The sequence below is a fragment of the Solanum dulcamara genome, chromosome 8 (assembly GCF_947179165.1).
Source record: "Solanum dulcamara chromosome 8, daSolDulc1.2, whole genome shotgun sequence".
In the NCBI taxonomy this organism is placed as follows: domain Eukaryota; kingdom Viridiplantae; phylum Streptophyta; class Magnoliopsida; order Solanales; family Solanaceae; genus Solanum; species Solanum dulcamara.
The window spans coordinates 65567738-65634796 of record NC_077244.1 but is presented as its reverse complement, the minus strand read 5'-3'; the positions used below and the strand labels follow the sequence as shown (position 1 = coordinate 65634796).

At 31.8% G+C, this 67059-nt stretch overlaps 2 protein-coding genes across 6 annotated transcripts; both read left to right on the top strand.

Annotated features, from left to right (window-relative positions):
- Window positions 1-6472: 6472 nt before the first annotated feature.
- On the top strand, window positions 6473-12762 carry LOC129899082 (inactive poly [ADP-ribose] polymerase RCD1-like). 4 transcript variants are annotated; one of them, XM_055973881.1, is made up of 8 exons: window positions 6473-6688; window positions 7623-7746; window positions 8156-9364; window positions 9740-9981; window positions 10826-10929; window positions 11635-11799; window positions 11911-12006; window positions 12442-12762. In XM_055973881.1, exons 3-8 carry the CDS (start codon window positions 8283-8285, stop codon window positions 12505-12507), a joined length of 1755 nt encoding a protein of 584 aa, XP_055829856.1. In that variant the 5' UTR covers window positions 6473-6688; window positions 7623-7746; window positions 8156-8282; the 3' UTR covers window positions 12508-12762. The 4 variants fall into 4 exon arrangements, with proteins under 4 accessions (XP_055829856.1, XP_055829857.1, XP_055829858.1 ...); XM_055973883.1 differs by lacking the exon at window positions 6473-6688 and having other exon boundaries at window positions 6728-7746; window positions 8156-8618; window positions 8694-9364; XM_055973882.1 differs by lacking the exon at window positions 7623-7746.
- A 13764-nt stretch (window positions 12763-26526) lies between these two features.
- On the top strand, window positions 26527-32785 carry LOC129899606 (probable transcription factor KAN2). 2 transcript variants are annotated; one of them, XM_055974617.1, is made up of 6 exons: window positions 26527-27554; window positions 27941-28017; window positions 29799-29850; window positions 30014-30176; window positions 31416-31476; window positions 32181-32785. In XM_055974617.1, the coding sequence occupies exons 1-6, from the start codon at window positions 26849-26851 to the stop codon at window positions 32325-32327; spliced, it is 1206 nt and encodes a 401-aa protein (XP_055830592.1). In that variant the 5' UTR covers window positions 26527-26848; the 3' UTR covers window positions 32328-32785. The 2 variants fall into 2 exon arrangements, with proteins under 2 accessions (XP_055830592.1, XP_055830590.1); XM_055974615.1 differs by having other exon boundaries at window positions 31413-31476.
- The last annotated feature ends 34274 nt before the right edge of the window (window positions 32786-67059 follow it).

Here is a 67059-nt window from a genome sequence, read left to right as displayed (position 1 = left end):
TGGCTAATCCTGGAAGAGAGCATTGGAATACTGTTAAGAGGATCCTGAGATACATCAAGGGTACCTCAGATGTTACAATGTGTTATGGAGGATCAGACTTTACTGTTAAAGGTTATGTTGATTCAGATTATGCAGGTGATCTTGATAAAAGCAAGTCCACCACAGGTTATGTGTTTACTCTTGCTGGAGGAGCTGTAAGCTGGGTTTCAAAACTACAATCTATCATGGCTACATCTACGACGGAAGCAGAATATGTAGCAGCTACACAAGCTAGCAAAGAGGCAATATGGATGCAGATGTTACTGGAGGAGCTCGGGCACAAACAAGAGAAGGTTGCTCTATTTTGTGACAGTCAGAGCGCTTTGCATCTTGCAAAGAATCCGGCATTTCATTTAAGGACAAAGCACATACGAGTTCAGTATCACTTTGTTCGTGAGAAGGTGGAAGAAGACAGTGTGGATATTCAGAAAATTCACACTAATGACAACCTGGCAGATATGTTTACGAAGCCGATCAACAGTAACAAGTTCATATGGTGTCGATCTTCTATTGGCCTAGCAGAAACGTAACATCGCAGTAATTGGGTAGAAAGGATGATGTGAAGACTTAATTGATTCTCAATTAAATCTTCAAGTGGGAGAATGTAAAAGTCAAAAAAGGGGGCCAAGGTTGGCAGCAAGTAAAAAAAAAGGGGCCAAGGTTGGCAGCAACTTTGTTTGACAAAGTTGGCTGCAAATTTGGTTGACACGGTAAGAAAACGCGTATTCTCCTATAAATAGGGTCTCTTGCCCTCATTTGAAATCATCCCAGAAAGAGAGAGTAAGAATACAAAGAGAGTTTTATACCAAGATAAATATTGTAGTCTTGAGTGTCCTCTTTAGTAGTTGTTCCTTTTACAAGAGAGAAGTGTTAATTGTTGTTTTCTCCTTGTATTTGAGAGCTGTGTACTCCATAAAAATATAGTGAGATCCTTCTACCCCGTGGTTTTTCCCTTCTATCATTTAGAGGGGTTTCCACGTAAAATTCTCGTGTCCAATTTATTTTCAATATTTTCATCATATCAAACTTTAGTTGTGGTGCTTCCTCCCCCAAACAAAATTAACTAAGCTTAAAGGCTACTATTGATAAAGCCAAATATATATAAGGATTTGGACAAATACAAAAATCAAGCACCATATAAATGCAAGCCAAACTCATCACGTGATTAGTTATGGGAGCAGTGAACAAGTTTAACATTTTATGCATAAAAATTCAAAAAAGGCATCCAAGTGCTTAATTAAAACATGCAAATTTAGAACAAGGATAAGATATTTTGAGAGAAAACTAAACCAAACCTCACGAAATTATAACAAAACATTAACATAAACCCACATAAGACGTTCTTAAATAGTATATGAAATTTTAAACTAAACTCACTTACACTAAGTTAACAATAAGAAATTTGCTACAATTTTGAAATAATTGCTACAGAGGACTAAGGGTATTAAAGAATGCATTTTAAAAAGTTTATGAGGCAATGGTCCAGGAGTCACTTTAGAACAAATAACATGTTATAATAAACTCAACAAATATCATAATGGGGATCAAAATCAACATTTCACCGGATGCTCAGATCTGTCAACATACAAATTATAACCCTCTAGGAATAAGTAAGAAGACATCAGCAATAGCCAAACAAGTATGAAATATGGCCAACAAACTTAATATCGAGCTATATATAACAGAAAACAAAACAAAACTTCATAAATTCCTACTCATCGACTGATTAATGGTAAGCAAACAAAAACAACCAAATCATACTGATCAATCTTTGAGACTTCTATACCTATTTGAAGATACCAACAATAACAGACACAATGAATGACCTTATGCTTGAAAACAGAACAAAAATATAGCCAAATATACTTTATGCAATTTATCATCCTATATAGTAGGAATGAGCCTTAGAGAATAAGGTAAAAGTCAACTCCATAATCCTTCTCTTCTTTCTTGTTCCAACGGTATTTAATTCATTACTATAGTTGACAAAATTAGGATGTTAATTAATTTTCATCCTCTGCCGTCTTGAAAGAACTATTGTCTTTGCGAAGGAAATGTAGAAATAACCATGATTAGGATCTGCTATGGCAATCTGCCCCTTGCCTATTTGATAAATTGTCTGAAAGAAAACAACAACAATCTAGCAAAAAACAGCAACACAATAGAAAAACAACAAAAAAGTTGATAAACCAATATATAACAGAGCACAACAATGGCGGCAATTACACAGCAAGCAAGGACATTGTCGATGAAAGAGGCTGGCATACAGCTGATGTTGGCCGCTGAAGTCCATCTCGGCACTAACAACTGTGACTTCCAAATGGAACGTTACGTCTTAGAGCGCCGCAACAACGTTATCTACATTATACTGTGAGCTTCAGACTTCATACAGTGAGCCACGACTTCTCATTCTTACTGATCCAAGAACTGATGACCAGCCTATCAGGGAAGCTGCACTTGAAAATTGCATAAAGTATATTTGGGGGAAATCAATCATACGGTATATGGAGATTTGGGGGAAGTCAGGTGGCACATCCACATGTTTTTGTTGTGTTAGTTTTTTAACAGTGGTTAAAATGTATAAGCATGTGACCTAAGTTTGGGTTATATGATTTTGACCAAAAACTCGTTTAAATACAATCAATTTGAATTTCAAAAAAAAGAACATATCCCCAATAATTTGGATTCATTTTGACATCCTCTAATTCGAATTAGATTTGAGGGAGACTCGAGGTTTGTAATTTTTTCATAATTTTTCAAATATGGAGAGAGATAGAGGCGGTGTTTGGATTTCCTCGCTGAATTTTTTGATTTGGACGTTGTTGGGAGGAAGACAACGACGCGCGTATGTAGATGTGTGCGGGTGTATGTATCTGTTGTGGTTGATTTGGTATGTTGAGGATGGTTTTTCTGGGAATTGGGTTTTGTTGCGGGCTTTGGGGCGGTAGGTTGCTGATGGGTTGTGAAGTTGTATAATATTTAGCTCTGTATACGTGCTTGAATATGTTGGAAATTGAGTGAATTAGTGGTAAGGTGATGTGCTGGAAGTTGGAATTGGTGGTGTTGTTGTTATATGTGTAGGTGTCAATTGGTATGATTGGGAATATTGAAATTGGGACACGTATTGTATGTAGTGTATGAATGGGATGGGAAAGGTTAGTGTATGTGTAATATATATATATATATATGTTAGTGTGTATTGTTCCTGGAAATTAAAGGAAATGGGGTATTGTTGATGGAATAGGCTGATTTGGGTCACTGGGCCAAAAGATCGTCTAAAAATTGGGCTCAAAATTGAAGGGGTAAGTGGTTAGGATTGTAATTAGGAGATGGCCTAAGGAATTAATATTATAGCCTATGAATTAAGAAGTTAGCCAAAATAAATTTAATTAGGAACGCGGCTAAACTTTAAATAGAACGAATTAACTTAATTAATTAACGAGCTTCTTAATCTTGATAAAGTAAAATAATTAACTTAATTTTAAACTAATTAACTCAAAAATAAAAGCTACTAATTTATGAAATAAGTAATAAAATTAAAATGTTTTTGAGATCATTTTCGAATATTCATAAAAGATAATAATAATATAAATAACTATATAAAACTATGTATATCATTAAAAATTATAAAAATGACAAAACTACTAAAAATAACTTGAAAATATTTTGATATATTATAAAAGTAATTACTTCAAATTATTTAAAATTGAAGAAACTTGATAACTAATTTACATTGCGAATAGTTAAAATTGGATGTCAACAATATCCATAATATATTTTTGTGTTATCATTGTCGTTATTATAAAATTTATAATTTAAAATTGCCTTTATTTTCGCTCAAACACAATAGCTATATTTTTAAAACTCCACAAACATATACACATAACGCTGTCATTTCTGTTGCTATCAGTATTATATGTGATTATTTATTAATCAAAAAATAACAATATATATATATATATATGAATGTATTGTTAGAATAACCTATAAACACAACTACTAATAGTTACATAGATCGAGATCAACTATATAATATAATGAAAAAAGCAAAAAGAAGATGCTAACCTTTATTTGTCATAACAATGAACAACGGAAGACAAGCTAGGATGAGTCTTCCTCTCCTTAGACTCATGAGGGCTGGTCACCTTAGCAGCATGCTTCTTAGGTTTAGATAGTAGAGAGGATCTAGGCTCATATTTATAGGTTAAAGCCTTAACCTAATGTGCATTTCCATTACGGACTAACTGATTTTCAACAGGCTTACACTATTGTCAGCCCACATATATGACATGAAATAGATATCGGCTTATATAGAATCAACACATATACACAATTTTAATATTGTCCAACAAATACTAACAATCAGTCCATTTTGCTAAAATGTAATAATAAATTAATGCTAAGTTAACCTTTAATAAATAATGTACGTTTTTTTTGTTGCTAAAATCGACTTATATAGAATCAACACATATACACAATTTTAATATTGTCCAACAAATACTAACAATCAGTCCATTTTACTAAAATGTAATAATAAATTAATGCTAAGTTAACCTTTAATAAATAATGTACGTTCAATCAAAAGTTTAAGACAAAATTTTCATAAGATAATTATTTATTTCAATTTAGAATAACTTTTTTGTCTCTTGTTTTTATTTGAAAATAAAAATAAAAAGGAGAGAATGTAACAAAAATGACAAAAAGAAATATAAGATCATAATTTGATAATATAGACACGACTTCAATGTTGTTTTTTTAAAAAAAGAAAAGAAAAGAAAAGAGTTAAAATTATCCCCGAACTATTTAAAATAGCTCAAATTTATTCTTTAGTTATTTTTTAGATCAAAACTACCCCGTCTATGATTTGGACCACAAATGCCCTTTAAACGTTATCTTTTCCACTAGACTTGACGTGGTAATCCACCTAAGCTGTCCAATGTGGTAAAAGTCCTTTCCATCTATAATGTTATTCTTCCTTGAGCCCTATCACCAAAAAAAAAAAAATAATACCAAAAATAGTCCTTTCATTATTTTTGTTTGAGTTGTTGTCCAGACTTTGAAACTTCAATTTGAGAGTGTACTGAAGTTTGTTTGAGATTCTAGTTGCGAGTTGAAGGATCGAGATCATCGTTTGGATTTTGGGGTCATTGAATATGAGGATGAAAATTTTATTCCAAGGTTGAACGATGTTGAAAAACCTTTGATGTCATTCTTTAGAACTTTGAAAATAGATACTCATTTGAGAGATTATTGGTGATAAATTTTTAGTTTCTCTTATGTTCTTGAAGTGTAAAAATTTGAAGAGGTTTAATTGAATGTTATTGAAATCTTGAATATTGTGATTAAAGCTGAAAATTGATCTTTAACAATTGATTTCTTAATTTCGGTATTTAAAGATTTGAGTTAAAATCTTAAAAAAATAAAAATAAAATATGAAAGAATTCTTAAATGCTTGAAAACCTGAAAATGATTTTGAGAATTTATGACCCAAAACGCTAACGATGAACTCGATCCTTCAACACACATTTACAACCTCAAACAAACTTCAACATACTTCGAAATTAAAGTTTTCAAGTCCAAACAACTACTCAAACAAGAACAATGGAATAACTATTTTTGATATATATTTTTTTTGGCCATGTTGAACTGCCTAGGTGGACTACCACATTAGGTTTAGTGGCAAGGATAACGTTTAAAGAGCATTTGTGGTCCAAAACATAAACGGCAAGGGCAATTTTGATTCCAAAAATAAATAAAGAGTAAATATGAGCTATTTCAAATAGTTCAAAAGTAATTTTGACCCTTTTCCATTTTAAATAAAATTTAGACTTCATAGTCATGATATTAGGAAAATAAAGTCTCAAAATGATGCCTTGTATGTCTAAGCCTTAGTATTCGATATAACTACAAATAGAATTCGACTTACCCAATACATTATCTCAATTGTCTATTTTGTTTCGTATAATGTCATATACTTTTTATTTTCATATCGGAGAGTTCTTAATAATATTTATGCAACAAAAGTGTACAAAAAAATGAATGATTTTTACTTATTTAATTATATAAAAAAATAACTTTGAGATTAATAAATCATAGAGAAAAATAAAATAAAATAAACACATATAAATATTACTAGAACTAGAACTAGAACTAAAAGTGTCTCACAAAATCCCTAAAAATCAAGTTTCTAGACCTTTCAAAAAATACTTATATATTCATGATATTTATTATTTAATTATACTAATTTACTATTTTTTTTTATAATTTATTAAAGTAAAAATGGATATAAAACTATATATTCTCAATTTTAGACAATAAAAAAAGGACAAAGTAATTTTTCTTTTTTTCTATGTGCCGTTGTCTTTTTCCTCCATTTCTTTTCGCCTAAGCAAGCTATAAAACCCAAATATTCAAAGTCTACAAACATAATCAGATTTTGTTAATCCAGTAATTAATTTTGTATATTAGTAGTTGAATTTCCCAAAACAATTGTATATATCATTAAAAATCATTCTTAGTTGTAGTTGAATTTTGCAAAACAATTGAACACACACACAAAAAAAATAATCATTTTTTCACTGATATCGTCTGCTAATCTGCTTTGCTTGGCTAATTTTTTTTTAATCAATGCAGCACATCTGTTATCGTGGTAAGAATCCCTTTTTGTTTATGTTTTTTTTTTTAAAGTTTATGGATCTGAATTAATCTGTTTCGATTTGCTTTATTCCGGAATTGATATGACCTGATTTTGATTTTCTGAGAGTATCCGCTTTCATTTTAGTTTTTCTGGGATTAATTTTGCGATTTAATGGAATTTAGTTGCTTGTTTATGAGAAATTGTTTTGACACTTTGCTAGATTTTCGGCTCTCAGTATATATGACTGATTTCCTATTTGGGTTGTACCTTTTTTTTTCTTTTTCTATATGATGGTATTAGACTGGACGGAGTTTAAGATGTTAAATTTGATTTTTTTTTATTATATTAGTGATTTGAAAGTTAGGTTGGTAGAGAAAATATAAATCAAAGTTATAAACTTGAATAGTAGGTGGCATTTATCTGTGGAAAATCTTTTCAAAACCTACATTTTTTAATTTATTTTTTTTTAAAAATGATTGGAATTTGAAATGGAATGACTTCAAACCCTAGGGAGTATTCCTTAGATGCATTTTGAGAATTGAACAGTATTCAAAAGAACGACTTCTTTAATGTTAAAGGGTATAGTTGGAAACAATTGCCAACTTTAATTTTGAGTTTCTAAAGTGACAACTATTTTGGGACAATTTTTTTGAGTTAAAAGGACAGTTAAAATGGGAGGGAAGGGAGTTCTAAGCAAGGATGTCTTTTTGCATACAGTAATATGATAAGACGAAGGGATGGATGGATTGGGATACAGAAAAATCTTCCCTCTTGGAGGAGAGAAAACTCAGTTGCCTCAATTAATTCACATGGTGGACTATGATGTGGGATCAATACTTTTAAAATATTGATTTTTTCAAGTAGTGCAGAAGTTTGAATTCCAACATCTATTTATCAATTGTACATTTGCTTTTGATTTAGAAACTGACAATATTTACATTTTCAGAGGAGGTCAATTAGATTATCTTTGTTAGTTTAGCATTGTGCAAAAGGTAAGAATTTGTTGACTTTACACCGACGTTACGGAGAAAAGTGGCTTGTACAGCAATCGCCGTGCAGTGCAGAAGTTGGTTAGTATCTCAAACTAACCTATGTTCTGCACACACTTTCTTGTTCCTCCTTAGCATTTAATATATCTTTGTTTTTAAAAATGGTAAATGGTTTGTGACTTCAGTTAGATGCGTTTCAATGTTTTATCTTCTCACTTTGCCTGTGGTCAAGTACGAAGTATACTTTTGGCTTAGAAACTTAAACCAATTAGCTATTCAAGTGTTCACTTGGCATTGGTTGCTTTAGTAACATAGGTATTGGCTTCTATATCTCTATGGGATGCCTTTGTTCAGTTTGTCGAGTAGATGCTTTCTAAAAATTTGAAGCTGGACAAAGCCCTTTAAGTTGCAGTCAACTGATATATTCATGAAGATGCTGTTACGGATTCCTTTTTTGACTGATGACTTCCTATTTGTTTTTCTTTGCTAGGTTTTGCAATTTCTTTTCCATGATGTGGCTTCTCGGAAATTTATCACAGATGATTTATACTATGCTACTTTAGTATTTAGCCATTTTGTTTGGTACTTGTAAATAGATAGTTTTGTCGGTAGATAAAATGGAACCAAAGTGTGTTGGTATGTTAGATAATGACCGTAGCACTGTGGTTGGATCAAAGAGAAAAGTGGCTTCTCAGAATTTGGCACATTTATTTAGAGCCAGCAGTGAGAAACTGTCAATTCAATCCAACTGTGACAGCAAGCTTGGGAAGAGGAAAAGGACCAATTGTCACTTACATCTCAGGAAATCTGTACTCAAGAACTACCTGAACTTTATGAGAAGCAGAGTGCCGCAACGTGTACTGTTTTATCAGAACAGTGAATGGACCGACTTCCCTCAAGATATTATTCTTATAGTTAAAGAAGATTTTCGGGCAAAAAAGGCTGTTTTTGAGGTGAAAGTTCGTGACTTTCATATAATGCTTGATATTCTGCATATGGTTCAAGTAGATCTGATAACTGGTTTACAGAAACCTGTTGCCTGGATAGATGAAGCAGGTAGCTGTTTCTTCCCTGAGTCATATCGTATCAGTAGTGAAATGCATGGGAACTTTGAAACCCAGTCAAAGAGAACTGAAGAGTTCATGACAACTGAGCCAAATAGGGTAACTGATATCAATTTGCAACTCGACATTGACTTAAATGGACTGGATAGTTGTAATTTGGAAGGTGTGGAAGAGTCAAATATCGGTTATAAGAGGATTAAAGTAAATCCTCTTAAAGACAATCAAGAATTTGCTGATGATAAAAAATCAGATGCAAAAATGGAACAAGTTGCAGAAAATAAACAGAACCAGGAAGCTATGTCTCCTGACTTAGTAGCTAGCCTGAAATTGGTGGATGCAGAATCTGTCAAAAATATGTTCATTATGGGAATGAATGTCATCCCTAACAAGGATGAGATCAAAATTACCAAATACTCTAGTAATTATTTGAGAGCTCGCTTGGAACTCTTTGAGAAGCAGGTTGAAATAATGCAAAAATATCGTGGGAATGCAAATGTTCGATATGCTTGGCTTGCTGCTTCCAAAGATTTGATATCTACAATTATGAATTACGGCCTTGCACCTGGCGGACCTAAGAATAGGCCTAAATTTGGAGTCGGAGTTCACCTTAGTGCTCTGCATTGTGCCTCCAAAAGGTTTGAATACATTCTCTTTATCAAACATCATTCATAACTGACTATATTTTGCATTTTCAACAAGGTCAAACTTTGGTCAGTTATCAGATTAAAAGCCTTTTCTGATTTGGTACTTCCTGATCATTTGACGGCTCCCCTCCCTCAAAAAAGAAAAAGAGGAAACCAATAGCTAAGCCCTAAAGGAAAGAATGCTGTAGGTTTTCTTTTCTTTTCAGTGAAAAGGAGTAACTTATATTCTTGTATGATTCGTAATATGAATCTCCACATGACTAACAAAGAAAGTTCTCTTTTTTGTCTTGTTTATGTCTGTTATTGTTTTCTTTGAGGATCTAACATCAACCTTTTTTTTTTTTTTTCTCTTTTCCTCTTATCCAGTGCTATTAATTGCGATGCTGACAAAAATGGCGTTCATTACATGGTTTTTACTCGTGTGATTTTGGGTAATGTGGAACCTTTGCACTGCGGATCTGAACAATGGCATCCCAGTGATGAAAAATACGATAGTGGAGTTGATGATCTCGAGAACCCTACTCATTATGTTGTTTGGAATATGAATTTGAATACACATATATACCCAGAGTGTGTTTTGAGCTTCAGAATTCCTCCAGTAGCTAAAGGTAATCTCCCTTTTGTTCCTATATTGAAGCATCAGGATGACACAATATGTATAGGACTTATAATTCTAGCAATTTTTTTTGAAACTGTTGTTAGTGTCTACAACTTTGGAGCCTGCTTCATATTACTCCCTTTTTCATGTTGGGCCATTCCACTTCTCTTTCCTTGATATGGAAACTTTATCTCATTGGTTAAACTTTTCAGAAGTATCATATTCACTTTTATCTTTGTGAAAGTCAAATGTCAGAAAAAAGTACAGTATCTTAACTCTATTTTGGGGCCTAGTTTTCTTATAACTAATTCATCTCAATGAATCTTTGGAGTTAAAATTGAACTTCAAGTTAGTTAGTCTTTTGGCAATAAAATTTTAGTTATTTAGTGTGTCAAAAGTAGTTTGAAAAAGTGTGTCGAAATTATAGCAAGCTTCATTTGTTTCATTTCAAAGTAACAAGAAGTATTTATGCCTTAGTTAAGCATTATTCATTTGACTGGGAAGTGAAGTAGATAAACCAATTTTGGTGTAGACACGGTATGTTATCAATTATACTCTATTTTTCCGGACTATGATCAATTATAGTATATTTCCTTTGAGACATTTCCTTTTCGGAAAAACTTCGAATATAAGAAGTATGAGGTGGAATTCACAATGTTCTCTAGATCTGTGAAATAAATGAAAGTGATAAGTTTCTTGCTGATTTCAGATTCTTTAGATATGTATGGGATTCCTTTTGTGCAGTTTCTCGTTTATTTTTGTTTTTAGCATATTAAAATTTGCAGAAGACTTTAAATTTTTTCTCATTGAAGAATCATGCATCACTTGAATTATCTCTACCATGCTTTTTACAGGACCCCACTTTGGAAATGATAGTCGGATTCATGGCTCTGGTGTCAGTACTTGTTGTCGGGGGCCTGTGGATCAGGTACCCACAAATACATTTCAGAAGGACTCGGTAAGTTTAGCCACAAATATTGTACACTTGGGTAGTTGAGTGAATTTGATTATATGATCTTCATTGAACTGAAAGATGGGGTAGTTGTGGAGAGACTGTGTTGGGCATGCAACAAAAGTGAAATGAACTGCCTGATGACCTTTTAAAAAAATTTGTGATTTTGAAAAACTTCTAAAGAAATCAAGCACAATGGGAAAAGAAAAGGAACATGAAGTTCACTAATTCGAAAGACCATGTCTTGAAATTTTTTGGCAAAATGAGTGAATATCAAAAAGCAGAAAGTTTTGTTATATGCTTTGACATGTTTGTTGCTTCTATTTATTGTATCGATTTATCTTCTTGATGAATGATTGAGTTACTTCCTCAGATGCATGCTAGTTTTCCAGGACATCATTGATAACAGAGGCACTAGATTAAGTACTCTCTAGATGACTCTTTTATATTATTTAACGGGTTTGCAATTGTAAAGTACTAGTATAAGGTACTTAATGCCACAAATAGTCTGCATCCGCCATTGGAAAGGCATTGTAATCGCTCTTGCTCGTGCTTAAACAATGGTATTATTTATGTGTCGTACAAGAAACATTTCTTTTTTATGTGTCCTACAAGAAACACTTCTGTTTTTGTAGCCTTGCTGGAATTATATCTGTTCATCAATTATCTGGAGATCTCTTTGGATAACAGTTTTTGTATTTTCATCTTTAGGGAAGTCATTATCATCAAGTATCAATGGGTAAGTTGGCCCTAGAAAAGGCTGCGAGGACTCCAAAGTCCCCTTGGTTGCCATTCTCCTTGTTGATTGATGCAATCTCCAATGTAGTAACTGCCAAGAAAATGAATGATGTTACTAGCAATTTTGAGTTGTTTGAGGTTTGTATATTTGCAGAATCTTTTCCTCTCATTTTACGCCTGAATTTTTGTATTTCATTTTTTTGTTCTAATGATTTTCTTCTCTTATGGTTCCTTCTCTGACATTGATAGAGCAAGAAGATATGTAGGGATGAATTTGTCAGACAGTTGAGGTTAATCGTAGGTGATACTCTATTGAAATCCACAATTACAAGTTTACTGTGCAAGGTATGTCCTATGCCTTGTATCTTGAGAATTTGTGCAGTTGCTCTACATGTCAAGTGGCTTGTTGTCAAATTGAGAGCTGCCTTATATTTATTACACATGCTTTGCTTTAAAGTAAGCTGGCTTATATTTATTTATAAAAGTAAATATGGATATAAGTAAGGTTATTTGCACTATTTTAGGTATTCTTATCCATTTTTGTTAATGGATGCATTTTCTCATTCTATATTTTATCCCGCGCAAATTAATTACGTAGTGCATGAGTTACTTACGAGGGAATGAAATTGGTATCCAGTTACCTTGTTTTATGCTGAGATTATCTTTTCTTCTTTGCAAAGTCAAACAAGCTGAAGTATTCCTTCTTTTACTTTTTATTTTATTTTATCTTATCTTATTGTTTGTTTGTTTACTTCTTTGTGTTTTGTTTCTCTTTGGCAGGTACAATCTAAACCCATTGAATTGATTCAGCCAAAGCAAGAGCCACAAAGTGCTGCCTTTAAATGAACTAGTGCCAATTCCATTGGCTAGAGCCACAGATCGAGTAATGTCTTTATGTGGAACGCCTTCTCCCTGTTGTAGTGAAATTGTTTAGATGGTTGGATTTCCTTTCCTACAGTAATGTGATAGTAAAAGCATATGATCTTTTGTCCTAGAATATGGATTTGCAAAGTAGTTCGTTTCTTTTTTCGAACTGGCTTAACAGTTGAGTTTTAGCTACTCTTTGAAATGAATGCTTATAAAGTTTGTCTTTGAGGTTTATATTTCATTCTCGTTCTGCAAATGGTCCATATATATGTGTCTTGTAAGAGATCTCTAACTGCATCCATGGATGGTATGGCTATGCGTCAAAACTGGGATACTGTGAATTGCCTAACTTGCCGCATCAGCTTCTGGTCTATACTACTGCTGGTATGAATGTTGCTCACCTTGTGTAACATTCTCATTTATCCCTTTTTTTCTTACACTGTTTGGTGATCATGTCTCCAACATTTGTGAGTTTGCATGAGCTTGATCTGTTAAGAACGATGTGACTAGAATATATGTCCAAGCTGTGTTAAGTTCACATGCAATTGGCTTTATGCCAATTATCTATGACACTTCATTCACACACTTTGAGTTTTTCCCATCTCATGAGGCATGTAATGACCCTGAAGGTCATTTTTAGTAATTTTTGTAAAATGATCGTTTTATCCTGCTCGATAGTTGCCTGGAGTGATGTATGATCAGTATTGTCGGCTTGGTGAAAATCTTTGTAAAGTTAAGATTTTTGGAAAAAATTGAATTTTGAAGGTTAAGTTGTGAAAAAGTGTTTTTTTGGGGTCATTTGGAGTATCGAGTCTTGGAATAAAATTTCGTCGATTTCATTAGCTCCGAAATGTGAAATTTGGTCTAGTAGAGTTGATAGAATCAGATTTGGAGCTATATCGTGGATTTAAGGCCTTGGGTTGGGAATTCTTGAAAATTTGATCATAGAGTTGACTTTGATCAATATTTAGAGTTTGGATGCTCGGAATTGAATTTTGACGACTCAGTTGGATTCGAGGGATGATTTCGGCTTGGGGGGAGTTCCTGTGTATTTTTCGGAGGCTCCGAAAGCGTTTTGGTCTTTTTGAGGCTTAGAGTTAGTTTGGTTGCGGCTTGTTGGATTTCGAGTCAAGGAGACTTCAAATTCGAATTCTGACAGTTTCATTGAGTTTGGAACATCAAAATTTATATGGTATCATATATAGATTGTGTGTGCGGAATTTCGAACGAATCTCGAGGGTCTATTTGGAAGTTTGAAAAGTGGAATTTTGGAAGTTGCTGATATCTGGTGCATGGTCCGCTTTAGCAAAGGTAGGGTCGCAAAAGCGAGCCTCCGCTTTAGCTAGCTAGGTAGGGTCGCAGAAGCGAACCCCCGCTTTAGCGAAGGGGGTCCGCTTTAGCGAACAAGGCCACTTAGCGAACCTCTTGTCGCAAAAGTGAACCCTATATCACTTAAGCGACACTTGAGGGGTTTATGGTCGAGATTTTAGCCATTTTCCTTATTTTTAGACCTTGGGGACTCATGTGGGCGATTTGTGAAGTGATTTTTCGAGGCTATTTAATTGGGTAAGTGTTCTTACCAAAAATCTATCTTACCCATCCATTATATCATGATTTTAACTTCAAATTGAGGATTTTGGGCCCCAAATTTTGGGAATTTCTTAAAGAACGTTGAATTTTTTAAACTGGTGATTATGAACTGTTTTGGACTCCGTTTTTGAAATGTTTTTTTCTAATGAATTTCTAATGCTTTGAGGATCATTTTCATCCATTTTTTTTGAATTTAAACCCCATTTTCGGAATTTGATTTTTGAGCCATTTTAACCCTTTAACCCAAATTTCATGATCTTGGTGTTGTTAGCTTCATTATTTGATTGTAATCACTATTTGAATATATTGTGGTATTTCGATTTCGAATCAGAAGAAAAAGGCTCAAATACTTGATTGTCTGGGTATCAATTAAGGCATGTGAAATTCTAAAATCTCGTAAATCTTGTAGATTACTTGAACTTGCTTTCGATTATGTGTCGGAGTGAAATGGGAATAAGGTTTGGAATGATAATCATATGAATTGTGCCTAATGAAAGATCAGGGTGATTAAAACACTATGTGTGATATGATGTTGATTGGAATTGTGAACTCCTTGACTTGAACTTGATATGAATTGATGAAATTTTCTTTTACTCATTGTTGATCATGAGAATTGACTTAGATATACTTGAACACCGATTGATTCTAAATGTGATAAAAGAGGTATTGAAATAGAGAGTTGATGACTTATATGATGGAAGTGATGTACTTGTTGATATTGATATATTATTGATCGTGCAACGTGAACTACATGATATGAATTGTGTTGTGACTGTGAGCACTATCATTTTCTCATTATCTGTGTGGACATGCTTATTTGCATTGGTTTTGAAACACTGTGATGGGACTCATTGATACTTATGTCGATGGAAAATAGTTCCGGCGAGATTGTGATGCCGAGGTCATTTCCGGCGAGATTGTGATGTTGAGGTCATTTCGGGCGAGATTGTGAGCCGAGGTCATTTTCGTCCAACCAAGGTGAGTTTCGGCAGATATATGGCCCTTGTGTGGCCCCCATGTGTTTTGATCTGTTATACAACGGATGTGTATCATTAGAATAGAAATGCATCACTTTATGTGACATTGCATTGCATTGCATTACATCTTATCTGTCATCGTGAAGTGTGTATATGCCCCTTTGTGGCTCTCTGATTGATATAATCGATATTGATGTGACTTGTTTGATGAGCTAATGAGCTATTGTTGACCAACTTGATATATATGAACTGTGTAGGCTAGATTGGACTGATTTTCGCGCATGTTTGTAGTTGAGGAGGTTCGATTGGGATGAAATGAGTTCTAGTGTTTTTAGATTTGCCTGATTTTGTTAGTTGACTTCCTGATTAACGTGTTGTTTGGTACTCACCCTTGTTATCTACACTTGTGTAAGTTCAGAGCCCGGACTGTGAGTGAGTTCTATTCTTTCCTCCGAGGCTTCGAGGTGACTTGAGAGGTAATCGTTGACGTTCGACGATCTCCCCTGTCCCTTTTACTTATGCTTTGTTTTATATATTTGAGAAACAAAGACATTGAGACTTGTATTATTTTTCAGTTATGTTTATTAGATGTCTGTACATGTGACAATCAGTCTTTTAGGGGTGTTTTAATTGACTAAGACTTCTGTTTTTGTGTATTTATCTATCTATTTTAAACTATTTCGGCTTTATTTTCGCAAATGTTGGATTTTAGGCTGATTTGTCCGGTAAAAAAGAATAAGTGCCATCATAGCCGGATTCGGATCGTGGGATTGATTTGACTTCCGCACCTAGCTACTCTAGGTTGGGAGGGAATCTACATGTTTCCGTTTTCATTAAGGGCATGGCTGAGCCTTTGAGCTGCTAGATTATTTCATTAATATAGGGTTCGTATTAACAACATGTCGTGTCTGTACAAGACTTTATATCAACATATCGTGTGCAACGATCATCTCACATTGACAGTGACTCAGAACAACTCAGCAAAAGCTCGATTTATAGCTGTATCTAGTTAAAAAATTATTGGCATAGTTCTAGGTTGATGAGGGTAACATTACAAAGATGGTGAGTTAAGAGTTGGTAGTTTCTACCATTCCTAATTTGTACTATGTAAATGAATGTTACTACTTGTCCCAATTTGGATCAGTGCTCCTGTCCGTGAGTTTCTTTGATTGATTGGACTGCATATTGTATAAAAATGCCCCCACCTAAATAAGTACTAATGTCATTTCTTTCTTGAAAATGAGTTAGATTATATTTGTAAATAATCTAACAAATATATACTATGAGAGGTGGGGGATAGGGGTGGTGGGGATGGGGCAATATGGGCATGGGCAGAGCCATCTTAGGCGAAGGGTGGTCTGGTGCACAATCTTTGCTAAAAAAATATGTGGTGTATAGAGGTTAAACGTTAGTTATTATAAGTGTACATTTAATTTTTGTACATCCGCAACATAACTGATAAGAAAATTTGCACACTCTCCGCCAAATTTATGGCTCCAGCATTAGCTACGGAAGTGATGATAAAGATGAAGCGTTTTGAAGGGTGGGGAGGATCAAGACAATCTGAAAAATTGAAAAATATTTTCCTTCGTACCGAACACACCCTCGTGAGGAGGACCAAGCCAATCTGAAAAATTGATAAACATTTTCCTCCGTACTGAACACAGCCTCTGAGATCGCTGTTTTCTTTTCCCATTCTGTTGAAGATTTTATCAATATTGAATGGTTAGGTATAAGTCCCACTAGTAGTACACTGTTATATTCTGATCAGTGAATTTATCGGTTAATAATATAGTTCTGTACCTTCACATTTTTTTAAAAGAAGGAATTAAACTAGTTGGGTCGTAAAAAGAATAAAGAATAATTAAAAGCAAAGTGTTAATGGATTCTTGTCGAAAAATCTGAACATAATTTTCTGTGAGTCTTTGTCATTAAAAATGTATGGCATTTCGAAGAGGTTCACTTGTTTAAATTCTTCATAAATGATTCAATATGTTTTCAACTTTTTGGCATTTTCTATTAGTCTTATAATTTAAGAGGATCCTATACCTGTCAAAGGACCTACATTGGAAAAAAATTAGTGTCAATAATTACTTTAATTTCATTTGATTTGAAAACAAAACATACCTTTAATTAATTCTCTTACTATTATTTAATTTACTCAAGTATATATGGTCAAGTCTACTTTGAGAATATTTATCTTTTTTGCTTGTAAAGGAAGGAGTTGTTTGTATCATTCTCTCATGGGAAAATGTCTTAATAGATTAGGGAATATATTGCAAAATGATTTTTCTTTCTTATTCTTGTACCAATTGTAGGGTCTATTTCTAAAAATTATATGGTTTGAGAATTTTTCCCAGTTGGCAAAGTCATTGAAAGAATAAAATTCTAAGGAATTAATGGACAAATATCTTTTCCAATTTGAGTTAATGTTCTTTTTTGTGCACTATAAGAAGTATATTTTCTCTTTTCTTTTCTAAAGTTAATTTTATGTTTGCTTTATATTTTACGCAAGACATATTTGTTTAATTTAAAAGAGAATCATTAATTTTATCGATGAACTATTAGAGAAAATAAACCAATCTTTCTTTGATTTGAATTTTGAAGCAAGAATTTTTGGAAGTAACACTGACGTGTAAATTCTAAAAGTGTAATGAGTAAAGTGAAAACATCATAAAGATTGAAGTGAAAATTCTAAATTCACATATCTAGAGAGGTGATTAATATAAATAGCATATTTCTTTGCTAAACTAATTAACAAAGTCATTAAAAGCAAATTATGCTCGAATAAGTTAAGATTTAGTCAAATATGCAATAGAAGAAAATATGTCGCTCTAATTAAGATGCCTTTCTAAGCTAGATTATGTTGCAACGATTGATCTTTTATTACATAGATATTATCATATATTCATATATAACATCCTGTTTCCAATTTAAGCTTGTGGAATAATTTAGGTGTCAATTATTTTAAACATCTCTTTATTATGCTATTATTGTCATCAATGTCTTAATATTAAACAACTTTCAAATGCTATATGTATTCGGACAAGCTGGAATTTGCATATAAAAACCTTGAATAGTCCCATATTCGTCACCCTTTGTGGAAATTGAAATATGTACGTTCTTTACTACTTGAAAAAATATTTTCATGATAGTGAGATCAAAGTTAAAGCTGCACGTAATTTCTGTAACTATTTGAAATTCTAATAAAAAGAAAAGATATGTGTATACTTTTTATGCACACACAACAAGGTCTACGTATATTTACTTTTGTTGTTGATGATTTTATCTCTTTTAGGAAAAAGTTCATGTCCATGAATCATGATATATAAACATAAAGTATTCATTTTGCAATAAGTTAGAACCTACTACTTACTGCCCTTCTCCTCCTAGTTTTCTTTTTAGTCCGTTTAAAAATGACTGTTATTTTTCTTCATTTTTCAACTATTTAAGGACACCATTTTTATATATTTTATGCTTATTCAGTCCAACCTAACACTTTATTGTAAGAAAAAGTCAACTAAAGGTAACTTTAATAGGGACAATTTCGGTAAACATTAAAAATCTTTCCTTATTTCTTAAATTTCGTGTACAGACAAATGATGTCACATGAATTGGGACAAAGGTGACATGAAGACCCTAGCTAGCTAGCGTGATCACCTCTTTCAAAATAGGATTCAGTGGCATTTTGTGATATTGCTGCCAAAAAGAAACTTCATCAAATTATACTTTTCGTAGTAATGATTGTAATATTTTGTACAAGATCATGAACATTATTGGTCCATATCAAATAATTGGGGCATTTGAGGTGTAACTACATCACTAGTAATGCATTTAAGAATACTAAGAACACAGAACACATGTAGCATATATATATATACTTATATTCTTTGACAACTCATGATCAATACTTACTAAAGTCAAATATGATTTCTTGGAATTAGGTTTATGTTTTACTTCACTGGCATTTGGTGGCTCAAAGTTAGGCTACTGAATGAACATTTTGACCCATTTGTTTATTTATAATTGCCAAATCATGTCATCCAAAGATAGTGACCTATTTAGGTGTCGGTATATTAATTTTTTTTTCGTTTTCATTCTCCTTGTAATATTGTACACATTTTGTAGCCTCACGATTGCAATTATCCTCAGCCTTTAGCGGGCCAAGTGTACACATGACCATTTTTAAAACTTCTATTTAAAATAATTAAGTCAAAGTTTCTGAAGTTTAGTCGTCTACAAATCTAATTTAGATATACGGATGTTTGAAGTTGAAATTAGAATTATATTCTCAAATTCAAATTTAAGGATTTGAAGTTGGACTCTATTAGAGCCTAACTTCAAAATGACCTTGACTCAGACTTGAGGTCTAAAGTTTGGCTTTGACATAGCCCAACATTTGATCTATAAGTCCGAATTTGAATTCTGATTGTTTAAATTCTCTAGTGTTCATAAAGTTAGACTTTGACCGAACGCAACGTCAGAACCTAAGCTTTGAAGAAAAGTAAAACGTAGCAACAATCAACAATAGGTTCAACATGAACTTTACCAAAATTGACTAAACTTTGAATTTTTTTAAAAATGGGTTGATTTTTTTTAAGGCTCAACTCGAGCCAATTAACAGGTTAGATTAGGGTAGCCTCACGAACTAAGCTATTTTAACGGTTCTACTTGTAGGGAAAAAAAGAAAACAATGTTAATATCTCGAAAATAAGATAATAATCATTGGAATTTTGCAAAATATTCAATCTCTAGCTAGCGTAGTCACGTTCTATGTTTCATTTTCACGGTCACTTAATAAAAAATACCCCATCCTTTTCACTTAGAAAAGTCCATATTAATTCACCAATGACCAAAAAACCAATTTTCTAATCGTGTATGTATAGTTGATGAAGATATCGTGAATTTACTCAACATTTGCACCACATATGGTACTGTCAGATCAATCATTCTTGAAACTCATAAAATACATTTAAACAATGTAAAACTAAGTAATTAAATGAAACGCACTTCTATCGAGTACATAATTGATTTTGTAGCAATGTATTTATATAATAACGTTCTCTTAGCTTATTTGGTAAAAACTATAGAGATCTAACATTAAAATAATTATAGAATATGATTAAACAAATAACGGTATTATAAATGTAAGATTCCTTCTATTGTCCAATGCCTAGGGAAGCTGAGAATTAGCATGAAACAAGGAACACCAATATAAGTAAAAAAACAAATTGATTGCTTATAAACGTAACCTGGATGCTTCCAACCTAGCTATAATTTCTTTAATTTTCTAAATCTTCACGATTAGGAATATTTGAAATACACTTCTCATTATCGAAGAATAGTTGACTATATAATAAAATATCTGGTATTCACTTCTTAATAAAGGCGACTCTGCATTCACGTATTCGAACTTGAGACATTTAATTAATATTTAAGAATGAAAAGTACTTACCACTCCTTCATAGCTAAGCGATGCATATTCTCACACTTTAATTTATGTGTTTGGACTGATGTACATATTGGGTGTTAATTAAGAAAATATTCAAATAAAAGAAAATCAAATTTAGGCTAATATGTGGAAGTGTTTTGTTAGTATATAAATCTGCACGATGCTTCCGATGCTGCCGGGAAGCCTAGGAAATCCAACTGGTAAATAAATTCAACGTTTTCCAGAAAAAGAAAATTACTATTGTGGGGTTCAAAAAATCTTGACTTAACATTATTTTACAGTTTGTTTAAATAAATATTTTGATTTCTTCCTTATTTTTTCAATAATTATTTACTATATAGAGTAGAATGTATCTTAGTAGGTTATTTATGTCTGTTTGCTATGAAAATTCCCAGGCACAATCGTCGTGTATTAATTATATATCTAATTATTAATAGAGTCTATTCTACCTTTATACATTTTATAAGCTAGAGACAATATGATTCTTTCCTTTGAATTATTATTATTATTTTTTTTAGAAAACAAACATGACATTAGCTGCATTTAAGGTGTATGTTTGCTAGAGTATATCTTAGTTTTTTTCTGTCAGGCTAATAAAATAATTTTTAAGTCTAATCTTATTGACTAATACACTAATTAAGCTTACTTTACTAGTTATATCTCACTCTATTTTGCTCAAGGTATATATAATTATTCTTTTATTTTTGTCCCTTGCTATATTTTGCACAGTTAAGAAAATTAACTTAGGTGAAGGTAAACAAAATTCAATAAGTTTATCATCAAATTAAATTGAAAAGTTTCCCATTCGTGGGCACATTTTTTTATTTTTTATTTTTCAAATTGATAATCATATGTATTTATGTGGACCAAAATTATTTTGTATGAACAACATTACATAAAAATAGTCGACTTTTTCTTCTTTTTTCTTTTTAATTATTTGTTCAACGTTATCCCATATTATGTGTAGCTTAATTACTTGAAAATAATCTCCTTGTAATTTTATATTCATCTTATTTGTTGGTGTTTCGAAGCAAATTTTTTTGGCGTTTATCCACAAAAAGGTATCACAACCCTATATGGCTGGATTATAGATTTATATTCACCATTAATTGTTGGTATTTGGACGCAAAATTTGATGCAAAAAAGGAAAAAATTGTGGACCAAAAACAACATTTATTATCGAGGTTAAATCCATTTCCAATTTATAAACAAAAAAAATGCATAGGTACACATATATAACGTGGATGTAGTACACACGTGCATAGTATGTTTCTTGCAATTTTTGAAGCTCTAAGTATTATTTAAAAAAAATTATTCATATTTGATTTCGCTGCAAAAAATACCTGAAGATTTTGGAATCTATGTTATGCAAAAATGTAAAAACAAAGACTAGACCATATTATTTTCCCAAAGTTACATACATATTAGACCATTTTTCACAAAGCCATTTGTAAGTTGAATTTCCATGAATATTTTGTCTATAGACTATACATATTTGTTTCAATGAAGAATGATAATATTCCTTGACGCAAGAACTTGACCACAATTCTCTATACAGAATTTTAATTAATACATTTCTCTTTAAAAATTTTGGGTTATTTATTTCTTTTCCCTCTCCTTTATGGTGATAAAATGTTAGATTTGGACTTATTGGGAGAAAATGATTGATTCAAAATTCTAAAGTCTTGTCAATTCATAAAGGAAATCAATATATAGGACCAAATATGTATGTGTTTAGTAAATAAAATGGACCATCAATTCAGCACCACATAACTTGCCTATCGATATATTATTATTATTATTATTATTATTATTATTATTATTATTATTATTATTATTATGGCTGCTAAAAATTCGTCTAGTCTTGATCATCTGCATATGTATTTGTAAGGATGAAGAAATAGGAAGCAAAGAAATCGTTCATTTTTTAAGTTATTTTTTTGAACAAATTCGATTCTCCTTATAGCTTAAGAAACTAATATTACAATAATTTATTGCATAAATTTCCAAAACATCCCCCACCCCCTAAACATAAAATTGAGGGTCAAGGAAGGGGATTACAAAAGTGGAAAATTGAATCTTAATCAACAAGGTAAAAGTTCAGGTAGCCAACCAACCGAACTATTAAGATTCTTTGTCACGATCACAATAAAAATAAAGCTAACTTGTTTGATCAATTTTGAACGAAACTCTTTTGTATTTTTTTTTTTATCTCAACGTAATATTCAAATTTCAACATTCTTAATAATTTAAAAAAAATAAAAAACTAAGAAATAATTTGAATTTCGCAATCTTGGATTGTTAGGAGAAAAGACACCAGGAAAAATGTGAAATATATATCGTTGAGACGACACTACCGTACTACATGCCTCAATCAGTAAGAATAATACAGTTTTGGTAGGTCAAATTTAGGAGTTATTCCAATTTGATAGATGTGTTCATACCTCTCTATATATGCAAATTAATCTACCATTCTCAAATTTGATTATTAAATTCAATGTGAAACCAATTTTGTTGTGTGTTTTATTTGGGCAAATAGTTGGAGTACTATTACATTTTAATTTTTTTTTGTATTCGTGTCTGCATAAATGATGTTTGCCAAATTATTTATGAAAAAGTTATGGATAATATTCTTTGGTCAACTAATTTATAATAAGTATACACACTCTATATATATAATATAAAGTATATACTATCTATACATTTTGAATATATTTTTATAAGCCAAATGGCCAAATGGTTCAAATTATCGATCCAATTCATTAACCAAAAAGCATTTCATGTCCTGCTAGACTGGTCTTTATAATTCAATTTATAATTTGACTGAATATATATTTTTGGTTGACCATGAATACTTTTTGGTGGACTTTTTTTTTTTTAATTATAGAAAATACATAAGAGAATGTGAACGTGCACACTATAACGATGTTTTATTTTTAAAGAATAATTCATAAGATTTGAGAAAATGTGGTAGAATAACTAAATAATAGAATAAAAGTTACTTCCAAAGATAATTTCTTATGTCCTAATAAGTTCAAAATGAGACGGAGCAAAGTAAAATAGTCCATAAAATTGAAGGGCCAAAGAATAAGATAAATTGAAGTTTTTAACTTTTTCATTGACTTTTGAAGGACCATTTGGCTGAGGCCTTTCCGAAGTACACTGAACTTGTAGGAAATAATTTTTTGTGTAAAAGGGAAGAGGCAAATAATTTACGAGTTGTAGACTTGTTTCTTATCCCAATGAAATTAACCAAATGAATTACCATAACTAGGTCTAATCATTTCATGTTAAGCGTAAAATCTAAAATTTTAGGGATTGTTGGGGGAGGGAGTTAAAAGGGGGCAAAAGCTCACTCACACTCATATTTACATTAGTTGAATAAATACATTACATATATATTCCCTCCGTCCTATATTAGATGTTATGTATACTAAAAATAATTGTCCCAAAATAATTATCAATTTAAACAATCAAGAGAGAATTAATTATATTTTTCCAACTTTACCTTCAGCATTGAATTCCCAGGTTTTCTTTGCCAATAGACCAATCAATGGTGCTCTATCGAAAATAAGATTCAGTCGCTACAAGCCCATGGCGGAGCACTCCTAAGTCTTGGTACGAGGTGGGTAGTTTATCTGGGGCGGATGCCTCCTAAAGAGTAACAGAGGTGTGCGAAGGTAGGCTCAAGCGCTAGGAGGACCAATCATTCCCCTTCGCATCCTACCAATCAAAACATTCAGCTGTCGACGGACAAAGCAGGAACGTCGACCGCAAATAAAAGATGGCCAGGCCCCGGTTCCGCCCTTACAGGAGCCTAACGGAGAAAAGTCTATGCCCTCACGGATGACCTACCCAAGGAAGAAATCACAACCAGGGCAGTCACCTGTATGTTAGGTAGCCTCCACGTGAGACAGTTTGGTTCCTATCTACCGTTGGTGTTAAAGGGAGAACTGCGTGGAGCCAACGATCCTTCTGTGGGCTTTCATCGAAACAGGCCTAAGTCTGAATTTGTTAGTCAGTCTAGGGAATCGTTCTTCTCCTTTTCTTCTTTCTCAAGAGCTTGAAAATGGGCTTGCAAAAGGGAGTAAGCTGTGCGATGAACCCATGAGGAGACAGGAGAAAGTCATTCATTTCGAGCGGATGCTTACCTAAGTTACGAAACTCAATTGTTGGGCGCTCTACGCCTCCTATTAAAGTATGACATGCTCTCAAAACTAGATTCACTTGTTTTTGTCTCCAGCGATTAACCTATTCCAGAGTAGTTTGGTGATTAGCCTATCCCGCACTACTCGAAGCCTTCGTAAACTCATTGTCGGTTTCTATTATAGTGGAGGTTGTTGTGAGGAGATTCTTGTGCCAGTGAAGATTACTTCTCTCACTGAGCAGTGTTTTCTCATGGAAGAAAGAAAGATGGGTCAAATCATGCGGGTAAGTGCCTAAGAAATTTCATACTAGCTACTTCCACTACTGTCACCCCCAAGTATTACATTATTTGTGAGAGTTCGGCCATTTGAAGAAAAGACATCGGATTATACAAAGTGTTCCTAATGCTATGATGTTGACACAATCTGGTTGGCGACATTTTCGAAGTTTTTTTTATCACTTAGTTCAGTTAAGTTTTAAAAGGTCTAGCTCAAATCTATAAACCTAATTGGTCGTTCCTTCAATCAAAGAAGAATCCATGCCCAGGGCTAGTGCCAGTGCATAGTTAGAGTCTTTCCTGCGTACCTAACATCCACTCCTTCTAGTCGAGTGCCTTATGGGGTAATCAAGCCGGTACTTGTGGATTCAGGGTTAGGGCTAGAGTGAGGAGCCATAAAAGCACCTGCGACGACAGAAGCTCGGGACGGAGCCGTATGAGGCAGAATTCTCACGTACGGTTCTTTGAGAAGGGAGCTGTATGGGCATTCTGGGCAGGCCGCAATAAGTAGCTAGTCGTTGTAATGAGTACACCTTTTAGCCTACTCCGACAGCAAATTGGCTCAATTTTGGCAGCCAGCCTCCGCAGCCTGGCATAGACATTTGCGTTTTCTCCAAATTGGTATACCTGGTCTTGTTATTTGGAAGTAGTTCCCCTGTTAATTCCGAAGCCGGTCTCAACCAACCGGCCCCGGACTCTCCCAACCCTGGTGAAGCCGCAGTGTCAGTGTTGCCAATGCATCCACGAACTTTTTTTTCTCTGGGCTTCGCAACTGTCGTCTTTTAGCTGATTGATGAGTGTCAAAGAGTGTGACGAAGTGAACCGAAAATATTGTGCACTTCATCCTTTGTTTTCATGTTGCCTCCATTTTTTAATTATACTAGAATTAAGAGGCACATAACTATCAAAGAATTAATAAGGAATACATTAGTCAAATAACACTCCTAATTAATATTTTCTTAAAAATAGTACAAAAACGGAGAAAGTCATCATTCAGACGCTCCATGACCTATCAAAATCAATCTATTTTTTCTTGGTTCGTTCCGCCAACCCTTTGAAACTTTTGAAAATGGAATCTTTGTTTTTGGGCAATAGTATGAAAGATCTTTGAAATCCTTGATAGTCTGGCCGCCTAATCCCTTAACATGCTCAAGAACTCTTTGTTTCGGGATCGGAAAGATCGGCCGATCAGGATCAAAGATCCTTTTCATTTTGTAGGGCATGCCAACGAGATCTCTTTGTAATCTTTGATTTCGGAGAGGATATTCGTATAAATATCTTAGATTTTCTTGTCTCACTGAGCATGGATAACTAAGTTGATTGGAATTATTTAAGCGGCAAATGAACACTTTAAAGCTTACACTAAATTATTTTCCTTTTTTTTTTTTCCCAAAAGAATGCTAGGGACCTAAGGGTTAAAAGAAAAAGTAAAAAAAGAAAGCAAAGCCCCATAACTTTTTTTTTTCTTCTCCCAAAAACTTATTTAACTTTCCTTATTCTTCATCTTTTCTTGAGTACTTTTCTCATCTTACCCTCACGTCCACAAAAGGAACAATCTCCTTCTCCCCCCCTACTCTCCTCTACCCCACATTAGCCTCTCAAAGTGTCATTTTCTCACATATACTTCACACAAAAGAAACAACCATTCACTTCATCTTCATCCTTTGTCATTTCTCTCTCTCTCTCTCTATAACTCAATCTCAAATTCCTCCTTACAACAACAACTACTATTACTACCCTTCTTTTGATCAACACAACAAACCCCAAAATCCCAAATTTTCACTTCTCTCCTTCTTTCTCTTTTTCCTTAACCTACTTACAAAACACAAGAAACAACAACATAAAGAGGTAGTAGCTAGCTAGGGCAAAGAATTATATATGGAGCTATTCCCAGCACAACCAGACTTATCTTTACAAATCAGTTCTCCAAACAGCAAATCATCATCAACAACAACATGGAAGACGACGAGAAATAATAATAACAATACTGATCAAGATCATGAGATGGACTTATTCTTCTGGAGAAGAGCTTTGGAATCAAGAAACTCAAAGCCTGATAACAACAATAATACTACTCTTTTTGAGCTTTCTTTATCCAATCCTAATTATAAACCTTCTCCTCCTCATCCTAATCGCATAATTAACTCTTCCCATTTCCATCCCCTCCAAAACAACACCAATTTCATCCACCAACAAAATCAACAACTTAGTTTCTTAAGACCTATAAGAGGAATTCCAGTATACCATCAAAACCCTCTTCCTCTTTCTCATCATCATAACTACCCAATATTTGCTCAACAAACTTTTGACAATTCTACTACTACTGCAACAACACCTACATTACCTATACATTCTTCTGGTAGTTGTATTAGTAATTTTAATAACAATAGTAACAAAACTATTTCTAATTCCTCACCAACTACTGTCCCTTTTCATCACTCTAATCATCAAGCTGGGCTAATGCGATCGAGATTTTTGTCAAGGTTTCCAGCTAAACGTACCATGAGAGCTCCACGGATGCGATGGACTAGTAGTCTTCATGCCAGATTTGTTCATGCTGTTGAGCTCTTGGGTGGCCATGAAAGTAGGCTTCTTTTCTATCTCTTCTTCTATCATTTTTTCTTTTCTTTTCACTCATCAGAGTCGACAAAGGGCTGAATCTTAGTTTTATAATACCACTCTGCCACTTATAATAACCTGATGCGTATTTGATTTAGGGGTGAAGGTTGAATGGGTTCAACTGAACTTATTATCGCTTTTCACCTCGATCCATAAATACATACGCAAAAAAAAAATTATGCTTGTTGATTGTTTAACTGATGACTATCTGAATTTTTACTTTCACTTTTTGTTAGTGAGAGTTCGATTTCCCACTATCAATTTTATTTTTTTTAAAAAGTGTGAGATTTTATCTTGGAAGTAATATGAACTCAATTATATTAATTTCACTTTTTGGGGGGATTTTTATAGGAGCAACACCCAAATCAGTTCTTGAGCTAATGGATGTGAAAGATCTCACTTTGGCACATGTTAAATCCCATTTACAGGTAAAATTTTGTAGAATTTTTTCACTCATTTTCTTGTGGATTTATAATTTTAATACTGCTAGCTAGTATATGCTTTTACTGTGGGTGCAAAAAACTTTTGGAGTCTTCGCAGAAGTCTAATACTTACATTAGATTTCTTACAAGAAGCCAACATTATTAGAAGAAAATGTCTAAAATCAACAGACATTTCAAATTCCAATGTACCCTCTTTTTTTAAAATTGAATTTTGTTTTTTCATTCTATGCTTAGCTAGCTAGTCTATCCTAGCCTAGCCTAGCTAGTAGATCTGATGGTTCTGCAAAGCCTATATTAATGCAGCTTTATTTTTGTTTGCTTTGGTGAATGAACCATTTATCCATGTACGTACGTAGTAGCAGTAGGAGTTGTAGTAGAAGAATAGTAGAGTAATAAAGAATAGAAAAAGTGTGGGTTCAATAACAGAGGAGAGGGAGTCTTTATTCATAATGATTCATCAATAATACAATATGACGAGACAGACAAAACACCAAAGAATGCAACAGGTGGGTGTGGGTGGGGTGGGGCGGGTGCAGCTTAGCCAGACAAGTCTAGACACTCTTAATTATTATTACTAGTCCTGCTGCTACTAGTATTTTGAATGAAATCACTAATAAATTACGACATAATATCTAAAGATCACTCTAAATTTGGTGGTGATTTATTTAGATGTTCTAAATTATTAGTAATCTTAATTAGCGCTTTCAGCTTGTCTATTTGCTAGATGGTGATGTGTCAAAAAAAAGTGACTATACTCTCACGTGGCAAGCGAATGTATGTCACTCTCTCAAAATGAGATGGTACGAGGGTAAAGACTACCTAATAGCCAAGTTTAGAGAAATAATTAAGACTATTCATAGTTTTGAAGAATATAAAAAATGTGTCAAGTTTAGGCGATCTTTAGGTATTCTGCCAATAAATTACTGTTATTTTTCTATCCAAAATAAGTACAAAAGCAATCATGTCCCAATAATATCTCATGATTATGGATTTTTACACAACAAGCTCTTTATATTTCTGTGTCTGTAACTATATTTTTATATATGCACATGCTTATGTGTTGAAGAGCGTATACAAACCACGACGCAATAAGATTGACTAATTGAACTTTTTTCATTCTTAATCAAATATTTCATATGAAGGTGGTGGAAATAATAGATCCTCAATTGAAAGATTTTATCTTTCTTAATAAATATATTAAATACGAATCTAGATTAGTCGGTCTCTTAAACTTCAACTCTCCGATGGTTAAATAAAATGAAAAAAAGAAGTGTGTGCAAGTTAATTTGTGAATGTACATGTGTTTATCTATGAAAATCATGTGGTGCATGGACATGCATATTAACATACATGTATCACAAGCAAAAAGGTAGTCATCATGATTTATGTGGACGTACTTTACTAATTAAAGAATTGTATCCATCAAGCTACCTTGTCTACAGTACTGTGGGAAAGGCTTTCCCATTGTCTCTTTACATTTTGCTTTTTCTATGTATATAGTACTATAATACACTGAACTACTACTATGTATTATGTGCTGCAGAGGTTGAGTATATACATACATATACATATACACTGCATCCAATTTGGTCGAACTGTTATAATAAACAACTTGTCTTAGTTTCAAGATTACGAATCTCACATTTTAAGGAGAGTTATCTGTAAATATTTTTGAAATATTTGCTTTCACGCTAGTAATGTATATAACTTAAACTTTAATAATATAGATAATTAATGTTAACGATTATATATATGTATATTTGCAGATGTATCGGACGGTTAAGACTACCGATAGAGCAGCAGTTCCAGCTTCTTCAGGTTTAGATATATCCATCATGCACCTTATAATATGATTAATTTGTTATTCCAGAGTACTTTATAGAAAATAACCCTAAGTAATTCTTTTTATTTTTATTTTTCTTGAAATTAAATATACAGAAATTATAGTTAGTATTTTTTTTCCTGTGAATTTGTTAATTAGGCCAATCGGAGGTATTCGATAATGGGTCTTCTGGGGAAACTTCAGAGGATTTAATGCCTGAAATGGAAAATTCAAGAAAGTCTGATTTATCTAACCACCAAGGAAGAAATAGTATGCATCTCCAAGAGATTGATTATCATGGTCTTTGGAGCAACTCTTCAAGGTAAGAGCTTTTTCCATCGAAAAATTATACTATATATACAAATTAAAAATTATTTTTATATATGTATATGTTGAATACCTTTTGCAAATTTTCTAATTTCGTCACTATTGAATACACTAAAACAATGGAAGTATTGTGTAATTTGACATGTTTATACAAAGACAATTCTATAATTTTGATCATATATAATGATGCTAGGAAAAAATTAAATAAGAAAACTGAGAACCCCACGTATGACGTGAGAACTCTTAATTTGTACTCCTCCAAAGGTAACAAATCAGACAAAAGAAGTGTCCTCTAGCTAGGCCATAAGATTTGTTTTTAAGTAGTATTATTAGTATTACTTCGCTGGACTTAAAAGGAAGTAAAGAAAGAAACAAGAAAGGGTAATGAGGGAAATCAAAGATGAAAGTTATAGACTACACAATTGAAAATCTTGAAAGAATTTAAAACTTTATAAGCCAGGAATGACAAGTGATTCTCCTTTAAAGTCTAAGCTAGAGCATCTTTATAAAAAGTTGTAGCATATGTATGTATAAAAGATGACCAGAAAAAAGAGGAAAAGAATTATAATAACAACATATTCAGTATAATACGTGGGAAGATAGATAGACTATTTTCGAATAACAGAAAAGGAATTAGAATATTGTTATGTTCCATTTGTCGGCAACAATGGATGAAATTACGTGTGGAAATTAAACTAAAGAAGAATATGGGAAAAATTCAAAGATTTCGAAAACTTTAGAATAGGATTATATATGTTTACCATAAATGACAAAATTTATCTAGGAATTAATTAATGAGCATATCTCTTTCTTTTGGATTTTGTGGGCTCACACAACTATTTGAAAGAGGACCTACTACTCTTAAAAATTAGTGCCAAAGTTAAAAAATCCAGCTAGTAATAAAATGGCCCCATATTTAGTAATTTAAATTTTAAACTTAAATTGGTGCCAAAGGTTAAATGTCTATGGCTATTTTTTGAAACTTCCTTGAAGGTTGGTTTTGATTTTAGTAGTTAATGTGCCTTTCACATCACATGTGCGGTGGAAACTTTAGCAAAAAAGGGGGTCATATATAATAATTAAGTGAAGAAAGAAAAGAAAAAGATAGGAAGCTTTAAATAAGACTGTAAAAAGATGGCTTTCATTTTCCTTAAGACTGCTTTTTCTTTCTTCTGCATGCATGGCTTCCACTGACTCAATATAGTCTATTCAATTGTTATGGTTTTTGTAGCAGGGAAAGTTGGCAGCTGCATGGCAAACATGGTGACTACCCTGGGAACATCCCATCTCTTGAGGTACTAATTTACTACTCTCATTCCATCTCAATTTATGAGGCATCGTTGAAATGAATTTCGAGTTTCAAAACCTTTAAAGTTTGATCGTGAATTCATACATAGCGATCGTAAGCTTTAAATTTTTTTAAAATAAAAGGTATATATTCGAAATCTACGTAAAGAGTACTATTCATAGTGAAACTAGATAGTTATTTAGAAATTGAGATGAACAACCTGATATATCACGTTAGAAATAATACTATTGATAGTAAGTGTATATAAGTTAAATCTATGTAGCAATTTGGATTGACTTGTGATTATAACGTAAAAGTAGAATGACATAGAAAGGATTTCAAGCTTTTACAAAAGATAAGGCAGCTCATTTTCAAAAGCCATTGGAAACTAAAGTCATGAGCAATTCTTTCCTTAAAAGATGTCTTTTTATTAATTTCCCTATAATATATTGCTTAGACTAAGTATGATCTCTCTATCATTGATTTTAACTTGATACACACATTCACAAAAAATATGCTTGTATATATATATTCGACATTTAATTCATTCTGAACCTACTAACTATAAATTCTAAGTGGAAATGTATATGCAATTTTGTCATGTAATTGTTGTATTCCCCCTAGTCATTTTATTCACACATTTTACATTAACGTGTATAGTACTATTGTTATTCTTCAATACTGATTCACTCTTTTGATTTATTTGGCCAGAAAACAGAGAAAATCCAACATATAGATTTGGAAGCAAAATGTTTAAGCTATGATAGATTATCTGGAGAAGTGAGCTCTTCAAGCATTACAGACACAAGTCCCAAGAAGCCTAATTTGGAGTTCACTTTAGGAAGGCCTTCAGAGTAAGAAAATAATAAAAAAATCTTGCATGCAGATAAGTTACTAGTACTCATTTTGAAATCATTATAATTTCTGACAAGGCAAAGGTAAGGGAGGTTTGGTTTAAAGAAAAAAGTAACACAAGGAAGAGAATCAGGTACCCACAAGATGAGAGAAAAGCAAAAGAGAGCTAAAAAAAGACAAGGAGACAAAAAAGACAGGAAGAAGGCATAAGGAGAAGAGAGGAAATTAATATGCGACTCCTTTACATCAAACAATATCTTATTTTATTCCTTTCTAGAGAGAGAGAGAAAAAAGAATATGAAATCTAATTGATTTTGTGTATTATTAGAGTAGTCATTGAGGGAGAAAGTAAAAAAAAGGCCTTTTTTTTACTTTCTTTTTGTAACTAGTATCTAGGAAGTGATCTTTTTATCATTGGTAATTGTATGACTCACTTTATTATTATGTTAAAAGAAAAGAAATGGCCCATTATATAGTATTCCGTCCATTTAATTTTACTCGATTTTTATATTAAAATAGATATTTCATTTCTGATCCATTTTAACAATTAAGAGAGTATTATTAAAAAAATTTCTACTATTCGGACTATTAAATTACTACATAAAGTAATAGTTGGTCAAATTTCTCAATATATATACAAGATTCAAGCTAAAATTATTAATTCAGTCGAACCCATCTTTTAATTTTTATTGGATGTTTGAATTTAATTAGGCTTGGCAAAAATATTTGAAGTTGTATATGAGTGAAGTTTATGCATTTTTTCTTGAACTACAATTTATATGTGCATACTTCAAACTGAGAAGATCGAAGTCAAGACAAAAATGACTAAACTTAGGCATATATGACAAATGCAAGCAAAAAATCGATATATTGAGGCAAAAACAGTCAGACACATACAATTGAAATTCTAACAAAAATGGCCATACTTCAGCCCTATGCATGTGCTTGAACTTTAACCGTATAAAATTTTAGACATTGTGTCTGCCTGAACTTTAGCCTTATGAAATTTTAGACATTGTGTATGAAGTTAAACCAACTTCAGACACTTTAAGTCGGAAGCAGGTACACGAGCAAAACAATTTAAAAAGCAGATACAAATTAAATGACAATATAAAAAAAAAATATTCGTGTGCACTTTTTCCATGTCTATCATCTATGTATTCGATAGGTGTTGGTAATAATAGGCGAAGGTAAACCTTTCACCATTTTATGTAATGTCTCATGTCATGTACCTATTAAATTAGTGTAAATATTAGATGTGAGTAAAGTTTTCATTATTTATTCCAAAGTATTGTCACATGCTTTACACTATCACAATAAAGATAAAAAAGTAAGAAAAGGAAAGGAAAGATAAGAAAATTACTGGTAAAGGAGCTAAAAAAGATATAGATTTAAGAAATGAAAGATAACAAATAGAAAAGGACAAGATGAAAAGAAGAAAAGGATGTTACCATATACCCTTTTTATGCTCATTATGTTAATACCTTTTCCTTTATCACTATCTTTGCTACTATAGTCTACATGGTACTTCATTCAAAATTCTTTATTAGTTCCAATATCCTCCCACCTTCCTATCAGAGGTCCCCCACACAAAAGATAAAAGAAAAAAAGACACTGACTGGTGAAGAATAAAATTGTAGTTTGCTTTTGGAGAAAACTTTTAACCCTAAATTAAAGGGAGGAAATTATGGATTGATATTAATACATCAATTTCCCACTTAATTAAATTAAATTGATTTTTATAGTTGTAGATCACAGAATGAGGCTAGAGTGAGGGTGTATTTGGTACGAAGGATTTTTTTGGCTTAAATATAGAAAATGTTTTTTAAGTGTACTTTTTTCCAAATAAGAAAAATGACTTTTCTATGTAAAGTAAAAAAAATATTTTTCGGAACTCTGTTTCAACCTCAGCCTCCCACCCCCACCCCCACCCCCACCCCAAGCCTTTCGACCAAGCACCCGTCACATGACCCCCACCCCACCTTCCGCTCAGGCCCGCATCCTCTCTCCTAATCCACCATTCGCTCCTCCCATCTACTGATTCCGACCTCAATCAGGACCCAACTCGACCTTATTTTGACTCTTCGGGACCCAACTCTAGACTAGGAAATGGTTCCCTATCTGGGACCCAGAACTCAATCCCTTCTAGCATCCAAGACACGAATCCTTACCCCTGACTCAAGAATTGAAACCTGACTTCTAATCTTGACACTGGACCCAAGACTCCCGACTCCAATTTAGGCCATGCCTCAAACTCCAACCTCAATTCTAGACCTGACCTTGACTCGAAACTCAACTCTCGACTCCGGCCCCAATCCCTACTCGATATGTTGAACCCAAATTACATCCTTCTAGGGATTTGACCCTGGGAACAATATAAATCGGTCCTTGGATTGGTGTCGAGTCTTGGGTTGGGACAAGGTTCCAGATTTCTGTTTTAAGGTGGGAGTTCAAGTCTGGTGTCATAATATTTGCCTTTATATCTAAACGTGTTAGAATTTTTTTTCTCTTACTAACTAAATACTAGAAAATAAGGAAGAAAATCACGAATATTCTAGAGAAACACACCCTTAGTGTCAAACTAATTTCTCCGAAATCGTACTGTAAGTTTCCTAATACAATATATTACTGACTCTTTTTTATTTGATACTCCCTTAATTTCTTTTTAATTGTTCAGTATTATTTGCACTCTTCTTTAAAAATTATTAATTTAATATTTATTTTTATTAAATTATTCATATTTACTATGCTATGTAACATCAAACTGACTATTTCTACTCCAATGTTTTTGAGAAATCGTTATTTAATGTTAAGAATATAATTGAAAAAAATAATAATTCTCTTTTGATTTGTTAAAGTGGGGGGTAAATAAAAAAATATTTTTAATATATTAGACAAGTAAAATCGAACAAAGGAAGTATGCCATTATTTTCGTATTCGGATGATACCTTTTACATTTGAATGCAATTTGATTTTGCTATAAATCTTTTACGTTTTATCATTAATGACATGCTTTTATAGCTATAAAAATATCACATAAATATATATATATATATATATATATATATATATATATATAAAACATATTTAAATCCAACAAGCCTTGATATTTTTTTCTTCTTTAAATTTTGTGGCCGGTCAAACTGCTGAAGATATTAATTTTGACTGTCCAAACATAGTCCATGGAAAAGCGGCATTCATTTGCATTAATTTCTGATAATGGTAGGTTCTCTTGTTCTATACCTTTTAGGTCACTTGCATTGTTTAGGCAAAAATGTAAGCTCGTTGAAAAACATTTGATAGTCTGCTGTCAAGAATTAGCCATTAATAGATATACTAGCTATGAATTTTCCTTGTAGATTTTAATCTCGTATTTATATCTGTGGCTGATCGAAACAGGAGAAGATGGAAGAAATTGGAGTTAGTAACTCGAATTTCTTACTCAATTATTGATAATTATCTGATCAATAAAATCATGTAATATTTGACCAATAAAATATGACATGGCAATTTATTTAAGTGAATTTTTTTCTCAATCTATGTGACAATAAACCACAACCTGCCCTAACCTATAACCCAAATTAATCCTACACTACACCCAAAGGTGTGACCTAGTGGTCAATAAAGTTGTTGAGAACCTAAGGACTCAGGTTCAAAACTCAGTGGAGACAAAAAAAATACTAGGTGGTTCTTCCCATTTGTTCTATTCTTGGTAGACAGAGTTATCCAGTATATGTTGCCGATGAGAGCTAGCATATATTTCATGAAATTAGTCGAGGTGTGCAAAAGTTGGCCCGAACACCACGATTATTAAAAAAAAATTAACCCTACACTTGACAAAATCAGGAGGGAAACATTTTTCTTTCACTAAAACTTCAGAATGTAGATTGTTTGAAGTAAAAATTCTTTTTTTTTCTTAAGCATATCATATTGATTAAACTTATACAATGAGGTTGGTAAATTTAAAGCTTATACAGAGGACTTTCATAGTTTCATTACTTGGATTAACAATTAAAAAAAAAAAATCTTGTCAAAAAAACGACACGATTTATAAAGTGATGGGCCAAATTTTTCCCTAGTGGTACTCTAATTTGTCCAAGTGCATTGGATTAGGACAGAATGAAAATAGTAGAACATCTAACACGACGTATAATTTCCAAGCTATTTTTACATACTTATGTAAGCGAGTCAGAATAAGCTTAGAGACGAAAAAAATAGTATTCCCACCGTTTCAACTTACCTGACATACTTTCTCTTTTATTTCGTCTCAATAAAAATATCACCTATTTTATAATTGAGTATAATTTATTTACAAAAATCCTCTTTTTTTAATAAAATGATTTGTAGCCACATAAATGATCAAAAAGTATTTTAAACCACAAAATTCAAAAGTTTTACTTTATTTTTAAAAAGAATTGTGTCAAGTCAAAGGCATCGTTGTATAAAATGAGACAGAGAGAGTAATATAATGCTCCCTCCGTCCCAATTTATGTGCCAACTTTTGAATTTCGAAATTCAAATAAGTCTTTCTTTTGACCGTAATTTTTTCATATTTTTTTAAAATATATTTATAACTTATAGTACTTTTTCACCTAATTTTCAAATATCTAAATTTGATTACAAAAAACTTAAAAAATTTATGTCAAAATTAAATTATTTATCTCTTATAATCTATACAATGTCACATAAATTAAAACAAAAGAATAATAAATAAATTCAAAATACATACAGAGGTAAAGACAAGATGAGAAAGACCGTACGTAGAGAGCTCATAGGGTGGTGTAGCAGGAAGAAAGAGGAAGAATGTCAAATAATTTAACCATCATTACACTATCATTTATTCATTCATTCTCGATCCACGCAATCTATATATACACACACATGTCCCCAAAATCAGACGTATAGTGACTACTACTGAACCTAAACATTGTTTTGACGCTTTGTTTTCACCCCTTTCTGCACCACCACCACCCCCACACCAACCCTAGCTACAACCCTTCAAACAGGGAATAGGGTGGGTGGGTGGGTCTTTGAGACTTCTCTTCTCGTCTTTACCTTTCTTTTTCATTAGTACTTTTTTTTGGTTTTTTACTACGTGTTGGAGTGCGTGATGGAGCCTCGACAAAATTTAGATCACACACTGTAAGACCCATTTGGAGGTGACACTCACAACATTATTTTTTTCATATCTAAAGCTCAAATCTGAAATCTTTAATTAAAAGTGGAACAGTCTCATCACTCACGTGAATTAGTTTTTTTCATTAGTACTACTAACATTTGCTGCAGAGAGCGAGGGGTAGAGAGGGGTTTTGAGTAGCTCGAGAAACTTTTATTTACATGAATAAAGTTGGTTTGATTTTGGGGACGCCTTTTTAAAAGCATATGCAACATTGAAAAGAATGCTTCATTCTCTTACCTATGGTCAAATTTCACAAAAATCAAAAGAAAAAAATCTTACCATTTTTTTTTAAACGATTCTCCTAAATCTAGTTTTCAATTAATTATCCATGTTAGAGCAGGTTAAATTCTCATATTAATTGATAAATAGACTGAAGATTTGCTTATATGGATATATCTAACTGACAATCCCGCGTAAGCTAGCTAGCTTACGATGCAAGGTCAGATTATGTCTAAAGTTTGTAGCAAATGGTACATTGACAACTATAAGCAACTAAGCAGTAATAGACCATCAAATATTGTGGTGGATAGTAAGTAATCTTCAATTCTTAACTAGAGTTCAGAGCTTCGAGTTCAAGTCTCGTAAATGAATAATTTTTTCAAATCTTGAGCATTTTAACCCTTCCTAAAAGTTAGACTTTTCAACGATGAATTGAGTGTACTCATACTTTAATCCTTGAGATATAGAGAAATTATTTTCGATAGACTTAATATGAATTATGAAAATGATTAATTAGTGTTTTAAATACATCAGTACTGGCATTATCAACCTAACACCTACGACATAGTTGACGGAGCACAAATCTAGTACTGTAATAAATTTATGATCAAGACAGATTTTTTCCTTAAAATATGATTACTGCTTATGAGCAGACAATTAGTTGTTACTAGCTAGCTTGCAATTGCACCACTTTTCCAAAGTAGATTTAGGTAATAATTGTGTTATCAATTTGGCTTTTTGAATCGAAGACCAAAAATTATTGTTGGGATTTTGCATGTCATGTCACACGTTAATTTTGGTTTCCTGCCTCGGAGAAATTTTAGTGCAAATAATTTAAGTTTGACAATTTGGAATCTTTATTCCTACTAAAAAGTGATTATCTAACACCTTTTTTTTTTTGACTTTTTCAACCCATTTTCAATAATTGCTTCCTAACTATTAATCTGGACATATATCTTAAAATGCCAGAAAGCATTTCGATTATTATTGAAATCTCAATTCGATGGACCACTGATCTGTCTATCAGAGTTTTCATGAATCTGTCTGAGAAAGGACAATAAGATCATTAATAACATTTACAGCATTTCTTTAATTTGATTTAAGTATGTGATGATTAATTTATATACTACATTGTTCATTTGTTTGTACGTTTTATATTGTATATCTTTTCTTTTTCTGACCAGAAAATACTTTACTTTTTTAGGATGAATGAGAGACGTAAACAAATACTCCAATGGTAAGGTAGAAGAAGACAACAAAAAAATGTGGAAAGTAGTAAAAAGCAGAAAACAAAAACATCAAACCACAGTAATTTTAATTTATTAAATACTTGCAAATATACTATTATTTGCGTACAGCCTCTGGCAGAAATGCAAGGCAAGGCTGCGTACAATAGACCCTTGTGGTCAGGCCCTTCCCCGGACCCCGCGCATAGCGGGAGCTTTAGTGCACCGGGCTGCCCTTTTTATACTATTATAGAAGAAACGCATAATATAAGGCGAGAATTTCGCAGGTGAATGCCTCCCAAATAAATACAAAGCAAAGCAAAAGGCATATATATGGACCAAAACATAAAAATAACAACACCTCACTATTAAATGCTGGAGAGATATGATAAAATACCACGGGGTCCTGCATCAGTAATAACTCCCACAGTAACAAAATATTTACACTAACAAAATATCATTTTATCTTAGTTTAGTTTGAGCATAAAATTATCAAAATGTTTGGTTTTAAATAGGCAGTCATATTCTTTTTTTTGAAAGTAAATTAGAATAGTGAAAAATAAGACATATAAATTGAAGAAAATGGAATAATAGATTAGTCAATTATTATCATATTGTAGCTAGTAATGGAGATGGTAAAATCAGTCTATAAAATTTAGATTTGGGCTGGATAACTATAATTTGTTTATTTTATTAACTTAATCCATTTTGATTCACTTAATTTAGTCCATTTTAAAATTGAGCTAATATGTAGCTCAAATTGCTCAATGAGAAACTTTTGCCTAATTTTTTTAAATTTGATAATATGTTATGTATAGTAATAATATAAGGAAAAGGTTTTATTCGATACTCAAATAAATTTTATAAAACAAAATAAAATTAAAAGTTAGTAAGATACATTTCATCTCTAGTAACATTTTAAGTAAATTAATAGTTCATTTATTTATTAACTCAACTCATTTTAATATTTTCAAATTAAGCACAATATGCCCATTTGACACCCTTACCCAGTAGTATATTCATTATAAAAATTTAGCAGTGACTTCTTTATAAATGACATAATTATTTAAACCATCACTTATTATTATATACTTTATCTGTCCTAATTTATATGACACATGACTTTTCTTTCTATTCTATCTCCAAAATAATGTTATTTTTTTTTATAATTAAAAGTAATTTTACTTTAAGTTTTTTATACTTTATAAAAAACAATTTATAATTATATAAATATTAGACTACAAATTTCAAAAAATCCTCATCTCTTTCTTAAATTTTGTGTCAAATTAAACGATATTACATAGATTAAAAACATTAATGCAGAAGTTAAACTTATACTCCCACCGTACAACAATACTTGTCCACTTTTAATTTTGTACACTTCTTAAGAAATCATAAATATATATATAATTTTACTATATCACCTTTTAAATATAATAAATATAATATCTTAAAAAATATAATAAAAAAATTACTATAATTAGTGATAAAAATAAATTAAAAACTAAACATAAAATTATCTCTTAATTTTATAAATTAAATTAATATTATTTAATATTTATTTTTAATATAATAAATAGGTAAATATAGACTGATGGAGTAAAAGTCTACGTAGACATCGATCTGTATTGAAAGCACATATATGTTGCAGAAGGATGATGGATGCAGTAATCGAGTCTGCAACAACTGCTTCAAATTCTGAAATAAAATAATGGGATTTTGATTTTACTATTTACTTCTAAAGTCTCTTTCATCATTGATTAAAGAGTAGAAAAATGGGACCATTTTCATTCAATGATTTTGCAATCCATTGCTTTATGATTGACTCCTCTCTGACTCTACTGACCCCTTCTTCACTACTGTTCCTCTTGACTCTTTTATTTATTTATTTATTATATACACTGCCCTGTCCTCTCTGTGCCATGCATGCACATTTTTTTATTTCATATTTTCACACTATTATATTATATTTTCTTTGTTTTAAATAGAATAAACTAGATTGATTTGATAAAAAAATTAATTAAAAAAATAATAATTTTGTGATTCTAAATTAAAGTTATTTTAAATATACTAATGACATAGAGAGTTGAAATTAAAGTTTTACTTAAAAAAAAGAAAAAATCATTTTTTAAAAAACAAATTAAAAAAAAGGTTATTTTTTTAAAATGAAATATATCGGTCCATGTATCTCTTTATTTATTGGCTTCGTGTGGAGAATTTTACATCTACCTAGGTGTAGGATGGGTCTGATTATTACACCTTTGAAGTATTACGTGTATGCTCACTAAACCAGATTGAAATTATTAATTATAGTACAAGATAGGGGCTTATTCATGTATGCTTATGCTGGTATGCAGATCTTATTGACTCAAATCTTATTTTATGTGATGGTTTGATTAGAACAAATTTTTAAGTAAAAAATATATTTGATTTATCATCTAAAACAAGCTACTACATAAAGATAGATATTTCTATGATTATAAACTATTTTATTAAAAAAAATAAACTATTTAATATACAAATATACTATTCTTGTCAGAACCAAAATGTATTAATTTAAAAAGAAAATATAGTAATATGGTGATTGGTGTGAGTGAAAGAGACCATACTTGCTCTCAATTACTGCAACGTCTGTGTGACCCTTCCTATAATCACTTCTGTCTTTGTCTGCCCGGCATTCAAGGCGGGCTCCTCTTTTAATTACTCCCTCTATATTTCATATATTAAATAAATTTTTAGCGAATTTTAAAACTTTTTTCCTATTTATTCTTTCATTTATTGAATTTTTATATTTTTTAGGAGATAAATTATATTACTTGTAAAGTTATATTTATGATTTTACAAACAGTAATAGTGGAAAGTATAGTTCAAATTATGTCTTTGAATAGATAAATTACATTACTTGTAAAGTTATATTTATGATTTTACAAACGGTAATAGTGGAAAGTATAGTTCAAATTATGTCTTTGAATGTCTTTCTTTATACGTGTGCATTGTCTCACAAATTCACTTAATATGAAATGGAAGGAGTATATATTTCTTTTAAATTTTAATAGTGAATTGTACAAGTTTTTAAAAATGAAATTAATATATTTAAAAAATGTTTAAATAGTAGAAATATTATAAATTATAATAGTTAATAATTAAAAATATTTAAAAGAAATATAAAAAAAATTAATTAAAAAGTTTTGATTTAACTCTCAAAATTTCAATCGTGCCACGTGAATTGGGACTAAGAAAGTCCTACACTCATCTATATATGTTTTTCTGTTTATTCTTTTTTGTTTGTTTTCTTTTAATTTTTTGGTTTTTCATTTGGTATTTGGAGTTCAAAATGAAGGTCCGGTGAAATTCAGATTGCTCACTGTATGGCCTATTTGGAGGTGATGCTTTCAATAGAACTTTCTCCGTATCATATCTTAAACTTGAAACAGTTCCGTCACTACACCACAACCATGTTAGCATCTTTCTGTTTATTCACTTTCTTCTCACTGCTTTTCTCTTTGTCATCTTCTTCCCGGCCGCACTGTGTTCTAAGCTTCCCCACCCCCACAGCGACAAGAGGGGGAGATCATATAAAATGAAAAAAAAAGGTGAAAGATCGACCTGTTTTTTTTGTTTTGTTTTTTGGTAAAGGGACAAACATATTCTTTAATTTGGTGATTTAGAATGAATATAAAAAAATCTTAAAATTAGTTTTTAATTTAAAAAATATCACATGATTTTAAAAAATTATCTCATCAATTTTTTACCCCTCCAAATTGAATCCAAATGAAAAGAACTCGATTCCTCTTATATTTTATCATATAGTGAATTTAGGTTGCATCTGAATGAAAGAGGGATTGAGATTTATTTTAGATTAGATCGAGTCTGAAAGGGTAAAAAACATGGCGAAATATTTTTGAATGTTGTATAGCGTTTTTGGAATTTTTAAAACCTGTTTTAGGTTTAATTTTTTTAAAATTTAATATGTTAATGAAAACAGTAAATATGTACCATTTGTTAGACGACGAAAGTATATATGTGTATTTGTTAAATGGCAAGGGTATGCATGCACTACTTTTTTAACGAGGGATATATTCGCTCTAAATCACAAAATTGAGGGGTATATTTGCCTTTTTTTTTTTAACTTCAAACAAGCAATTACTTATGTGATACGACAAGAGAAAATTGCTCAAATAATAAACACTCTCACTTTCAATCCTAAGGTCATAAGCATTTAGAAGTAATTCTTGCGATCATTATTCATATTCGTAATCCATGTTATGTATCACTTATATATTAAAATAATACTCACTTTTATGTATAGTTATTATTTTGGGAAAATTACCCATTTACACATGTTATATTACCATATTTATTAATACTCCTAACTAGTTGAAAAAATATCAAAAATTCCTATTTTTTTTAACTCTCTCACTCTTTCACTGATACATCACTTTTACCTTATATCAGTTATCCTAAATTCACGCCTATTCTTCAGCCTCGTCGTTGGCAGTTTCATTTTTCCAATTTCAATCCATCTATTACTCAATTTCAAGCTTCTAAGTAAGGTATATTCAAGTTTTTTCTTTACTGGTATCTCACTTCATTCTCACCTCCTTCGATTTCCTCTGTTTTCTTCTGTAATTTTTTTTTACTCATATTGTTCACTGATACACATGGAATCCGCTCCATGTTTTAGTGTTGGTCTCACTCGGTTGAATAAAAATCAAGAAATTCTTGTTTCACCGGACGAGGTTAGATCCAAATGCCGTAACGATCCATTAGTGATGGATAAGCTACGTGAGAAATTAAAGTCGAAATCTCAAGTTAAACATTCACCCAAAGAAGCCGACAAGAAAATTGAAAAGGTTTCAACACGCCCTAATCTCCCAAAAGTATGAGTTCATCTAAGATGTTTTTTTTAATATCGTTTTTCTGAAGATTTACTGCTTCAGATTCGTATGTATCAACCTTTAATGATTCTGATACATCGAGTTTTTGTATCAAATGCTCATGTATCAGGATTTACAACTTATGATACATCTTATTTATGTATCAGGTTCTCATGTATCAAGCTAACATGAGAATCTGATATATCCTGTTTATATTTTTTTTAAATGTCATTTTTCTGAAGATTTACTGATTCCTGATACATCTAGTTTATGTATCAGATTCTTATATATCAAGTTTTAATATTTCTGATACATCGTGTTTTTGTATCGGATTCTCATGTATCAAACTTTAATGTTACTGATACATCTTGTTTATGTATCAGATTCTCATTTATCAAGTTATAAGCATAGATTGTGAGTATTAACAAATTTGCATATTTAAATCATTACTGTGTCAAATTTAATTTTTTTTAAAGTTGTATTCATTTTTTTGAAGGGATTGTGGTATTTTCATGACTATTTTTGCTGAATATCTTAGTGATGGAATTACTATTCCAACTACTGGACTACATGCCGAATTCTTCCGTTCAAGATATGTCGCACTACTGTGAAATTATGATTATCGGAAGGCCAAGGATGGTTATGTTAGCGACAATGATGATCCAAAAAAATCTAAGAGAGATTTCATATCCCCTAGTCAAGGAGAACCGATGGACGTCGAGTAGTTTTTTTTAAATTTTATATTTGTAGAATGTACACTTATGTTTTTGCACCAATAGTAAACATTTTTTGGCTATTCAACAATCTAGCAGACTTTTAAGTTTTTCTCATATTTATGTATCATATTTTGATTTATCAAACTTGAATGCTTCTGAGACTTCTTATTTATTTATCAGATTTTCATTTATCAATCTTTAATACTTATGATACATCTTATTTTTGTATCATATTCTCATGTATCAAACTTGATTGCTTTCGATACATCTACTTTATGTATCAGATTGTAATGTATCAAGATTTAATGATTCTGATACATCTACATTTATATATCAGAATATCATGTATCAATCTTTACAACTTCTGATACATATACTTTATGTATCAGATTGTAATGTATCAAGATTTAATGATTCTGATACATCTACATTTATATATCAGAATATCATGTATCAATCTTTACAACTTCTGATACATCTACTTTATGTATCAGATTGTAATGTATCAAGATTTAATGATTCTGATACATCTACATTTATGTATCAGAATATCATGTATCAATTTTTACAACTTTTGATACATTGTTTATGCATTAGATTGCAATGTATCAAGCTTTACAGATTCTGATACATTTACATTTATGTATCAACATCTCATGTATCAAGCTTTAAAGCTTCTGATACATCTAGATTATGTTTCAGATTCTTATATATCAAGTTATAATGATTCAGATACATCTACATTTATGTACTAGTTTATCATGTATCAAGCTTTACAGCTCTTGATACATCTACTTTATGTATCAGATTCTCATGTATCAAGCTATAATGCTTCTGATACATCCACATTTATGTACCAAATTATCATGTTTCAAGCTTTACAGCTCTTGATACATCTACAACCTATATCAATATAACATGTTATGTATCAACCACAATTCAGTTGAAAACTAATACAATAACCTTTAAAGTATCAATCCTTAATACGTCAAATATTTATGTATCCGCTATTCTTATGTATCAGATTCGAAATTACTATCAATACCAAGTAATTTACAATGAAAATAATTACCAACCATCCATGTATCAATTATTGATATTCAATTACTATTCTGGTTAATTGATATATGTATCAAATACAACCCACACTGTAAAAAAAAACTAGGTAGATGTAAGTACATGATCCAAATAGAATGTATCCTGGCATAACAAAACATCATTTCTCTTTGGAAATGAAATTACAAGTCTTTATGTTGTGGCCTTCATGGCCATAACGACTACAATAATTTGTGCTCATTCTTATCTTCTTACTAGAGTACTTTTTTTCTTCCTTTCTTTGGTCTTTCTGGCATCCTTTTGTATCTTGGTGGTAAGACGAATTCTTCCAAAATTTCTTTCTGAACAGACCAATCTTTCTTATCTGGCATTGGAATTAGGGCTGAACACGAAAAATCAAAAAACCGAACCAAACCGATAACCAAATCAAACCGAAAAAAAACCCCGACATTTATTTGGTTTGATTTGGTTTGGTTTTTAAATTTAAAAACCGACTATATTTGGTTTGGTTTTGGTTTCAAGTCTAAAAAAACCGAAAAAACCGAACCAAACCGACTTTATATATACATATTTTAAAAATTAAATTTGTATATATATGTGTGTGTATTTTAATTTTTTTATAAAAAAAATACAATTTATATTGATTTTTTATATTTTTGATCTTGGGCCATTCTTTTGAATTATACTAAATAAAGTAAAAATAAATAAAATATAGACTTCATACACAGAAAAGCTACTCACAATTACAAATAGTAAAACTTTAGGTGAGTCATTCTCTATTATTAAACATGTATGCGTCAATCTTGGCTAGTAGCTACTGGCTACAATGAAATTTATAATAAGAAAATACTTTTGAAATTTATTTTCTGTTTATTCAAATAGTGACTACAAGGTATTTTAAAAACCGACAAAAACCGAAAAAACCGATAAAAACCGATAAAAACCGAATAGTAAAAACCGATATCGTTTGGTTTGGTTTGGTTTGACAATTTGAAAAACCGACTCAATTGGTTTGGTTATTTTTTTAAATAAAAACCGATCCAAATTGAACCGTGAGCACCCCTAATTGGAATCATTGGCAATTGATAAGTATTTGCCAACGCCTCTGGCTTGTAGTAATCAGAACAGTATGGGTGCATGTCTGTAATGTTCTTGCTCTTCAATACTGCAATTGAGTGTGGACATAGTATCTCGTCTAGTTGAAACTTGCCACAATTGCATATTTTTCTTTCAAGACACACAATGTATCTTATACCTGACTCATAAACAGAATAAAGATATTCCGATGAAGCAACAACCTGCAGTAAATAATTATCACGGATATATATCAGAACTGATGTATCAAATACAGAACTGATGTATCAGGAAATACAGAACTAATGTATCATATAGCTATGTATCAAGCAACTATGTATCAAGTAGATATCTACTTAAAAAAATAACTAGTGTGTACCTTCATTCTCGAACACTTCATTGTGTTTGATACTAGGATATCTTCGAATTTCCTACCCAAAGTATGTTTTGTATAAGCTGTTATTTTCATATAAGCTCCAAAAAGTCAATTATAGGCAGCTCTCGTTTGGAGAATAATGTTTTCACTTTTTACGATCCATAGCTATCTTAAACTATATATTTGAATATGCTAACACACTTCTGGAAATATTAGCTTGTCTTAGTGATGATGGATCAAAACACACACACACAAATTTAGATATAGCATCGTTCATTTCTTGAATAAAGTTAACATGTATCAGATATACTTACTATGTATCAGTATGTATCATGAATATTAACTAACGAAAATTAACTCTACAAAATCAACAGTATATCTGGAAAAAGTATTGAACTGACTTATATACATAATGTTATGATGTATCATGACAGGTAAAATAAAAAAAATATTAACCTGTATCAGATACACAGAGATTGTTATGTATCTGATACATTCTGAAAGCAAGTTTTTGAATTGTTTTCCCAGAACTTATGCTCTGTTTTTGTGTTTTCCTTCATAGTCAGAACTTTGTATAGTTCATAACTCACCTCGGATTGCCAAACTCCAGAATGTCTCAGTAGTATCGCGATATTCATCTTGATTCGCTTGATGAAACTCGAAATTTGGATTGAGTTTTTTGTTAGAACTTATGCTCTGTTTTTGAGTTTTCCTTCATAGTCAGAACTGTTTCTTTTTTTAAAAGAATTTTTTGTCTTAATTAGCACGGTAATTGATTGAAACAATTAATTATAACTTGATTTACGTTACTACCCATAAATAACCCAACAACATTAATTATTTTACACCCAAAACCTGATGTATCAGCAAGTAATGTATCAGAAATTTAAAAAAAAAAGGGGAATCGGATAATTTTAAAAAAATGAGGGATACATTGTAATTGAGTCTTTTCACTATGGGATTTAGATAAAGTTTACTATTATTTTTAGCTTTATTTAGATTTAAGAGATGTCCTTGACATGTTTCTATCTCCGTGGGCTTGCTTGAAGAGATCACAGGGCCCATTGTAATTGACCCATCTCCCTCGGCCCAACAATGTTGGACAGATGACCACTGGGATACTTTTCGATCTCATCTTTGAAATTTTCTTCCTAGGAAATATTCAGTTATATATTTTGTTTGTATATTCGATTATAAGTCTAAACTTAGTATTACACACTCAGTATATGTTTATTTACTTATTTAGTATCAGTATATGTTTATTTACCTATTTAGTATGTGATGAACTTTGAAATCTATTGGAAAAAATAGGCATTTTTTTTTAACTTTACTTCAATTTTTATCGAACAAGATTTTGCATATGATGAACTTGAAACTTTAAATGAGAAATCTTTAAAGTCAGAATCATTATCCCGATCTTTAGTTTATACCCAACAAAAAATTTGATTTGTTTAAGTATAAAAATATGCTTAGATAATTCATGTGACTCCAATTAAGAGATTTGCGGATTAATGGAGAGAACATAGGAACATAAATGAAAAGAAAGAACATATTTTTAAGAGGAGAGAGAGGAGAAATTAAATATTTTAGAGAGGAAAAAAATTGAAATTTGGAAAATGTTTATGGGCTGTATGTTTAGGCCGAAAAAGTCAAAGTTGTCTATTTGATGTCAACTTCTCAATATTGGGCTATAACATGCCAAATTGGGCCTTTATTCCCTTTAATACAAATGTGTTATCGAAAAAAAATAAGGAAAAACTATCTAATTATACAAATATTTCTAGCATATATACTAATTTTCTCTATATTTTAAAATAATTACATATTGTCTGACTAATTAATAATTTCACCATATTTCAAGTCATATACTTGCATTTTTCTACTAGATACACTAAATAAGGAGAAAGGTGAGCAGTATAGCCCATGTATCCCAAATATATGTAAATCATATTAGTACATGTATCAATATGTATCTGGGATACAAGATACATTCTAGATATATTCAGAAATGCATATACATGGGAGAGGCGCGAGCGAGATGGTCAGATACATGCGAAACCACTTTGATACAATGTATCTAGAACAAATTATACCTAATTTTGACCTCATATATATCAGATATATGTATTTGGAAGAGGCAAATACACATATCCGAGGTATAAAATATGATAAGAAATGTAATATTATAAATTAGCATGAATCTAAGTAATTAAGTTTCAAAATAATAAGATTTATGTTGTTTATCCAAAATATAATAATAATTGCCATGAAATTTCAAAATCTGTAAAGTGAAAATCCACAACATTATTTTTTACTTATACCGATTAAAAAGTGGATATTTGTGAATTTTGTCCGAGAAGGTAGGACTAACTGAACAATCAGACTTCACTTTCTTTCTTCACTATGGGACTCCATGAGAGTAATTATCTATTTATTTAGGTGATATTTTGAAATTAAATTTCTCCTAAAAATACACGAAATAAATGAACTACAAAAATAAAAATGAAAAGGATATATTTTTATTTCATTAAATTTGAAGTTTTTCTTTTAACATTCATATGATTTACTAAAGTAGATCAATATTGAACATATAATAAAAACGTATCTCAAGATTTAGGGCAACATAAATTGTATTTTAGAAAGGTTAAAAAAACATAAATTTATCATATAAAATTAGCAAGAGTTTCTACCTTTCAATACATAATAGGAGAATTGTATCAAAAACCTAACAAAGGGGTTAAAAAGATCACTCTAAATATATCCGGCCAAAAAAATCTCTCCTTACTAAATATCTTCCCTCAATATATTTTTTGTAAACTTTACCTAAATCCCATAGTGAAAAAGCCCAATTACAATATATCCCTCATTTTTCTTAAATTATCCGATTTTTTCCCTCCATATTTCTGATACATTACTTATTTTGCTGATACATCAGGTTTTGGGTGTAGAATAATTAATGTTATTGAGTTATTTATGGATAGTGACGTAATTTAAGTTAGAATTTCTTGTTTCAATCAACTACTTTGCTAATTAAGGAAAATAATTCTTAAAAAAGATGTAACAGTTATGAAGAGGAGAAAAACTCAAAAAATAGAGCATAACAAAAAAATTAATTCAAAATTTGATTTTCATCAAGCGAATCGAGTTGAATATCGTGATACTACTGAGACATTCTGGAGTTTGGCAATCCGAGGTGAGTTATGAAAGATACAAAAGTGATGGAATCGTAGTGGGCGACAATGTATCTTACTCGAATCTAAAAGCAGCAATCGATGTTGAATTGACCATAGATGAATCAGTGAAAAATATTAAAATCCGATATATCATTCAAGGTAACTCGTCGCCAATGATTATTTGTAATGATATGGGTGTTAATCTTTACATAGAGTTGAAGAAGAAGGAGCCTAAATTCGTAAAGTATTTCCTATGCATAACAACATCTGATAGAAAGAGATGTGAGTTACAAGCATTCGATGCTACATCTGGAGCAATTGTTTGTGCCGAATCAAACACGAATGAGTCACAATTTTTTGGTTTAGAGGAATCTGGTAATGCTACAGCTTGTTATATATCAGAATTGAATGTGACGAACTACATAACTGATACAATTGGTGCGGAAGTGAAGAAAAAACAATTGTATATGGACAAAGCAACACTAGTTGATCTAATGGCCAAATACAAAATTGATAATGAATTCATTTTCAAAGTTAAAAGATCTGACAGTAAAAGGTATGTGTATTTGATGATTTTGGAAATTTGATTTTGTAAAGATAATTTTGTTGTTTTATATTCATGATACATACTAAGTATTATGTATCAAGTACAACAGTTAAAAAGTTTGCTGTCAGAATGTATCAGATACATATGAATATCTGTATATATGATACATGTTAATATTTTTTTATTTTTCTTGTCATGATACATCATAATATTATGTATCTAACTCAGTTCAATACTTTTTCCAGATATACTGTTGATTTTGTAAAAATAATTTTGTTGTTTTATATTCATGATACATACTAAGTATTATGTATCAAGTACAACAGTTAAAAAACTTGCTGTCAGAATATATTAGATACATATAAATGTCTGTGTATCTGATACATGTTAATATTTTTTTTATTTTTCTTGTCATGATATAACATAACATTATGTATCTAACTCAGTTCAATATTTTTCCCAGATATACTGTTGATTTTGTAAAAATAATTTTATTGTTTTATATTCATGATACATACTAAGTATTATGTATCAAGTACAACAGTTAAAAAGTTTGCTGTCAGAATGTATCAGATATATATAAATGTCTGTGTATCTGATATATGTCAATGTTTTTTTTTCTTGTCATGATACATCATAACATTATGTATCTAACTCAGTTCAATACTTTTTCCAGATATACTGTTGATTTTATAAAGGTAATTTTGTTGTTTTATATTCATGATACATACTAAGTATTATGTATCAAGTACAACAGTTAAAAAACTTGCTATCAGAATTTACCTTTACTTGGTCATATTACGTATGAAACTCTGTGTATTTGATACATGTTAATTGTTTTTTCTAAAATTATGCAGTTATGTGTTAATATGCTATTCAAATGACTGTTGTTGGAGAATGAAAGCATCATGTTGAAAAAATCCGATATATTCAAAGTGAGATATTTCAATAGTGAACATTTATGTGCATTAAGAGATAGGATTTTCAACAAAGTTCATGCTACAAAGGCTTTTGTAAGTGCATTCACGGCACCTAAATTGATTAATCATAAGAGAATTCACACCCCTAATGATATACGAGAGGATATTAAAGCAATGTATGGAATTAATATTACCTATCAACAAGCATGGCGTGCAAAAGAACATGCTTTAGAGATGTTAAGGGAAAAACCTGCTCATGGTTATAGACAACTGCTATATACATATGCTAAAAACCATATATCCAAATTCGTACATAAGTATGCACAAGTCACCAACTGATGAGTTCATGTATCTATTCATAGCGTTAAGGCCATTGATGAGGGGGTTTCAGTTTTGTCGACCTGTAGTTGTTGTTGACGGTGCTCATCTTAATGGACCTTATAAAGGGACATTTGTATCAGCTAGCACACTTGATGGGGCAGATCTTACTTTTTGTTACTGTTATGTATTGAATATCAGTGTATCATCTCATTTGACATACTTGTTGTGAATCTGATGAATTGATAATAACTATGTTATCGCTGTTAATAATTTTTTAGGTTGCATATTGCCATTGGCTTATAGTGTTGTTGATATAGAAAATGATTCATCATGGACGTGATTTTTCTAGAACTTCAAAAATGCATTTGGTGAGAGGGACAATATGTGTGTTGTATCAGATAGGAACGAAAGCATAATCAAGAGTGTAAACATGGTATTTCCCAATGTCCCTCACTTTGCATGCATATGACATATATGGAAAAATGTGTGTACTAACTACAGGAGGAGCAAAACTGTACTAAGTGACTTCTTTTACTTGATGGCCAAGGCATACCGAAAAGATGAATTTAAAAAATTAATGACAAAAGTTGAAAACATTGATCACCGGGTGACACATTATTTGAACAATATGGGATACGAAAAGTGGTCAAGGGTTTATGCAACTGTCAACAGGGGGAGAATGATGACTTCTAACATCGCAGAATGTATTAATGGATGTCTGGTTTAAGAACGAGAGCTACCTATAATTGACTTTTTGGAGCAAACTAGAATGTTATTTGGTGCTTGGAACTGCAAAAATAGGAAAATAGCAGCTTATACAAAATATACTTTGGGTAGGAAATTCAAACATATCCTAGTATCAAATACGATGAAGTGTTTGAGAATGAAGGTACACATTAGTTATTTTTAAGTAGATATCTACTTGATACATAACTATTTGATACATTAATTTTATATTCATATCTGTGATAATTATTTTTTGTAGGTTGTTACTTCATCAGAATATCTTTATTTTATTTATGAATCAGGTATAAGATACATTATGTGTCTTGAAAGAAAAACATGCAATTGTGGCAGATTTCAACTAGATGAGATACCATGTCCACACGCAATTGCAGTGTTGAAGAGCAAGAACATTACATACATGCACCCATACTGTTTTGATTACTACAAGCCAGAGGCGTTGACAAATACTTATGAATTGACAATGATTCCAATGCCAGATAAGAAAGATTGGTCTGTTCCAAAATAAATTTTGGAAGAATTCGTCTTGCAACCAAGATATAAAAGAATAGGGCTGCTTATCGGGCGGATCAGATGGATTATTATGCTTAACGGTTTGACTTAACGGTTATTGACTTTTAAAAGTACTAATCCGCTAGCCAACCTATAAGATATCGATTGGTTTGGTATCGGATTAGCAATTATCGGACTGTTAACGGGCGGTGTATCGATGATAACATGTAAAATTTCTGTCATTTACTTCAATTCCCCTTCTCAACAGGCATACTTTAGGTAAGCAGATATGTGAACAGATTAACAACAACCCGCCACTTAAACTTCACAGAATATTCATATATAGCTACAACTACCATGGCAGTCAAGAAGAGTACACACAACTTAACAATCATCTTGGTAACATGTAGCTTCAATACAGAGGAAAATCTTGACATGGCAGAAAAGCATATCACTGAGCTTTGAAGATTAAAGAAAACAAATTGCATAAACAAGAAAATTCCCATATTGTGAATTCTAATTAAAGATGTTTATACTCAACAAATACTCAATATGACCTCTTAACATGAGTTCAAACCGTAGAAAATAGAAAAATAGTACTACCAAAAAATCAGTTTCAATAGAAATGTTGTAGGTGTGTTCTTCCTTTAAAAGACTTGTTGCATTTGAAGCCTCACTTTCACCTATCACCTTATCACTTTGTTAAGCTATGCTAGAAGTTTAAGACTTTGAATCTCTATAGTTCAATCAATAACCCAAAAATAAGCTATGATATGGATAATCAATTTTATATCAATAGTTTAATAAGGCCAAAATCAGTGAAGCACATACCAAAATTAACATAAATAATCAAAGCAGATTCGAAGCCAATTTAGACATAAAGTGAGGATTTACACATTAACAAAAAGAATCAGTGAACCAAAGATCTGAAACCTCAAAAAAATTCATGCTTTATCCAAAATTCACAACAAGAGTAAACATGCATCAAAAGAACATATTAGAAAATCAATAGACAGAAATGAGAAATTAAAAAATGATAAAACAAACCTAGACGAATCTTTCGCTGGAGATAGTAGATGAGGGCAAAATTTCGTCGGAGACAGAAATGATCTTGCTTGTCTCCGCAACAAAATTTCGCCGAAGACAGTAGATGAGAGCGAGAGGATAAAGGCAGAAGGGAGGAAAGAGAAGAGAGAGGTAGCGGGTTTGGAGGTTCGGCGGCCTAAAGGAAAGGAGAGGAGGTCTAGTGGAGGAGAAGACAGGGCGGCGCCCGCGCCACCTCTTGGCCCCACAAGAGACTGAGAGAGAATGAGAGAATAGAGATGAGACAGAGGCGGCAACTAATAGTGGCAAGGGTAAAGGCCTGAAGGGTCTTATTATCTTATACTCTTTCTCTTATGTCTTATTTAGGTTTAGGAAAATTAGGGTATATAAATATAGTAGTTGTGTTCTAATGTCATACTCTAAATGGGCTTGGCTTGTTTAACTAAATGGGCTTGGCCTGTTTAACTAAATGGGTTTGGCCTATTGCGGCTTATTTTTAGATTTATAAATTATAATTATCATACATATTTTATATGTTTAGGGATAAAAATATAATAAAATATAATAAATTCTTAACGGGTTAACGGTTTACCCAATAACAAAATTGAGTAATCCATCCCCTACATCGATAAGCCGTTAATAATAAAATTTAAATCCATTCCTCACCTGCTAATCTGATAACCCAATACCAATAAGCCAATAAGCCAATTTTGCGGTTGGATTATCGATAGCGGTCGGTTTTGAACAGCCCTACAAAAGGATGCTAGAAAGACCAAAGAAAGGGAAAAAAAGTACTCTAGTGAGAAGCTAATAATGAGCACAAATTTTTGTGGTCGTTGTGTCCATAAAGGCCACAACAGAAAGACTTGTAATTTTATTTCCAAAGAAAAATAATTTTTTATTATCCCAGAAAACATTCTATTTGGATCATGTAATTACATCTACACAGTTTTTTTTATAAATTAGGAGTTGTATTTGATACATATTTCAATTAACCAGAATAGTAATTGAATATCAATAATTGATACATGGATGATTGATAATTATTTTTATTGTAAGTTACTTGGTAGTGATATATTAAATTCGAGTTCAATAAATGAGAATAGATGATACATAACCATTCGACATATTCGATAGATAAATGGTTGATACATTGAAGATTTTTGTATTAGTTTTCAACTGAATTGTGGTTGATACATATCATCTTGTATTGATATAGGTTGTAGATGTATCGGAAGCACTAAAGCTTGATACATGAGATTCTGATACATAAACAAGATGTATTAGAATCATTACATCTTGATACATGAGAATCTGATACATAAACAAGATGTATCAGAAGCATTAAAGAATGATACATGAGAATCTGATACATATACATGATGTATCAGAATCATTACATCTTGATACATGAGAATCTGATACATAAATCATATGTATAAGAAGCACTAAAGCTTGACACATGAGATTCTGATACATAAACAATATGTATTAAAAGCACTAAAGCTTGATACATGAGATGATGTATCAGAATCATTACATCTTGATACATGAGAATCTGATACATAAACCATATGTATCAGAAACACTAAAGCTTGATACATGAGATTCTTATACATAAATAATATGTATCAGAAGTAGTAAAGCTTGATACATGAGAATCCGATACATAAATAATATGTATCAGAAGCATTAAAGAATTATACATGAGAATCTGATACATATATAAGATGAATCAAAAGCAAACAAGTTTGATACATGAGAATATGATAGAAAAATAAAATGTATTAGAAGCAGTCAAGTTTGATATATGAGAATATAATACATAAACTTTCATCTAATATTCGAGTTTGATACATGAGAAAAACTTAAATTTGCTAAATTATTGAATAGCCAAAAAAAAAGTTTACTATTTGTGCAAAAACACAATTGTACATTCTACTACTACAAAAAAATTTTAAAAAACCACTCAACGTCCATTGGTTCTCATTGATTAGGAGAGATGAAATCTCTCTTAGATTTTTTGGATCATTATTTTCGCTAACATAACCATTCTTGGCCTTTTGACAACCATAATTCCACAATAGTGCGACATATGTTGAACGGAAGAATTCAGCATGTAGTGCAGTAGTTGGAATAGAAATTCCATCAGTAAGATATTCAACAAAAATAGCCACGAAAATACCACAATCTCTGCAAAAAAAGAATACACAACTTTTTTTAAAAAAAAATTGACATATTAATGATTTAAATATGCATATTTGTTAATACTCACAAGCTATCGCTTCCTTGTTGCGTAATTCGTTCAACGTATTCAACTGCAAAAGGGTGATATGCTTCAAGCATGTTACCAGTTGATTTTTCCTTGTATGAATCAATCGATGACCAATTGGTACGTTCATTCTTCTAAAAAAAACCACTATCGTGAAGGTATGTATGTAGCATTATTGCTATTTTTGGAATCTCTGGGGAAGGGTTGTTATTTTTTTTTCCAGGTGATGAATCATACACGCGTATCAACCTCTATTTCAACACAACTACCGCAAGAACCCAATAAAAATCTCTATCACAGTTTATCGGAATGTATACCTCATCTACTAAATGCGAGGGCAACCCGACGGGTATTGAGAAACCTCTTATTATATTCTTCACAGATCTCTCGTGATGAGGTATAAAAGAGGCCCTTGCCATATCTTCTTGGGTAAAAATGTCAGGTGAAATGTGATAGTATCGTGTGTGTGCAGATTCGATAAAAAATTTAAAAATACAATTTATTGTTGTGTATCGATACTGATTGGCCAACTGCATCTTTGATTTCTTTCGAAGATAGTAAAATATTACATCGATATGCTGCATATTTTAAGAAAGTATTAGTTATACAAACTGATACATAGTTTTTAAACAGGGTAGAATATGTTGTACTAGATGTATCTGATTCATAATATCTATGTATCAGAAATTGTGTCTGACATGTAACAGATGCTCTATGAAAAAATAATTACCTCATCATTCCAGCATCTGTTCAGCTGTGACATGAGGTAGAACCAGTTCTTATCTTGAGGAAATACTACTACAAAGTCCAATTTTTCAAACCAAATGAAGAGAACTTGGATTTGTAATGTTTCTCCTTTGGTTTCCTGAATGAAAACTTATATTAAAATAACAGAACATATATAATAAACAACTTGTGTTGATATAAGTTGTAAATGTCATACTTACTTGTTGGCATGCGATTTTAATAGTCCTTTATCTATTCATTGGGAGTATTTCCAGATAAGCTCGGTTGGGGGATGATAGCATATGCCAAAACCTTCAAAAGGGTGTGTTTGATGTCTAACATATGTCATTTTTTCCTTACCCTTTTCACTCGACCCAAATTTTGTTAGATGCAACTATTGTAAGATCTTAGAAGGCAGCCTACTTTTTGGAAGAGGTGTCTTCATATCATCTGGCCATACATTGGATTTTGATGGAAGAGTGGTAGGTAGCTGGCTATCATGTAGTAGACATTCATCCTGAACTACTTGTTCATGACTAACAACAGTCAATGGCATGACAGGTAATGGAAGTCCGTATATTAGAACATCTATCACATTCAGAGTTTCGGGCGATATCGATGTTGAAGTATTGGATTCCTAATTTTGAAGAATTATAAAATATAATGACTTTATTATAATAAAATTTATTAAATCTAAATTTAATGAATCAGATACAATTGATTCATATTACCGATGAACTAGGTTTGATTTTTTCTTTATGAATCTGCTCAACATGCTCTTCAACTTTATCAGTATTATCAACGGCCTCTCTTGCATCTTTCGTGGAATTATTCTAAATGTAATGTATAACGTCAGTACTTAACTTATTAATGTTGAATTTATCACAATAATTTATCTAATACATTACCTTTAATGTATCAGAATCAACATTCACCTGAAAAGGATCTGCTCTATCTGATTCCTTTTGGGGTACCGATACATTTTTAAATTGTGGTGGAATAATGAATGTTTCTGGTTCCTACATATGTAATAATAATAATTATTTAAGAAAATGATTGTTGAAATGATACATTACCTTTAATAACTTTGTTCCTGATATATTACCTTTAATGTATCAATTGAAACATGTTGTTCAAATAATTCTGGAAAATCTGATACAATATTTTGTTCTGATACATCATCCACATGTTGTATCGTGTTGGATAGTTCAGCTTTCTGCAAACATAATAATATTCACTTATGATATATGACAATTATAAATAAAATTAAATATCTGATAGATGAAAATGAAATATATCCTGTAGTTTAAAATTATATCAAAATATAAATATTAATAATTACGTGATGTATCTACCTTAATATCTTCCTGGACATAAGATTGGTCATTTACTTGGGGGTGGGTGGGTCAGATTTATTTGGATCACTGTGCTCCTCCAATACAATAGGTGCTTGTTGTTGTTCCACCACATGGAATGGTTGAATAATATCATCTTTTTTAATTTGAGATGATGTGTCAGTCATGTGGTGCACTATATTGTCAATGGCTTCAAAAGATCAATATGATTTGAATCAATTTTATTCTCTAATCGCTTAAACTTTCGATCAACTTTAATACAATAATATGAAAAATCAGAATGTATCAACTTATTAAAAAGTATATTATGTGTGTTAAATCTTATAGTAATAACTTACATATTTCTTTAGAGACTTCTTTATGGACTTCTTTAATGCTTTGAATTGCATATGAACTATCACGACCCAACCTCGTGGGCTGCGACTGGTGCCCTATTTGGACACCCAAATAAACTTATATACCAAATCGTCATATTACAAAATAATTCAAATTTAATATTTATTTCAATTAGAACAGTAGGCAATCATTAATTTAAGTAGTCGCGCGTGCAGAAATTAACATATCAAACCAAAAGAGGCGGCGGAATGCGCATCGCCGGATATGTGCATATATACAAACATATAGGCCATTTTGGACGTTATAATAGAAGAGACCGCATTAAGACACAAGTCATAAACAGACGAGCCTACGCGACCCACGACCCACACCTATGTCTATAGGTCTCTACAGAACATAGCTGAAATATATAACGAGATAAGGCCCCGCCGTACCCAAATGGTCAAATATACAGGAGCATGTACATAGGAAAGCCATATACCGAAATGCGGGCTTTGAGTCAAAGGAGCACTCTGTAGTAGCAGAAGGTGTGTAGCCTACACTGACGAATCACAAACGTCTGTACCTGCAGGTATGAAACGCAGCTCCCCCGAAGAAAGGGGGTCAGTATGAAATGTGTACTGAATATGTAAGGTATGAAGTACAAAGAATCTAAACATAACTGAAAGGAAAGGTACAAGGAGCAAATACCAAACCAGGGCATCAAAATCTGTACTAAAAACATATGTACATAATGCAAATAAAAATCATGCATACGGCTCAGGAACGTGGCCACCTCTCCGACGCTGGTACCACAACACATCATACTTCAGAAGGTTTCAAGTCTCCTTACAAACCCCAAACATATCATATCATCATAACATGTCATATCATCAGAACATATCATATGCCATATCACATCATAACACCATAAATGGTACCCGACCCTATAGCAAGGTCTTGGGACCCGTAACACATCATACTGTCGAATACATTATAGGGCACACGATTACGAATCCAGCCCGAGTTCCGGCGAATGATATCATAATAGTATGCAGATCGGAGTAGTGAGAAACTAATGCAGCACATGCATATAAAGCATTTCTAGAGACTCGAGATAATCATATGACAACAAGTTAAGTAGAACCGATTGAACGACTAAGGGCACAGGGGATGTCCCGTGATAGCATTTCTAAAGTTATATTTGCAGCACCAAAATGGATATTAAAACATAAGGGAACGATTAGGACATTATTCTTTAGTAGAAAAAAATCATAGGAAAAAGTTATCCCTTTATGTCATACAAGAATAAACTGAATAGGACAACTAAGCGAGTCTCGGAGTTAGTGGGCCCACCTTTAGCCAAGCCGAGGTGGCGTATATGAATTTCAAACATTTGGCTCGAGGGAGTCATCTATCAAGGTTGTAGGATGATCCAATCTCGTAAGTAGAAGTTACGAATGTTTACACGTTTCCTTTCAATATACATGAGTTTTTAATTCACTTTTACTGAATGGAATAGTAGAAAATTTAAACTCGGATTTCCATGAACATAATTTTTCCCGAGGCTCAAATTACAACCTACTATACTTAGGACATGCCAAAAGAAGGAAAGGAAGAGCCTTACATACCTTATCTGCTTCTTACGCTCACTCTAACTCAACTTCCGTTTTCACCAAAATCTACAAATGGTCACAATTACCAAATGTAAGTTATGAGCCTTTAAGAGTTCAATCTTAACCCCTACTTGTCTACCGAAATTTGGGCAGCACCTTCCCTATAAATTCAACATCCCCGAGAATTTAACTCGGCCAGAATATCAACAACAACATTCACAATAATGCCGACAACATCAACAATCACTACAAAATATATTATAACATCAATAGTCTCTTTTTTACATAAGGCAACAAATTCTGCTCCAACTTTACACCTTCCAACTAATATCGATATTTTTATGTCCATTCAATACTTCAAGACCACTTAAACACAATTCGAAAGAAATTCACATTATTCCATACAATATACCAAAAATTCCACCAAAACCATAATCTACCCAAAACTTCTACGAACGCAACGAAACTACCAAGTCGCATTGTCTTCTTCCAAATTCATTAAGAATAACAATAATTTCTATATTAGAATTCTACTTCCATAATTATATAAAAACTATACTAAAATCACATAATTCACTATAATAACTTATAACCAATTTCAAGGCCGTCTCGAATCATTAAATTTTTAGTTACATCATAACTACCACAACGATGCAACTAACAAGCTAAATAAAATTCAATTCCTCTTCCCTTCACCATCATACCACAGGGCCATACACATACTTGCACACCCACACGGCCAAACACACATATACATCACAATTTCATGATCTTCATTTAATTCTAACACTTACAACACATGCACTCCTTCCATAACATAAAAATATAGAATTCTTATCTTTTTCTTCAAATTTCCACTTGCCACAAATGTAGATTTCTTGCTTGAATAATTATGCCACGTTGAAGAGGGCCTTGAACCTAACAAGAATTCAAGAAGGAAGAGATTTTTGGATCAAAGTTGAAGAACTTGGAAATTTCTCTTTTTTTTTCTTTCTTTTCCCCCTAAGTTCGATGCTCTCACTCCCTCTCTTGTTGATTCCTTTTGTCTCTTGAAGGTTCTAGTAGATGACATATATATTGGACCCTCTTAATTGATTAGTCACATGGAATAAATTTTTCATGGGCTTGGGCTAACCATGGCCTCTGGGCCTCAATTTCTCTTATTCATTATTTTTGAGCCCAAAAGCTATAAGTCTTATTTTTGAAATTCATGAAACTAATTTTCAAAACTCCCAATTTTACCCTTGGCCTTCCTCCGTATTTCTACATCAATTTTCCCTAAACATCACATCGGTATTAAATAAAATAAATCATAACCCCATTCCTAGCAAGTCAATTTTTTTTCTTTCCGAATGCACAAAAGTGCGAGATGTAACATGAACAATTTGCACCGAATGATCGGAAGATTCACCGCCTATCACTGACTTTGCCGCTGGTTCTGTATCAGTAGAAATAGGTTTTTTTGATGGATTTGGTGGTCTGACATCCTTATGCATGTTAGCTGTTTCTACTTGAATTGGTTCTTTACCAAGGGTAGTCTTCCTTTTTTGAGAAGAGGTGCAGAAGATGTATTAGCAACATGACTGGATCTTTTTAATAATTCTATGGGTGATTTTGTTGAAAAGTCCTCAAATCCGGGGACTTCTTAAGTTTTTGTAAATTTGACCTTGGCAGTTGATGTAGCAGCTTCAGATTGATGTTCACTTCCAGGAATGACAATAGAATCCATTTCATATTGAGATGACACAATATTGGAGCATGGATACTGCAAAAATATTGGTTGGTAATCAGAAAATAAATCAAGAAATACTATTGTATCAAGGTCAGGATTATAGAACGTATGTTAAATGTTATGTATAATAAGTCAGTGCATAAAAGAATAATCTTTAAGTACATTTAATAAGCAGCAGATGGTATATTCATTTGCTATAATTGTGAAAATGATTTCATAAAATATACCTCACTGAAGATGGTAGACATGAAGGTCTCAAATTTTGGCTTGATGGCAACAACACGCCAATTAAGAATTTTGGAAATTTGATTACCCACTCTTAGGGGTGTTCATGGTTCGGTTTGGGTCGGTTATAGATTAAAACCATAACCAAACCAATTTAATCAACTTTTAAATATCTAAAATCATAATCAAACCAAGTAAAATAATAACCACCGGTTTGGTTATTATCGATTTGATTCGGTTAGGTTTGGTTTTTCGGTTTATGACTAGCCGGGACAATTCAAATATTCTCTCTCCACATTCTTCAAATTTCTTATGAAGCTCTTTTTTCCTCACGGCCCACAAGGGCGAACTTTGCTGCATATTGAGGGAAAGACATGCTGATGGCAAATCAAGTGGACCAAACTTGCAACGCAGTTTAAATTTAAAAGAACAAGTCAATCAGAGGTTCCAAAATACAAACAGTTTTGTCCATTAAAATGAAAAAATTACATATTTAAACTAAACTAACTAGAGAATCCATAATATAATTAATTTTATCTTTAATTAAATTATGAAAATTAATAATTAAAAGGTATAAAATATCTTTAATTATTTATGAAAAGCTAATATTATACATATAAATAATTATAAATTTTATGTATATAATTATCGGTTTGGTTCGATTATTTATTCGGTTATTTCTTCAGAAAAAACTACATTTAAAAAAACACATGTTATATGAACTCATACCTTTGGGAGATTAGGGCGTGTTGTAACCCCTTCAATCTTCTTGTCTGCTTCTTTGGGTGCATGTTGAACAAGAGATTTCGACTTCAATTTCTCACGTAGCTTATCCACCACTGTTGGATCGTTACGATGTTTGGATCTAACCTCGTCGTAATCTTTCCAAGATGAATCAGAACCAGGTGAAACAAGAATTTCTTGATTTTTATTCAACTGTGTGAGACCAACACTAAAAGATGGAGTGGATTCCATATGTGTCATTGAAGAATATGAGTAAAAAAAAGAAGTTACAGAAGAAAACAGAGAAAATCGGATGAGGTGAGAATGAAGTGAGATTCCAGATAAGGAAAAACTTGAATATACCTTACTTAGAAGCTTGAAATTGAGTAATAGATGGACTGAAATTGAAAAAAAAAACTGCCGACCACGAAGCTATAGATTATGCGTGAATTTAGGATAGTTAAGTGAAGTAAAATGAGATGTATCTGTGAGATGGGGAGAGAGTTAAAAAAAGAGTAATTTTTGATATATTTTTATATGATAGAAAATATTAGTAAATATGGTATTATAATATGTGTAAATAGGTAATTTTCCCTATTTTTTTTCTTCTTGATTTCTTCCCTAATTCACCCCAAAAACTAATTCTTCTTTAATATTCTCCTCAAAAATTTCTTCCGATCTTATTCCTAAAATTTCTCCGGTAATATTATCACGTGAATAACTCAACTTTTTCATACATGAATATTTTTCTCTTTGTTGTTTGTGTCCAATACAAATTTCATTGAAGAATCAGGTTTTATACGACGTGATTATCATGCTTTCATACATGATTTTCACAGTTTTTTAATGTCTTGAAAACAACAAGATCTATCCTTTTTAGTACGAAAGATGGTACCATTCATTCACTCTTGATTCAACGAGAAGACAATTGAGATAAAATTTTGATTATAAATAAATATTTTTTTGCAAAAATATTTTTTGCTTACTTACAAAACACCCTAAAATAAGTATAAAAGAACACTTATTTTCCACAAACACACCCATAACGTCTCATAATTATACATTTTTAGTTTACTTTTATCGAATCCTTGCACCCGTATCAATACCTAGATTTGTATCTCCAAATTATAAAAGGAGTTACTTATCAACATGTAAAGGCAACAAAAATTATTTTCAACAAAATGACCATATGTAATGTATCGATATAATATATGGATATTGCATAAATAGTGTATATGAGCTCCTCTAAACAGTCCCAACATTTAGACGTGAGTACCTCTTAATATTTTGAGTCTTTTAATATATTATTCACTGAAAACAATTCACATTTATGGTATATTGATTTTTAAACTCGCGCTTTGAACATATGAAGAAAAAGAAAGAGGAGGAAGAGAAGAAGAACGAAGAAACGAAGAACCCATTAATGGCCGGAAGAAGAAGACAAAGCAGAAAAGAAAAGCAATAGCGAAAAAGAACGGTACTTGAAATTGAAAGTGGTCGAATGCTTACTGCTAGCTTTGTAGGAACCTTATCTTGTTATTTAATAATAGCCTAACCCATGTGGTCATATTAAACTTTAAAAAAATAAAAAAGTGGTCAAATGGCTATTGCATGTAATTAATGATAATTGAGTTATTTGGCTACGAAATTTTGATCCAATGAATATTTTATCTAATTTTTTCATTATAAATTTAAATCATAAAAAAATCTGACCTCTAAACCCATGACAGGTAGGTACCTACACCCAAATACAAGAAACTTAGGATACCATTGCTCCCAGCATTGGTCTATGAAAATGAATGCACATCAGTTATATATTATAAGCTGAAGATTCAAGGAAACCACTGCAGCATAACTTAGGATCATTACTAAGTTACCTATTTTATTTTTTAAAAAAATAACATAGGATCATCACTTGTTTAGAAATAGAATAAATTGAAATACAATAGAGAATAAAAAGTCACAAAATCAGTGAGCACGCTTCACACATGACTGTTAAATGAGCAACAATTAGCAACAATATCTTAACAGCCAATCAAGTGAATTAAACCACAGAGAGCCCTTTTCATGAAAACAAATATACTATACTTTACTAGTAAATAACATAAAATAAAGTAAGATTTTGGAAATTGAATTAACATGTGCAAGTTATAGCTTTGGTGGCACGTTAGTCCCATTTTAATTTCTTGCTATGCAGCAAAAAGAAGTATGTGCATTTGTGTCATGAAAAGATATAAGATGAATAACAATTAACAAAACTGTTTTCTCGTCTATGTGTCATGATTTAAACAATCATCTTACTTATGTTTTTCTTTCGTCAATGAATTTCTGTTAACTTTAGCTAAAATTTAACTGATTAACAGTAGGTTAGATGGGTAGTATGCTATTACTATTATTGTAACAGAGAGTAGTACATGATAGAGTAAAAGGAAGAGAAAATTTGATAAATGACGTAACTTAATTGATCCATTTGAACTTTAATTTCTTAGACAACGGTGTCTTGGATTTTACATCATCACATGATCATTGATATTTGATCACAATTTCACAATCTAAATTTGATGTAGCTAAACTCCATCATAGGAAACATAACATCGTTTATCTCTGATTTTATTCATTCAACATTTGCCGTTGTGATGGCCGGAACTATTTTGCTATAAAGGCCCTGCAGGTATCGAAAGAAACGAGGAATATCCTTCACTTACATTACAGCTGGTCTTTATGCTATTGTGACATATTTGATACTGTTAATTCTATCTTCAATTTTTTCCTTCTATATTTTAGGAAATTTATAATTCCTATTGGCTTAGGAGACCCTTGTCCAGTTGTCCTAATAGATTTGGGAAAGAAATATATTGTCCTTAGAGGATTGAGAGAATGTTTTCTTTATAGGTTTGAGACTACGTGAGATCTATATATAGTTGGGGATTTAAAAAGGAGGACAAGATATTCAATGTTGTCCTAAGGGATCCTAAAGGATTGTAAACTTGTTATCTTTCATAGTGGAAAACTTTCTCTGCTTTTGCTGAGAGGAGTAGGCATAACCGAATCTCATTAAATACTTGTATTATTTTTCTTCTCTATTTTCTTTGTCTGTGATTGTGTGCAAGTTAATCCACGATATTTCCATAACAGATACAAAATTGTTGTCACATACAATATAAATAAATATACAGAAAACATGTAACAACCTATTACCTTCGTTATGGATAAGTCAAGGGGGGAGGAATTTGAGGCAGAAAATTTCTGAGTAGTAACTTGAAAATTTCGAGCCTAGGCCAAACTTGGACGAAATTGTGTCAGGTGAGATCTGGGGTAGTCCGGTAATGGGTGGGGGATTTAATTATGAATTCAATCATTTGACTGGATAGTCAAGGCATTAAGGAGCTTCTACGGCTTTATGAAATCGAATTTGGGCAACTAGAACTCCCATAATAGATCTTAGGGTGAAAGGGTTGTTTTGAAACATCATAGATTGAGAATGTGCTACGAAATGGGGGCTTGGGACTCAAGTTCGGAGTTTCTGTCTTCGTGAACCCCCAGGCGTGATTATTCTCGCTATGGAGGGACCGCTATGGTGGGTCAATTGCGAACAAAAATAGAAAAAAGTCCAAAAATGTTAGTTTTCTGCTTGTTTCGTTTTTGGATAGTAAAGGACGACCTAAGACATTTTCTTCTCTATTTTCCCACCAATTCTCGTGCTAAAGGTAACTTAAATATTCCCCTAACTTATATTTGACTTTTAGAACCTATAATTCATGGTATTAACCTTCAGAGAGGGTTCTCGGTCTGAATTTAATGATGAAA

Excerpts from the sequence above, each read along its gene's own strand:
- LOC129899606 (XM_055974615.1), top strand. The coding sequence starts at position 26,849 with ATGGAGCTATTCCCAGCACAACCAGACTTATCTTTACAAATCAGTTCT. Across the intron at positions 27,555-27,940 it reads GCTCTTGGGTGGCCATGAAA|GAGCAACACCCAAATCAGTT; the intron begins GTAGGCTTCTTT and ends GGATTTTTATAG. Across the intron at positions 28,018-29,798 it reads ATGTTAAATCCCATTTACAG|ATGTATCGGACGGTTAAGAC; the intron begins GTAAAATTTTGT and ends GTATATTTGCAG.
- LOC129899082 (XM_055973882.1), top strand. The coding sequence starts at position 8,283 with ATGGAACCAAAGTGTGTTGGTATGTTAGATAATGACCGTAGCACTGTG. Across the intron at positions 10,930-11,634 it reads ATACATTTCAGAAGGACTCG|GGAAGTCATTATCATCAAGT; the intron begins GTAAGTTTAGCC and ends TTTCATCTTTAG. Across the intron at positions 11,800-11,910 it reads GCAATTTTGAGTTGTTTGAG|AGCAAGAAGATATGTAGGGA; the intron begins GTTTGTATATTT and ends TGACATTGATAG.